Source organism: Equus asinus, unplaced genomic scaffold, assembly GCF_041296235.1.
Source record: "Equus asinus isolate D_3611 breed Donkey unplaced genomic scaffold, EquAss-T2T_v2 contig_589, whole genome shotgun sequence".
NCBI classification, from domain to species: Eukaryota; Metazoa; Chordata; class Mammalia; order Perissodactyla; family Equidae; genus Equus; species Equus asinus.
The window spans coordinates 40865-106524 of NW_027225281.1; the positions used below are offsets into that span (position 1 = coordinate 40865).

The 65660-nt window shown below is 44.6% G+C and overlaps 2 protein-coding genes across 2 annotated transcripts; one reads left to right on the plus strand and one right to left on the minus strand.

Annotated features, from left to right (window-relative positions):
• Nucleotides 1–5148: 5148 nt before the first annotated feature.
• Nucleotides 5149–43000, minus strand: LOC139039780 (uncharacterized). Its single transcript, XM_070503663.1, has 8 exons — nucleotides 42941–43000; nucleotides 8563–8925; nucleotides 7716–7784; nucleotides 7198–7272; nucleotides 6579–6611; nucleotides 6082–6203; nucleotides 5785–5876; nucleotides 5149–5450 (listed from the first exon to the last, which is right to left on the minus strand). Exons 1-8 carry the CDS (start codon nucleotides 42998–43000, stop codon nucleotides 5389–5391), a joined length of 876 nt encoding a protein of 291 aa, XP_070359764.1. The 3' UTR covers nucleotides 5149–5388.
• Nucleotides 43001–43215: 215 nt separating this feature from the next.
• Nucleotides 43216–43833, plus strand: LOC123284024 (myelin-associated neurite-outgrowth inhibitor-like). The gene has a single exon (XM_044766542.2). The coding sequence runs from the start codon at nucleotides 43216–43218 to the stop codon at nucleotides 43801–43803; it is 588 nt and encodes a 195-aa protein (XP_044622477.2). The 3' UTR covers nucleotides 43804–43833.
• Nucleotides 43834–65660: the final 21827 nt, after the last annotated feature.

Consider the following 65660-nt stretch of genomic DNA (forward strand, 5'->3'; position numbering starts at 1 on the left):
GTATGAAGTATTGGCTTAGAAATATGAACATAAAATTTACAGTAATAGGAAGAAAGGTAATGAGTATAAGTAGAGATGCAGGTGGATGGGTAGATTCAGTGATTAGAAGGTGAGAGAGTTTCTGCCTGATATTGATTCACTTTTTCTCAATGAATTATGAGCATGATCAGTAAGAGGAGACTAGGGATGTTTGGGTAGGCAGTTTAAGGGGCAAAGGGAAAGTAGAAAATAATCATTGGGAGGACAGAAGGCAATCATACTTGTCTTAGTCTGGGACGCTGTTATAAAAATACCATAGGCTTATAAAACAACAGAAATTTAAGAATTTTTTTTTCTCTAAGTATATTTTTTTGGTGAGGAAGATTGGTCCTGAGCTAACATCTGTTGCCAGTCTTCCTCCTTTTATCTTTTTTCCTCCCCACAGCCCCAGGACATAGTTGTATATGCTAGTCGTAGGTCATTCTAGTTCTTCTATGTGGGATGCTGCCACAGCACGGCCTGATCATAGGTCCACACCCCGGATCCAAACTGGCAAACCCCAGGCCACTGAAGTGGAGCACACGAACCGAACCACTCAACCCTGGGGCTGGCCCCTAAACAACAGAAATTTATTTCTCACAGTTCTAAAGGCTAGGAAGTCCAAGATCAAGGTGCCAGCCTATTTGCTGTCTGCTGAGGGCCCAATTCCTGGTCCATGGATGGCCAAAAGGGGCAAGGGAGCTCTCAGGGTCTCTTTTAATAAGAGCCTTAATCCCATTCGTGAGGGCTCTGCCCTCATCACATAATCACCTCCCAAAGGCCCCACCTTCTAACACCATCACGTTGGGGGTTAGGATTTCAGCCTAAGGATTTTGAGAAGACACAAACATTCAGTATATAGTAATACTAGAGGAGCATGGTAGCATCGCTGGGCTCGATGGAGTGGCCATTTGATATTTGTGGCCTTCTGAGTGTGTGGCTGAGATAGGGTGGAAAAAAAGATGATAGGAGCCAAGGAGATCAGGAGCTGAAAGACCAGAGTGTGGGGTGGGTAGACTGCCTGGGGATTACTGGTTAGGTTCGTAGCTAAACTAGTTCTTGAACCCAATCTCCTGACTTTGCAGCTCAGTGGGTTACCATTTTACTGAGAAGTGATTCAGATCATTACTCTTTTGTGCCACTTACCCTTCTAGTTAATATAAAAATAAAAAAGTAATTGTGGCCTGATTTTTTTTGGTCCATATATCCAAATTCTAGACTTCATAGGCTGGTGCTTCTGTCTCTCTTGTCCCTTTAATATTTACTTGTTAAATTTTTTGGCTTGGTTTTCCTGGTGTTGTGGGGTGTTTTTTTTTTAACCATTTCCATCAATATGTGTTTATTAAAGTACAGAAGCCTACCTCTTAAATGATAAAGGGAAGGTGAAGGATGAGATTTGGAAATCTCGTTGCCTGTAGAGCTGGGATGACCAGTGACAGGGAGGCCTGATCTGTGTTCACTCTAATAACAATCGTAATAATGGCATTTGGATAGCCCTTTACATTTTGTGCTATGCTTTTATTTTCTCATATCTCATTTGACTTTGTAACTAACTTTTTCAGATGAGGAAACTGAGGCTCAGAGGGGTTAAGGCTCTTGGCCATGGGCACAGCCTAGTAAGCGGCAGCATTATTACACTGTTCTGATACTGAGGCTCACATTTTTCACTGCAGAAGTTTGCCTAAGTGTTTACACTCCATTATATCCAAAGTGATATCAAAGAAAAACTCTGCTAGGTAGAAAGTAATGGCTGGGTGCAGTCCTCTTACAATGCAAAAATTGTTTGTATATGTTTAAAATCCAACAGTTAATGAGATTAGATATTTATCTACCATCCACTGTGTTAGGTAATTCAAAGAACTCGGAAATGATTATGAAATTTAAACTGGTAGGGAAATAGATGGAAATGCAAGTCATTAAGAGACATTTCTTGGACCGTCTCCCACATACCTTATGTGCTTACACAATACCCTGAATTGACTAAATTCTATATGCAGAGGAGAATGCAGTACCAGTGACATAGCGGACTCTCAGTGAATATTTGTCAAATAAAAGAATGATAATAGTTAAACAAGCAATTACAGTAGTAAGGTGGATGCTGTGAGAAGGGGTAGATGCTATGATAAGGATGCATCCTGGGGGCCGGCCAGGTGGCATAATGCTTAAGTTTGCACACTCCCCTTCGGTGGCCTGGGGTTCACAAGTTCGGATCCCAGGCATGGACCTATACACTGCTCATCAAACCATGGTGTGGCAGCATCCCAGATACAAAATACAGGAAGACTGGCACAGATGTTAGCTCAGTGGCAATCTTCTTCAAGCAAAAAGAGGAAGATTGGCAACAGATATTGGCTCAGGGCCAATCTTCCTCACCCCCCCAAAAAAAAAAAAAAAGAATGCAAAGTGAAGAGAGCTTCCACAAGAAGGACTTCTTACACTGACATAGAGTTTGCTGAGCAAAAAGCAGGGGTGTGGGGTTAGAAGGCAGCATACAGAATGTAAAGTCTCAGAGATGTGATGCATGGCAAGTTTGAAGAACTGAAATTTCATATGCCTGAAGTTTAGAATGTCAAGTGAAGAATGAAGAGATAGGCAGGGACAAGGTTAGCCCTTATTACAGAGGGCTCTGTAAGCTATGTTTAAGGAATTTGGACATTTTTCTTCTATGGGAAGCCATTGATGAATATTAAGCAGGAAGTTCTCATAATTGCCCTACATTTTAGAAGATTACTCTGGATTGTGGAAATTCCACTGGGGAGGACCAAGACTGGAGGCCCTTATGGTGTTTTGGGGGAAAGGTGCTTATGGCCTGGACTGAAATAACGGCAATTTATATGGAGAGAGATGGACAAAGTTTTTAAATATTTAGGAGCCTGATTTAACATGATCGAGTAACTCAGTGGATGTCAGCAAGGAGGGGTAGTCCATAGAAGGAATGACTCCTCGGTTTCTAGTTTGAGCAACTAGGTAGATGGTGGCTCCAATCTCTAAGACAGGAAATTCTCTGAAGAAGGAATAGGTTTGGTGGGGAAAGGTCTTGAATTCAGTTGTGCGTATGTTGAGCTTAAGATACTTGTAAAGACAATCAGGTAGAGATATCCAATGAATAGTTAAATATGCTAGTCAGAATCTCAAGAGAGCTTCTCTAGGCCAGGCTCATTAGCATACTGGTCACCATTAGAGCCACAGGAGTGAAATACATTGCTTAAGAAATGTATGGAGAGCAAGAAGAGAAGACGGCATAGGGCAGAATGCCGAGGAAGTCTAACATTTCAGTGCGCATTGAGGAATGGACAGAGGAAAAGAAGCCTGTAAAGAAGACCAAGAAGGGACAAGCAGAGGGAGAAGGAAGACAGAGCAAGTGACAAAATGATATAAGAATTCCAAAGGGGAAGACGACTGCCAGTTTGGTGGTACACCTGCAGGAAGCTTTCCTTGGAGTGACCCTCAAGCGATAGACAGATATCATTTACAAAGAAGAGATGCGGTGGGAAGGTATTCTGAGCAAATAAAAGAAAACAAATAATGCGTGGGAGAACATGTAACAGTTTAATTGACTGAAATGCAGGGTCCAGAGAACTCAAGAGAAAGCTGACAAGATAGTTTGTGCCATGTTGTGGAAAACAGATTCTGGGTAAGTTGTTGGCAACTGTTCTATAGGTGAGAAAAACCAATGTGTTTGGTGCTAAGGGAAAGAGAATAATATAAAGCATACTCTGAACCGTGGAATGCCATTTTATTGTGGAAACAAGATCTAGGCACTTGAAAAGAATATAAATTCAAGATAATATCTGATTATTGAGAACAAACACCAAATACTATAGGAATTTTAACAGTAGCAAAGTCTATTTGAATTGGAATAGTAGTTTTGCCCAGAGTTGTATTTTTCTGATTGAACAATAATGCCAGCTAGTCATTATCTTAAAAAAGAAAAAATAGATCTAGTTTGAATGCTCTTTATAAAGAATATTCTGTTTGTGGGTATGACTCTCAAATTCATTTGTTAAAAGATTTATACTGTAGTTGTTTTTAGTTGATGACCTTTGATGTAAACTCAGACTTGTCTGAAAGACAGCAACAGTTCCAAAGACTTCAAAGGAATACAGCCTCACAAACACAGAATTGATGCACATTGATTTGATTTTGGAATGCTGATACAACCTTGCATACCTGAATAAATTTCCTCTTTGTCCTGGTGTATGATTGTTTTACATTGTTGGCTTCAGTTTTCTAATATTTGTAGAAGACAGTAATTGCTCATTTCTGAGACTTGCTGTTCTCAAGTTTTCCCTACTTTTAAACTCTAGTTTTGCTTTTAGGGTACTGCTGGGCTCATAAGATGAGTTGGAAAGTGTTGTCTCTGGTTATATTTTCTGGAACAGATTGTTGGGAGCACTAGGTTTCTGGAGGGAGACCTGGCTGAGGCCCTAAAAGCTGCATCCCACAGCTTTCCCCTTGGATAGGCAACAAGCAGGAAATGGTATTCGGAGTCAGGGACCAGAAGCCCAGGGGGATCCAGTCTAGGTCAGAGGTGAACAGGGAGCCCCTAGTGGGCCCGAGAAGGAAGAGTCCTGCCTGCCCATGGTCCATGTCCACAGGACCTTCCTCTGGCCTCGTCCTCCCTATGTGCACGTTTTGAGCTTTTGACGGTATTTTCCCCACTTAGAGCTGAAGCCATTGCGGAGACTGAATCAGAAAACAAGGTCCTAATCTGTGTGCAAGAGAAACCGGGAAAATGTTCCCTCTTCCGGCAGAGTGTCGAAAGGCAGCCACTGTCCTGGGCAGGACGTGTGCTAGGGACAGGCACGTGCTAGTTTGACAGACACGCCCAGCTTAGTGGTTGTGGCTCTGCCTGAGAAAACGCCTCCAACCGCTTAGTCCCAAGAGGTCGGAGGGGCCCTCTCTGCTCCTGGACAGGGTGAACCACACTGCAATGATCCTGTTCTCGGCGGGAGGGGCACTTGGGCACGTCCTTCAGTAGCCAGGGAGGGGACTGGCACTTCTCCCTTCTCCACATAAACTGAGCCGCTCACTCTGGGAGATTTCTAAATTCGAGGAGGAATGTGAGTTTCTGGATCTGGTTTCCATGAGCGCTGCGAGCGAAAGACTCACACCTCCACTCCCAGGATTAGAAAGAAGCAACAATTTAATATAATACTCAAACGGAGCATTTACCATTGACAACAAAATATGGCCCCGCCAAATAGGGAAATAGGTGCTGGGCAAAAGGGGGGAGGGGGAAGAGGGGTTGGTGCCTTCCCTCGTGGCCAACAGGGGACCCCAAGAAATGGATCACAAAGTTCTCCTCATCAGAATCAGGGGAGGTGGCCCTGTGCACCCTGAGTATCAACGCTGTGTCCCCGCTGTAGCTCAGCTGGTCTCAGGAGGGTCATCGACCACCACCACTGGGCCCTTGGTTGGGGGTCTGGTGTCTGGAGAAAGAGAGGCATTTCCTGAGCGGCCTGCCCTGGAACCACAGTGCACACCGCATCCCGGCCCCCACTGCGCTCTGTGCTCCAGCCCTGTGCTCAGTGCTCAGTCAGCCAACAGCACCCCATCTGTCCCTGACACAGGGGCTGATATTTAGCGTCACCCACTTCACAGAGGAGGAAACCAGTCCCAGAAACGTGAGTGCAATCGCCCAGGACGGGACTGCTCAGCAGTGGAGCTGGAACCCAGGGCCAGCTGTCTGCCTCCCCAGGCCCACGCTCAGCCTGAATGTTTCCTGAGCCCATGGTTTCAGCCACTGCCGGTCTGGACACTCACTCTGGACTGAGCGGTTCTTCTTGCCTTTGAAGAAGAGTCGAATCTTTCTGACCCAGTGGTATCGGGGCTCCAGCTGGCAGGACAGGCTGTAGCTACGGGACAGAGCGGAGCTGGGAGCTCTCAGGAGCCACACATCACATGTGCGTCCTGGAGCCTGCCAGCAGCTGGGGTCGAAGGGCCCCAGGGGTCGCCATGCAGTCAGATCAGGGGCTGACCATGGAGCAACGGCCATGGGCTCTGGAGCTGGTCAGCAGAGAGAGGCTGCCCTGCCCTCCCCCAACTCCTGACCCGACTCACCTCTCCTCCTTGCTCAGGGGCTCCACGGCCTGGAACCAGGCCCCAAAGTGCTCGTCGGGCTGCACGGTGTACAGATTTGCAGCCTCCTGGAGCAGCTCGATCTCGTCCATCAGTTTGAATTGCTAGGACAGAGCAAGCACAGGATGCCCACAGGGCCTGAGTGGGGGACCCTGCAGGGCTCGTGGAGGGGGTGAGGAAGGGGGCAAGGGGCCAGTCTGGGGCCTTTGCCCACTTGGGAGCCCTCCCTCCCTGCGATTCCAGTCAGAGCTTGCCTGCTCTCACACTTGGCCCAAAATAGCTCCTCCTCCAGGAAGGAGTCTTTGATGCCAGCCCTTCCCCCACCCGCCAATGCCATAGGATCCCTAGCTCTGTATATCGAAGTGGGCAAATAAATGTTCCACCCTGGGGATTGGGCCAGAGGGGGTCCTGCCCACTGCGGGGGGGGGTCTCTGATTTCCAACCCCCACCCTCCCCACCGGGAGGCCGCAGCCGCTTACCTCATTCCATTTCCGACAGTTGAGCACATTGCCCTGGAAAGCAGACAGCCGCAGTCCATCAGAAACAGGCCCCTGGGGCCAGCACTAGCCCCCGTCCACACCTCTTGCAATGTTGCACTACTGCCAGTGGGCAGGCCCATCCAGAGCCCGGACTTGGACCTGGGCCAGTCTCTGGGCTCCAGAGCAGGGGGCGCAGAGCAACTGAGGCAACAGACCTTGTGACCCAACCCTCTCTGATGACACGTGGGGAGACTCAGGCCTCAGGCAGGAAGGGACAGCTCAGCGTCTGATGTGCTTCCTGACTGGGAGGGGCCCGACTTCTCTTCCCTCACTGGCAGGGCCAGAGGGAGACGCTGAATCCAGCTCAGACACCACCTCCTGCGGCCACACAGTCAGGCAGCTCTGAGCCTCAGCAGCCCAGGGAACCTGGACGGTGGCTTATGCAGAGCCTGCATCACCCACTGGGGAGATGGGCCTGACACCCCAACTCCCACACGAGGCTGGAGGCCCTGCTGAGAGGACCTTTGCCAAACGCAGAGAGCTCAGGGCTCAGGACAGGACTCTCTCCTCCCCACCCTCAGGAGCCTGAGCCCCCGGACCCACCTCCGGGCTCACTCACCTCCACATAATCCTCCATCGTAACGTCCAGCAGCTCCAGGGAATGGAAGAACGTCACCAGGGAGGGGACGACACCCTGTGCCGCCATCGGGATGGGCATGGTGATGAGCTCCCGCTCTCAGGTGCCCCCATGAACCTTCCCCTGAAACCCCTCAGCCCAGCCTCCTGCCCACCCCACGCTCCCACACAGAGCAGCCTAGGATCCTCGGGACACCCCAACACACACAATTCCCTCCCCCGCTCCCCGCCAGGAACACCAAACTCCATCAGTCAAGTCCCAGGGCTGGCTGTTGGCCCCTCCCAGGGGCAGTGGCCCCTGCCCTTCCCCACCCCAAATCTGCCCTGCTGCCAGCCCTTCCAGGCCTCCTCCTGCTCACTGCCACTGCAGGCCCGTCATGCTTGGCAGCCACAGCAGATTCGCCTGAGGAGGAAGGCCCCTCTCCTGAGGGAGGTCTCCAGCTGGGAGGGGGAGCCCCCTCTCCTCTGACTCCTAGGCCCCTCCCCCACAGTCACCCTCACCTGCTGCCGCTGCCTCTCCTGGGCTCCTTGGCGGGCCCTCTCTGCAGTCTTTAACACGGAGGTCGCCTCCTGTCGGGGCCGAGGACAGGGTCAGTGCGCCCATACTCCCCTCCGCATGTCCCCCAAGGCCCCTGATCTCAGACCCTGGCCATCGGCTCCAGTCCCCTGCTGCCTCTGCTGCTCCCACCTCCAGGGTGCTCTGATTCTAGACCAGTCCCAGCTCCAGGACTCAGCCCTGTGTGACCTTGGGCCTGCCCAGGCCTCCCTGGCCCTCTTTCCTCAGCTGAAAAGTGTGAGGAGAATGTCACCTGCTTCCAGGAGTCTCCTGAGCACTCAGAGTCATCTGTGTGTCATCACTGCTCTCCCCTCACCTCTCGAGGAGGAGCCGGCACAAATCTCCTTGCGTTCCTGTCCTCCCTTGGATGGTAGCACCTCGCTGGGAGGTCTGCACCACTGATCAGTTCCCTCCACTTCCCAGAGGAGGAGACGGAGGCCCCCAGAGGGGCAGTGACTGGCTCAAGGACCCACTGGGAGAGGCTGCTCCCCGTGCCAGCTACAGGCCCTGTCCCCGCTGCCTTCACCCCAGCCCTGGCTCCAAATCTGACCAAGGCCCCGACCTCTGGACTCCAGGGGTGCGTCCAGACCCCAGCTGAACAGACAGGGAGGGGGAGGGCAGGGTGTCTTGGGGGACCTGGCCGAGTGGCCCCGGCCTGCCCCACCCTCACAGGGCTGTCTGACACCCAGCCTGGGCCAAGCCTTGCCATAGCCTCACCTCCTAGGATCCCCTCAGGATGCTCCCCTCCCCTCTCCTTCTGGCCTCCTTCCAGATCTCCAGCCTCCAGGTTACCTGCACTAGCAGCTCCCTGCTCACGCGTTTCTCTCTCCTGACCCACTTCTTCCAGGTTCGAGAACTCTCCCTGCGGGGTGGGGAAAGAAAGAAAGCAAGCAAGCAAGAAAAACTGTGGGATGCTTGAAGGCAAATCCCATTTGTTTGAGAACCCAGCAGATCCAAACTGCCTGGGGCCTGGATGAGGGATTTCACTGGGGTGTTCTGAGCTCTAAGGTCCCCATGGGACTGCGGAGGGGCCTCTCCTCTTGTCCCTTGGGGCCTCCATTCCCAGATGTCCCAAACAGATCTCTTTGGAACAGTGTTGGTTTCAGCTGCATAGAGGCTTCTGTTGCTGCAAAGGAAACACCTGAGAATCTCCACCTGGGCTCAAGCCAGGATCTGGTCTGGAAGGAAATGAATCACTGGGACAGAACTGCTGGCTTAAGGGCGCTGAGAGACTCAGAGACCCAGCACCCAGGTCAGTCCCTGTGCCCGGCGTTCGCTGTCTCCCAGGTGGTCTCACCTGACTTTGGGGGACATGCCGGCCCAAATCAGGCTGCCTGGGCCACCTCACCCTCATGGTGTTTGGCTGGAGAGCAGACCACCCACTACCCACCTGGAAACTTGTCCCCAGGTGTCTTGGAGACGGGCAATGGCAGGGCTCTGCAGGGCAGAAAGGATTGTGTGGAGGGAACAGAAGTTCCCGAGGCCTCGACACTCCTGGGGAAGCGAAGAGATGGAGCCGTGAGGGGGAGCTGAAGCTCTGCTGCCTCTGGTTTCTGTCCCCTCACGGACTTCCCCTGTCCTGGAGGAGACACATGCCCAGGGAAGCCAGGGAGGGCACACCTGCCACCCGATGAGTAACACTGCCAGGCACAAGGATTTGTAGCTCAACACAAGGGAGGAAGTGAGCTTGTCCCCACTGGGACCTCAAGTCAAGGTCAACGTGGCCCTGGCATGAGGGTCAAGGGACAGTCCAGGGACTAAGACCCCAGACTTCAATCCTGAGAGCTGAGAAACAAGAGGCAATTCCCACGCATCCAGACAGAGCGTGCCAAGGCTTACCTCAGCCACCCTGATCCACAGCTCAACCACCCTGGCCCTGTCCCGCGCTGTCATGCTGGGGTCCCCAAGGCAGGTGACGAGGATGCAATTGGCCACGGTGTTGTCGTGCATCACACTGTCACGGACAGTGGGTGCCAGGTACTCTCGTTCCCTGTTGTCGCACTCGGACCAGATGGAGCCGAGGCAGTGGGCGGGCACCAACGTCTTGAACAGCTCCTGCAGAAGATTCGGAGTGTCACCCGGTCCTGCCGCACCCCAGCTCGGCGTCCACATTCCCCCATAGGCCCAGCAGGCTGAGATCAGAACTGGAGCTCAGGAAGCAGAGCATGTGGCCTGAGGCTTGTGGGAGTCCCTGGGTTTTGTCTGTGTCCACTGAATGCACCCAGTCCAGGATGACCCCGGACACAGTACTGTGGGGAAGGGAGGGGACATTTGCTCCCAGCCCCGTCTCACTTCCTCCAAGCTCCAGAAGGCAGCCCACACATGCCCACCAGAAGGGCCATCATCCACCCATCCCAGTGCCCCTGAGGTCCCACTCCCCATTCCCATGCACATTCCCCCTGAGGCAGGGACAACCCCCGGCTTTGTTTGACTGTCTCCACTGGAGTCAATACACATCACCTTCCTGCTAAGTGCTGAGGCTGTCCGGGCCACCTGCACAGATGGGGGATCCACCCAAGGACCTGGCAGCACTTCAGTGAGTGCCCATCCCCCACCAAAGGGCCAGACTCTGCCCACCTTCCACTCTCTCCCACCTCATTCACCGGCACAGCCACCCTGTACAGCAGGTGCTCTGAGTGTCCATCTCTACTGTCCTCTGTTCTCTAGGGGACAGTGAAGGCTTGGGGAGAAAGAAAGCTGCCCAGGTCACAGTGTTGATAAGGGAGGGAGCAGGGATTTGGACCCAGATCATCGGAATCCCGAGCAGGGAATGGCAGGTGTGGGGCGGCTCATGGCACCGGGAAGGCAGGGGCCACCCGCCCCGTGAGCTCCTCTGCTCACCGCAGCCATCCTCGTCAGCTGCTCTGCCACCAGCTGGGGAGGGAAGTCCAAGATGTTCAGCTTCTCCTCCCGCAGCTGGTCCTCGGTGGTCACGGCCCGGGGGCAGCTGGGCTCTGGGGCTGCCTCTAATGGTGGCCCTTGCTCTGGTCCTGGAGTGGCCGACTCAGGGGCTGCTGGCTCCAGCTCTACCACACGTGGTGAGACTGGAGGTGCAGCTGGCTCCAGCCCGGGGGCTGGCACTGGCTCTGGCTTTGGAAGTGGCAGGAGCTTTGGAGCTGGCTCTGGAGCAGGATAAAGAGAAAGTTGCACCCACACACCTGACAGTTTCTGTGCCTTTCCAAAGATAGGAAGGGCTCCACTGCCTCTAAGGGAACGCTAGCCCATGAACCTCAACACAGACAGTCTTCCCAGACTCCAGTCCCCTCACCTTTCCGTTCGGCCTCAATGGCCTTGAGATGCTCCAGGTGGCCTGGCAGAAGGTAGGCATGGCCCTCCACGTGGGAGCCACCAAAGCTGATGTGCAGAGTGGCCAGCTGCAGGGTCCAAGAGGGAAACCGCAGGGGCTCCCTGCAATCCTGCCCTTGGCCCAGCCAAGTTCCCAGCAGGAAATAGATAGCACTGCGTGGAGGCAGATGGGCCAGAGAGTCAGTGGCCTGGCCTTTCCTTAAACACCGTCCTCCCAAGGCACTCTTGTTAGCATCTGCGCCCCTTTGCCAGACCCTCCCCCTCCAGAGGAGGGCCCCATCCCAGCCCTGAGCCCTGGCTGGCTGTCCTGGCTGTGGCAGGCCTGCTCATCCAGCAGGCTGAACACAGAGTCTGTGAGAGTCTCTTGTTCCCACCGATACTCTCCTCCCCAAGGGTCTGGACAGAGCCCACCCAAGCCCTGCATGAATGTGGGCCACTGGAATGAAGACTCCAGCAGATTTGGGAGCAGCTTGCTCACACACCTCCTACTATGGACCTGGCGGTGGTGCTCACAAGGTGTGGATGTGGAGAAAGGGAGGCAGGAGGGGCTGGGACTCTTCTGGGAGTGGGTCTCTTGGGGACAACGCAGCCCAGCCTCCCTTCCAATTCTCAAGGGGCCTGGGACCCATGCACAGCTCTCTTTGAGTCCAGTCCTGCCGGAGTGGAAGCCACCAGAACTCAGCCCTCCCATGGGAATCACAAGATGGGTGAGATGCAGGTTTCTCCCAGGCCTGACCCGGCCACAGCCTCCATCCTCTCCCCACACCCTGTTTGCTAGAGACAGGAGGCCCTCCTTCTCGACCCAAAGACCACTCACTTTGGGAGGTGGTCCTGTCCTCCAGCATCCCGCACGCAATGGGCCAAGCTGCCTCCATGTGTCCCAAAGGGGATGAGGGCATCGCCCGGGATGGAGGGTAGATGGGACCTGTGAATGCTGTCAAGTGTGACTGTCTGACTCTCAGATTAGAGGGGAGGGCCAGGGAGGCTGTCTGCTTCAGTCACTGAGTGACACTTAGTGTGTCCAGAAGTCCTGCTCAGAGTAGGTCCTTCATAGACATTGTTGAATGACCTCCAACCAGAACCACCCCGGGTGTCTGAGTGGGCCTGTGGCCCCTCTGTGGCCCTAGAGATCCCTAAGTGGCTACACCAAGGACAAGCACCAGGACCAGCTGGATGGCATCTCAAACTCCTTGACAGGGTGCTCTCCAGGTGCTTTTCCAAACTCAAAAAGCCACAAGCCAGTGAAGGGAGAGGAAGACTACTTTCCGTGGGGGACAGAGAAATAATCACCACCAGCAACCACAGCATGGCCCACCACCCTCTCTGCAGAGCCGGGCACCAGGGCAGCACCTGGAGGGCTGATCCCATTCATCCCTGGGAGAAGCCTAGCAAGTTCATCCTCTCCCACCCCACGTTTCAGAGGAGCCAACTCAGGCTCAGAGAGATGCGGTGACATTCCCAAGGCAAGACACACAGCTGGCAGTGGGCAGAGTCACCACTGTGCTGAGGAGGAGGCGGGCAGTCACCTGGGAAACAGCTGGTCCAGCACCTGGTGGGCTGTGCTGGAGCCTGAGTAGCTGCAGAGGGAGGTGATGACACTGCAGAGGACTCTGCTGGGGAAGGCTGGCAGCACAGTCTCTGAGAGCCTCTGCATCATGCCTGCCCGGAGGGCACGCATCCTGCAGGCCTCAGTGACAGACAGAGTGGACTCATCTTCACTCTGGGTGGGACGAGGAGGGACACAGAGTCAGGGTCACCACTGCCAACCACCAGCGTTATCAGGGTCTGCAGCTGACCCAGGAACTCCTAGCCCCTCCCAGACGTGTGCGACAGGAGAGACAGGGGTCCCAACTCAGCAAAGTTCTGGGTTCTCAAAGCACAATCTGACTTTGGTCCTGCGAAGGATTCCACATTGATCTCCCTCAAGGCCATTTGCTCGCTGAGGGACAACAGACCTCCGTCTGTGCAGAGCACCAGCCCAGTGAATCCTCAACAGACACCCCTCTCTAGAGAGGAGAACAGAGGCTTTGGCATGCCAAGTGGCTTCTCTAGGTCCTGTGGCTCAGAACTGAGAACCGCCCAAAGTGAGGGCTGAGGGACATCCCCTGTAACTGCCTGAGGCTTTATCAGACCCTGACCTGGAGGGAAATGTTATGTGGCCACCTCACCCCTCCCAGGTCTGGAAACAGTGTACAGGGCAGTGACACGTTCTGAGAATCCCTTTGACTTTCAAACACGCTGATGGTTATTTCTTTTACATTAAAGGGAGTTTGGAGACCCTTGTTATCGAGGTTTCATTTTCCAAAAAAGGCGAAATTCAAAGATACTCAGGGCCTATTGGGAAGTGACAACGACATCAACGTTTTCTCTAATCTTCCTAGGAAAATGCAAAGAGTGCCCTCCTACCCTCCTCCTATGCAGCTGGTGGGGAGGAGCGGAAGTCCAGATTCCTTTGGGAATGGGACTGTGGGACACTCATGGGGGACAGCCCTGTTAGGGTCCCAGGAGAACGGCAGTTTGAGGTTGGATTCTGGGCCGGCCCTGGTCATCTCAGGGGCCTGGGTGGGAAGACCCCTCCGTGCCCACTCTCACCTCAGAGCAGCCCTGGTTATTGATGGTGGCGCGGTGCAGCTGGTCCCTGTCCAGGGAGATGGAGTACCCGAAGCCATCCGTCAGCTCTTCCACCACCTCCTGCGTGCAGCTCTGCAAAGACAGTGCCCGAGAGCCGGGCCGGGAGGCCTGAGGGGCATGCCTCGACTTGGCCACAGGAGGAAACCCCAGCACAGATCAGGTACCGAGCAGCATCTGCATAGACCTCTAGCCAGGGAGGGAATGAGATGACACCTGGATGGCTCGGGACTAACCTATGGGTAGAGGAGCTTGGTTCCCAGCACCCACTCTCCCATCCTGCTAGCCACCACCTAGGCTGGGGACACGACACACTGCCAGGCTTCCAACACCGAGCAAATGGCTCCTGCCCAGTGTGGGTCCCCGCTCAGCACCGCCGCCCATCTCTCACTCCCCTCCGACACACAAGGAGGCTCAAATTGTTGTGCGGGTGGCATCCAGTTGTGGCCTAACCCGGTTGGCTTTCCCTGTGTTACCTGAGTGCTCCTCCTGCCAGTTGGACAGAGGCGGTGCAGGTGAGGGCCAAGCCAGTGTCTATAGTGACTGAAAAGGCTCTTTTTCTTGGCTTTCCTGAAGCCAGAGCCTCCACAACTCGGGAGACAGCAGGAGAACATCCTCTTGTCTTCAGTGTCGCCACTCAAGTGGGCTCAATAGGATGCTATGTCTAGAATGTGGGCGCCTGGAGACCAGTGTGCTAAGTTCTGTTGGGGTCTGTCTCCAAGGAAGTGAGGTCACTTCCTCAAGTTTCCCTTACCTGGGCGCCTTCTTCAATCACACCCACCGAAAACCTCTCTGGGATCTTGGCTGCTCACCCTCCTTGCCCATGTCACCTCCAGAACTGTACACAAATAGCCAGCACAGATCCCAACACAGGACCTTGAGATGGAACCAGGGTTCCAGCTTGAGGACATGCAGCTGAGTTCCGACCTCTTTTTTCCTACAAGCTCTGTGTCCTGGAAATGCCAATGGGCCTCCCAGGGCCTCCTCAATCACCCAACCTGCACAATGGGGACGAGGCCAGAAATATCTCCCTCGGGACGTCCTCAGGTGTAGAAGAGACAATAGCAACAACACCTGTGGTCTGGTTTGCATGTGTCTGATGCACACACTTAGAGATGAAAGAATGACAAGAAGGGGTGGGATGTAGTGTGGAGTACCCCTCAAAACAGGACTGGGTTCCAGCTCTGTGACCTTGAGAAAGTCACTGCCCCTCTGGGCCTCATTTCCAGGTCTGCACCTTTAAGAGGTGGAAATTAGGGGAAATTCAGATACTTCCATTCACTGGCATGAAACCTTGCAAGGTCTCCTGTTTGACTTAGAATCAGACCCAAGTGCCTCGTGTCGGCCTATGTAGTGGGCAGCCTCCACTATGGCTCCTGGTGCTCACTGTCTTCTGCTGTGCACGTCCTTGTGGAACCACAAGTGGTCAGGAACTGCCTTCTGAATAGAATGCAGCCAAGGTGATGGGATGGCCTGCAACCCAGGGTTAAGAACAAAAAGCCTGGCCCTTCCTTCTTACTCATTGGCTTTAGTCCCCTCCGTCTTTCCCTCCTTCTGTTTCCATCTCTCTCTCTCTCTGCATCTTATATCTCTGGAACTGGGGGAGCAAGTGTGCATGTTTTCAGTTGCCCTATGAAGATGTTCCATAGGAGAGAACGGAGGGAATGATTGGCCAACAGACAGGCAGGAACTCAGACTTTCAGTCCAAACAAACCCCGTCAGCATGCATGTGAGTGAACTTGGGAGCAAACCCTCCACAAGTCGAGCCGCAATATAGCCGCAGCCCCTGCTTCACAGAGACCTTGAGGCGGAGGCACCCAGCTAAGCTGTGCCCCATTCCTGGCACACAGAATTTGTGAGATGTTAAGGATTTGTATTTTCTAGGTGCAATGTCTTAGAGCAGTGTCATCAGAGAGCGACGGGAAAAGCACAGTCTGCCAGTTCCTGCCCTCTGGCCCTGCCTGTCCCCATCTACCCTCCTCTCTCTTCTCAGGCTCCTTCCAGCTACACTGCCCTCTTTCGGACATTGGTCAGACCCACTTCTTCCTGTGAGCCTCTGCGCCAGCGGTGCCTTCTCCCTGACACTCAAACTGTTCCCAGACACAAGCGGGCGTGCCTCTCATCTGGCACCCTGCTGACAGCAAATGTCACCCCTATGATGCCTTTCAGAGCCTCCCAGGCACAGGCTCCACTGTCACAGGTCTCCCACCTGCAAGGGCATCTCATGATGTCCTCCTTCTTGGTCTCATCTGGATAAAGTGAGTCCATGAAGGAGGGCTTTCTGCTTGGCGGACGAGGAGGCAGCTTCTTCTGGTTTCCTCAGGATCATGACTGTCTCTTCTGGGCTGAATGTTTCCCCTCCCAAGTCCATCGTGAAAGGAAATTCTCATTCCCTTGCTTTCAAGGGTCTGGTTTCCCCAAGAACACAGGGAGACTGGCCTCTCCCTGGAATGCGGCACCAGCCCCTACACCCAAAGCCAGAAAATTAGCACCCAGCTTGAAACACCACCAGATCCTGAAGTCAATTCCTGCTGAGGTCCCCCATCCATTTTGTAACCCCATAGTATCTCCTGATCTCACCTTTCCGCTAAGACACAGCTCCCAGCCTGCCCTTGGCTTCTTACAGGAACAGTGGGATTTCCCAGAAGCACTCCCAGCCTGGGCAAGAAATGTTTTGAAATGTTCTCTATGTATTTTCCAGGACATGGGATATGGGGAGAAGTCATTTTGGTTGTGTATGTGCAGCAGTTTTGATGCGAATAGCATCTTTTTCAGACAGAGATCAAAGAGTGGGGCTACCGGGTGTAACAAGAAAATGGATACACTGAGCCAACGTCTTCATGGTGTGAAGTCATAGGGAGCAAAGAACATGGTTAAGAGCAGAGAATATGGAGCCACAACTTATGTTCAAATTCCACCTCAATCACTTCCTAGATATTGGTAGAGGGCAAAGTACTTACCTCATTGGTGCCTCAGTTTCTTCATCTGTTGTTGGCAAGAAGGATAAGCGTACCTAATTTGTGAGGATATGGAGACTGCTAAAGGAGTTAATGTTTCAAAACACTTGCAACATCCAGCACATTGCATGCCCTGTACGCATACATTACAAATGAAATGTAAATGTTCTTCTGACGCTGTCTGTTTGCTCCAGACGGGAGACTAGGGGCTGGAAGGATGTAGACAGCACTCCCTGAGACAGGATGAATCGATGAATGAACAACCCTGTTGAAGGCATTACCAATGGCAAATCCGCCTCCCTATGGACATTCCCAAGGACAATCACACCCAAGCATCCCTCCTCCGTCCTGCATCGTCTTCTGGGATTCTATCCAGGAATCACGGGGGCTTCTTGAACCCTGGGACCCACACCCACCACAGGTTCTCTTCTGTCTGACAGCAAACCCCAGGCCTTGTCCTAATGGCTGCAGCCCACAGGCTCTGAACTCAGATCCTTTTCTTCACTTGAGGGAGACGTGTCATTCCCAGAGCTGGGCACACAGAGTGTCAGCCTTGGAGGAAATGCCTCCCTGGCCAGTGGCAGGTGGAAGAGCGCCGTGACGGAGTAGGATTTGTGGAGAGTCCTCCAGGTGTGGTCAGAAGGGGCCCAGCCAGGGCATTTGTCAGCAAGGTCTGGTTGGTGGACCTTGGTGGCAAAAGAGTGGTGGGGACAGCATGTTTTAGAGTTCCTGGCATGAGACAATCCACAGGATGGTCATGAAGTCAGAATCAGCCTAATGAGGTCCAGCGCAATGCACTGTCATTTGTTCCCTGACTGGCTCACTAATCCAGGAGTGATTTACAAGGGCGATATTCGTGTTCTACCATCTTTTCGTTGATTGGCAGGAGCTAGTATTCTTTACGAAACTTGTGTACTTTTACATAGGAAAGGATAGGTGAGTTCTGTAACAACGCTTCTTGCAAAGTTCTCGCTAATGTATTGAGTCTCTAACAGAATCCACTGCTGGGAACTTCACCAAAGATCCTGACCTTTACTCTCTGGTTTTAGATCTTCCTGGTTGGTAAATTTTCTTGACTCCTGGCTCCTTTCTTGAGGTTCGTCCACTTAGAACAATGTAGGACTGCAAGCTCTTGCCACATGAGAAGTAGTGGTTCAACTCTATGATGATGTTGGTCTTGCTTTCTAAGTGTGTGTGTGTGTATGTATGTGTGTATGAGACTGTTGTCTGCATCTTGCCACGTGGGTCAGATTGACTCCTTTCCTGGGAAAAATTGTCCCTAACCACTTTCTCTGGGCTTTATTTTCACGTCTTGAACAGTGCTGTCCAACAGTAGAATTTCACACTCTATCTAATGAAATTTAAACTTTTTTTAAATACTGACATTGAAAAAAGTAAAAATAAACAAGTGAAACTAATTTTTAATGGGATATTTAAACCCATTATAACCAAGATATTACCATTTGTCCAGGCAATCTATATGAAAATTAATAGTGAGATAGTTCACATTTTTTTTTATTGGGATCAACAAATCCATTTACATAGTCTCCGTTTGTAAGTTGAAACTTTTTACATATGTGGTTTCTGTGTCCCCCACTCAGAACCTGGGCTGACGTGTTAGAGAGGAAATAAAGCAGAACAGGCATAAGTAACGATCACTGTCAATCCAGCTCAGCACGAGCACTCACCACCGACAAAAAGGCTGTCCCTGACCAGGGAGTAGAGGCCCCTCGGGGTCACATGGTGGATCAGCTGGTTCCGCACCCAGGAATGCTGCTCTCTGTCACATGGGGTCTCTGTCACATTCTCCATCATGAGCCATGGGGTCAGGGTGGTAGGTGCAGACAGCTTCCATGCTGGAGGCTGCCCCTTCCTCCGCAGGCCCGGGGAGAGAGGAATGTGGGGACTCTAGAGAGATGTCCTGAATCCTCTGATAATGGGGGCCAGAGGGAGGGAGGAGCAAATTGGCAGTCAGTGGGAAGAGTGATAATTGGGGTGGTCACCAAAAGTGTTCATGACTCTCAAATGCTCAGAAAAGGGACTTCCCTGAGGGAGATCAGTCTACAGCCCAAGACAAGGGGCCCAGGCTGCTCTTCTTGAACAAGGATCCAAGCAGGGGAGGAGGCAGGAGGAGGACGAGCAGGAGAGACAGCAGGTGGGGTGCTCCTGGCTGGGACTCATCCTGCCGGGAGCTGCTGGCACCAGGGTCTCATCAGGTGCTGCAGGACTCTCTCAGTGGAGTTCAATGTGGCTGAGCTCTTGCTCATGTCTGTCAAATACTGGATGTTGGAGATGGTGGAGTTGAGTGTGAGGGCCTTCAGGTCGTGCCCCTTGGCTGCAAGAAGAGAGGGAGAGAGATGGCCATCACTGAGAGCTGGGCTGAGACCAGATCAGAAGCCTGAACTCAGTATCATCTGTTGCCTTTGCTCCCAGTGGAACCACCACTCAATGCTGCGCTCATCCAAGTTGAAGCCAGCATATCTCTCAGCTCCTCCTCCCTCCCCTGCCGGTAACACCAACTGCACCTACAGATTGCTCCTCAATGCATTCCTTCTGTTCATTCACGTCCCAGGTAGGTCTTATCTTTTCTCACCGGAACCAACACCCTAACATGCTCACTGGATGCATTGTCTAAAGGATGTTCTCTGCCTTGAACATTAGAAGCATTTTTCTGAAATGAAGATCTCACTAGAACACTCCTGCTCTAGCATCACCCATGGCTCCCTAAGGCCTTCAGGGTTAAGTTCAAACTTCTTGACCTGGCACTCAAAGCCCTTGCACATCTGGCTCCTGCTGACTCTTCAGCCTCATTGATGCATTCACTCTGAGTTAGGCTTTGTGCTTCAGGCAAACCAAATTCCTGTCACTTCTCCCGTACACTATGCTGTTTTTGCCTACAGGGCCATTGCTCATGCAATTTCCTCTGCCAGGAACACGCTCCACACCTTATTTCCCTATATAATTCCTACTCCTTCTTAAAGACCCCAATTGGGCAAAACTCCCTCCAGAGAGCTCTTCCCACCCAAAGGATGCCAGGTGCTTCTCCTCAAAACATCCCACCTTGTATTAGAATTTTCTGTGACTTTCACAAGACCAGGGGCTCTCTGAGGGCTGCGTCAGATTGAAATATTGGTATAATCCTTGTGATCAGCATGCTTGCCCTCAAAGCAGAATTGCACACCTCGGCTTCCCAGCTGCCCAGTAAGAATTGGTCAGTTGAGGTGTGGGGCTAGAGAGCTCCTCTGGGGAAGGAAGAGGGGCCCCCTAGGCCTGTGGTGGCTTCTGGTTGCTCAAGCAATGAGGAAGTAGGCAGGAACATGCTGCCCAGCTCAGGAGCTGTGGAAAGGGCTGTCGTCTGGGAGACACAGAGACCCCACACAGTGGGTGAAGCCCCACAGGCTCATCTGCACTCCAACAGTGGCTGTCCCAGGACAACCATTCACAGGTGAGCCATAAATGTGAGTGACAGAAGGAGGGATTGTGTGAGTAGCGGGATGTTCGAGCCTGTGAGTGAGATGAACCCAAGAGAGACAGTGTGCTTGAAGAAGAGAGAGACGCAACAAAGAGACAGGTAGAGGCACAGATAGAGGGGATACCTGGATGGACAGAGGAAGAGCGGACAAATGGAGGGTCACAGGGAAAGCAGGAAGAACAAAGACAAGGAAGAGAAGTTGAGACATGGGAGGAAAGAGGATGGAAGGAGAGAAGAAGGACAAACCGGCGAACAGGCAGGAGGACAGTTGGACAGATTGATACCTGGACAGATGCTCGGGTGGATAGATGGAAGGAAGGAAGGAAAGAATGGAGGGAGCGAGGGAGGGAGGAATGAAGGATAGGAGGAAGAGAGGAAGGAAGGAGTCTGAGAGGAGGGAGAACTGGGAAAGTCACCTGCCCACGTTCAGAGGGTGCTTTAAAGGGAGGGTAAGGCTGAGAATACAGGACCCCTAACTCCCAGGCTTGTGTCCACCTGTCCCAATGCTGCCTGTTATTACTCGTAGAGACGGGCATATGGATGTAAAGGAAACCTTGAGCCCTACCCTCACAACACACAAAACTCAATTCCTGGACACTTTGACCTAAAGGGGAAAGGTAAAATAATGAAACTTCTAGAAGACAACATAAGAAAACATCCTCGGGACCACAGGGTAGAAAAAACTTCTCAAAGAAGACACACACACACTCTCCATACAAGAAATATCGGTAAACTGGGATTCACTAAAATTTAGGCTTTCGGTTCATCATAAGACACATTACAAGAGGGAATTTGCAAGTCACAGGATGCGAAGAGATTGTCCCAGTTCCAATATTCAACAAAGGATTCACATGCAGAATACAGAAAATCTTCAGCATATTTATTAGATAAAATGCCGTGAAAGAGATACATATTAATGCTGCTTATTTTAATGAGCCACATTTATTTGACAAGGACAGTGAACAAAGCAATCTGAAAAGCAGGGGGTGAAAAACGAACAGTAGATAAACAGAATCCCAGGAGGGTTTGGAAAAAGCAAGAGAAGCCCCTTACATAACAGTTCATTGGCCTTAGAAAAGGAAAGTACTACTGGATTCTGTTAGGAAGTCAGAAAGATTGAAATATCTAGTGGCTTCAGCGGAAAAATAAGATAGGAAAAAATAACTATGATAGTTATTTGATTTTCCTCCAAATGACTTTATCCCTTAGAGAGCAAGGCACTTTCCTTTTCAATCATCAACACATCAAAGTTTAATTTCCCTCCATTTAGCCTTTTTCGTGGCCATAGGTTAGAAGCAGCAAAGGGGCTCAGCAGGCTGAACCAGTCTGCAGACATACTCTGTCCTGTTCCACACTGGCTCACACATGTGCAAAGTGGTCGCTTCTCACAAGGGAAAAGCCTGCAGGGCTGAGGGGCAGCCACCCCTTGGACCCTGTTTGTTAGTACCATTGGAAATTTCTCCTGAGTCCCTACTCAAAAAGGAAGTGGGTGGGGGGTAGAATAAGAAGGCCATATATTTGAAGGAAATAGGAGAAAATATTTCATTGTGAAAGTAATAAATGTTGCTTTTCAGAAGTCATGTGTATGTTGAAAGTCTATGTCTTAAGGTACCATAATGAAACAACGTACACCTCATCTTCTCCCTCTTTTATCTGAGCATTAGGTTAAAATCCATGAAATTCCTAAGCTTAAAAAAACACACAAAAATCACAAGGAAAGTTTTGGAGGTCATGGATGTGTTCAGCACTTGGTTGTGGGGATGATATGATGGGTGTATGCATATGTCCAAACTAATCAATACACATATAGAAAACGTGTGCATTTTTTGTCTATTACTCATACCTCAACAGAGCTAAAAATTCAAATAAATTCCTAATTACTTTTTGAGGGTGCATAAAAGTCAAAATTTCTAATAAAATTCAGATTGTTAATTTCTCAACATAAATAGCATTCCTGCTTTGATGGGTGACCCCACAACTCTCAAAAAAAATCAAGAGCAGTTGCTACTGTCAATCTCAGTGGAAGTTATTTTCAACACCTCACCCCCTCCTTTACACCTCATTATTTAAAAACCAAGGAAATAGTCTTCAGCTTTTAAAATGAAGGAGTAAATGAGTCAGCTTGACATTATACTTTATTCAAGATTTAATGTTAAGTAAAGGAAATAACTGAGCATGAGCAGAATCCCTTCCATAACTCATCTTTTCTCCTATGCTGATAATAAAAATGACACTCTACTGAAACATAGTTTGCATCATATATTCTCAAGTAAATATATTTCACTGCTGGAGATTTGATTTCGTTTTTTTTCTTTTTTTAATCAATAATTTACACAAAAAAATCAATTTAGGAGATAAAACGTATTGCTATTTAGAATTACTTCCTGATTGTAAATTACTAGAAGTGTAAACATGAAGTCAACGCTAAGGACGTTTTAATTCCTTCAATTCATTTTGCCAAATTTCTTTTTTAGAAAATAATGTTAATATAGGACTTTGAGAAACCTGTTTCATGACACCCTAATCTGTTGAAGGATAATTTTGAGATTCTCATTCAATTTCTTCATATTCATCTATAAAACTTATTTGGCATCTTTCATCTTTTTAACATTTTCATCTTTTTAACTTTCGAAGGTTTAACTTTCCAAGAGACTATTTTTTAATGACGAGCTAACTGATGAATTTGTGCACCAACTGTTTTTTTGAGACTGAATATACAAATGGACAAAGGACAGATCATATATGACAGTATAACTCTGACCCCCCAACGTGGGAAGCAAACATCCCAAGAAGCCAAGTCACAGCCCCTGCAGCATTCAGCACAGAACAGTCAGCACTTGGTCAGTAACTGCCAGTTTCCAAAACTCTCGTTCTGCTTTCAACACAGGACCGCCAGAGAAAGCCACATGTGCTCCCTAAACCATCACATAGGATGCCTGCCTTCTATTTAGTGAGCTCCAGCTTCCCCGTGTCAACAAATTCCAATCAGGCCACCCCTCCCCCACTCCCCTGACCTCTGCCACCCTCTCCCCTCCCTTTCCCTTCTCTCCTCTTCTTGTGCATGCGACAATCCTCTCCTGTCGCATTACAGTCTCTGCAATATTTTTAACGTGTGATAGACCAGCTCCTCCCTCAGAGTTCTTCCTGGTCCATATTTTCCTAGCTTAGCTTATGCGTTTATTTTTTCCATGTAGGATCATTTATCTAACTCAACAGAAAAGCTCGTTAAAATTTTTATTGGCATTGTATTCAATTTATAAAGTAATGGGACTGACCATTTAATGAAACTTCCTAACTTAAAACATAGACTGACTTTCCATTTGCCAACTATTTTTAATTGAAATTTATAGTGTGATCATTGTAGATTCTACACTGCTGTAAGGAATAACTCCAAAAGTTCCAGTGTACACTTTACCCAGTTCCTTACAATGATAACATTCTGCAAAACTATAGGACGATACCACAGCCAGCTTGTTGGCATTGATGCAATCCACTATCTTATTCAGATTTCTCCAGTTTCACTTGTACTAATTTGTTCCTGTGTATTTAGTTCTGTACAATTTTATCAGATGTGCAAGTTTCTGTATCCATCACAGCTAAAATAATGACCAGTTTTATCACTACAAGGTATTCTTGCATTGCCTATTAAAAAATCAATGGATGTTATTTTTTAGAGCAGTTTTACGTTTACAGCAAAATTTAATGAAATACACAGTGTTCTCATATAGTCCCTGCCTCCACATATGCATAACCTTTCTGTTGTCAATACCCCTCATCAGAGTAGTATACTTTTCACAATTGATGAACATACATAGGCACATCATTATCACTCAAAGTCCATAATTTACATTAAGGTTCACTCTTGGTGTCAGAGATCACTAGGGTATAACTCTGTGGTCCATTTCTGGATTCTCTACTCTGTTCCATTGATTTATGTAGCTGTCCTACAATGAAAATGATGATGCTGTGATTACAGTATGTACAAGGCAATACTAAATATTGTTAAAGTGTTTACTGCCGCATTATTCTTCCTGTCATGATTGTTTTAGCTACTCTCAGCTATGTGCCTTTCTATATAAATTTTAGAAAAAGGTGTCTCTGTCTACAAACTGTGGTGGAATTTTTATTAGAATAATATTAGACCTATAGATCAATTTGGGGATAATTGAGACCTGTCCTCATTATTCTATCCAGTAACATGGTGAGGACTGCAGAATTCTCAGCACGTAACAACTCCTTCCAAACCCCCACACCAGGAGGAGACTCAACCAAACTCTGGCGTGGCTTCTAGCAGCATAAGGCTGTGTAACCGGAATGACTCCAGCCCACCATTAAAATGCCTTCCTGAGAGCTCAAAGCTGACAGAAAAATTTTCTATTTATTTTAGTCAACACCCAATTATAGGCCTCTGATCCCCCTTCTTAGAGTATTTACTAAAGAGGGCTTACAACTGTCCATATGTATCTCTCACAATTCTCTAAAGGACCTAAGAGCCACTCCTTTGAAATACGATCATTAAGACAGATAGAGCCTCTTTCTCTCAACTTCTGAGTGAGGATAGAATCCTAACTTTGATAACTGCAAAGTAACGAACACAGTGGGTCTAATCACAGTTACACTGACCAACGTTTGTACTTTTTTACCTCCTTGACTCTACTGAGCCCCTGAACCCTGCTCCTTCATTCCCTCTTTAAAATTCTAGATTCACCTCCGTACAAATCTGAGCGCAGCTCAGCTTCTGTCAGCTGTTACTGAATAAAATCTGCTTTCACCACTTTAACTAATTTCTGCTGCATTTGTCTTTGACAATAGTAAGGCTCTCAATTTATTTGCATCTTCTTTAATCACTGTAATCAGTATTTTATAATTTTCAGCATCAGATCCTGTACACATGTTCTTGAATATATGCCTGAATATTTCATGTTCTTCGGAGTGGTTTTAAATAATACAGCATTTTCAAGTTTATCATCTGCAGGTTCCTCATTAGTTGTAGAAATAAAATTGTCTTTTGTGTGTTGATCTTGTACTTTGTACTTGGTGAACTTTTTGTACTCATGTATTAGTTCTGATTTTTTTTTTTTGTAGATTCCCAGAGTTTTTTTTACACAGACAACAATGAAACTAGGAATGATTACATTTTTTCCTTTCTAAACTCTATGGCTTTTATTTCCTTTACTTCTGTTATTGCCAGAAGCTTCAGTATTTTGTTGAATAAGAGTAGTGAAAGTGGTATTCCTTTCCTTGTTCCTTATTCTGGGGAGAATCCTTTAGTCTTTCCCTGTTAAGCATGAAGTCAACTGTGCATTTTCTGTAGACGACCTTCAACAAGTGAAAGTAGTTTCCATCTATTTCAAACTTGCTAGAAAATTTTATGACAAACAGGAGTTGGATTGTATCAAATGTTTTCTCTACATCTCTTGCTTATTAACAAGTCTTGCCCTTAAACAAATAGACAGCCAGTTATTTCTCTGGCAAAAATTGGTTTATCTGGGATTAGCAAAGAATAGCCATTTGGAGTGTGCAACCATGGCAAGCCATGCAGGAGCACCCAGCAAGGAAGAGAGGAGAAGCTCTTTTATCTCAGAGTGGGGAAAACTGTGGGGGCTATTGGACACAGTCTTGAGGGCAGTGGCTTTTCATCGGCAGAGTTGTGACAGTCTCTCCTTGGGTTAGTTTCTGACTGGTCAGGAAGAGAAAGTCTTTATTCTTCCTGTTGCACTGCGCCTTTGACATAGGGCATGAGAACTCCCTCTATTAGCCTTCCAACACTATTTCAACTACGTTTCCGTTTATTAACTTTCACATGTCCCCATTTTGATTGCCATCTTTCTCTGAAAGCACTGTTGATCTGCAGTCAGATTTTTCCACTTTCAGTAGCCTCTCGTCCCTCGAGGCCAGGAAGGAGCTTCTCTGGGAGTCATGTCCCAGGTTGGAGGAAAAACACACAGATTGGAAACCTATTGTGGCCACATTTGAGGAACACGGAGTGAGAGGAGGGAGAACTCTCTGGCACTTTTTACCTGAAGTTTGCATGTTATCAAGATCATAGGCATTGGAGATGATCTGAAGTGTCATGTCATCCTCAAAGGTTTGGCAGACAAACTTCCAACAGACCTGGTCCAGACACCTTGGAAACCTTCGCATCAGATACTGTCTGCTTCCATTTGGAGAAATCTTTATTTTTAAGTCACCAAATGATGTGCAGTTCCCCCCAGAGTTTGTGCTTTCTTCAGGTGTGTCGCATGAATCCAAGTCTTGAGTTTTGTGGCAAAAAGCTTGGCTAGCAGCGCCCGATTGAGGAAAATACTATCATCTTGGTTGAGTTTTGTTAGTTTGAAATTTTTGGTAAGTTGTTCCTTGTTTTCAAGTTGTTAAATTTATGAGAATGGAGCTGTTTATATTATTTTCAATGGCTGAAGAACCTGCAGTGATCTATCCCTCTAGTGTGTCTCAGGCCTTTGAGGGTGAAGAGGCTTCCCCAAAGCTTCTTGAGGCAGAACCCTGTTTGCTGTTGGCCTCTAACAGCTTGAGTGCATCTGGGTTGGGGAGGAGACAGAGACTTCCAAGAACAAGTTGTTTCTTCTTGAAGGAATGCTGAAGATGCCCAAAGTATGGTACTTTGACATACAAATTATTTGGAGCCAAAAGCAATTGAGAGCCAGCAGATGCAGGAAAAACTCTTGATCTCCACCTTGACTGCTTTAAATGAAGGATAGACTTCCTCTTTGGAACGGAAATTTATGTTTATAAAGGAAATTTCCATTAGTAAAAGCTTCTGCAGGAGAAAGAGAATGACTCTTAGAGAATTTTTTTTTTTGAGGAAGATTAGCCCTGAGCTAACTGCTGCCAATCCTCCTCTTTTTGCTGAGGAAGACTGGCCCTGAGCTAGCATCCACGCCCATCTTCCTCTGCTTTATATGTGGGACACCTGCCACAGCCTGGCATGCCGAGTAGTGCCATGTCTGCACCCGGGATCAGAACCGGCGAACCCCAGGCCACCAAAGCGGAACATGCGCACTTAACCAGTGAACCATCAGGCCAACCCCTAGAGAGTTTTTTAACTGAGAGATTTATCTGCATAACAAGGCAAGCTTTATTTATTATACATTTTCTCCCCTCATCTTCCCATAATTTTTCTTCAGCCACTTCCTGCTGCTGCTCACCCAGATGGCTTCCTGCTTCCAAGCTCCCCCATGTGCACCCAGTGTGGACTGGACTTGCAACTGGCAGCTGGTGTGGAGCTGCCTGCTCGAGGGCTGCAGAGCACCATCCTAAGTCTCATCCCCAGCATGACCTACCTGGCCAGCAATACTCAGGATCTGCCACCACTGCACAGGATTGGGGCAGCTGCACTGATGGTTCAGATTGTGGGCAGTACCCAGCCAAATTCCCTCTCACTTTTGTTGACCACACGCCTGTGCTCTTTGCAGATGGTACAGATTTAAAAGAGAAGTCATATCCTGTCGTTAAAGTGGAACTGTTGGACTGACTTGAGGGATTTTTCAACACCTGTAAAACTAAAGAGAAGCTGGGAGAATTATCAGAAGAGTTCTACAAAAATGAACTACTATCGATTGAAATGTTGAATATACATGTCCCTGCAGTTGCTAAATTGAGACGTCTTTTAGACAGTTCTCCTAGGGAAGATTTACTAGACATTCTGACATCACTTATCCAAACAAGCAACAGAAACGCTCCAAATTGTAGATACCGTGACTCTGGAGGAAACTGTCCAAGATGATGATACCACTGCTTGTGAAACAAATGCAAGAATTGAAATTGCTTTAAAAAAAAACGGAAAACATGGGGCCGGCCTGGTGGCACAGTGGTTAGGTTTGCGTGTTCTCCTTCAGTGGCCCAACGTTCGCCAGTTCAGATCCTGGGTGCAGACCTATGCACCACTCATCAAGCCATGCTGTGGCAGGAGTCCCACATATAAAGTAGAGGAAGGTGGGCATGGATGTTAGCACAGGGCCAGTCTTCCTGAGCAAAAAGAGGAGGATTGGTGGCAGATGTTAATGAGGGCTAATCTTCCTAAAAATATAATAATAATAACAAAACAGAAAAAGCAAGAAGGATGATAATAAATGCATTATATGAATATGCCTCAATAGGATTTCACACATCCTAGGTACTTTATTTTTTTCTTTTACTTTTTGAGGAAGATTAGTCCTGGGCTAACATCTGCTGCCAATCTTCCTCTTTTTGCTGAGGAAGACTGGCCCTGAGCTAACCTTCGTGCCCATCTTCCTCCACTTTATATGTGGGATGCCTACCACAACATGGCTTGCCAAGCGATGCCCGGGATCCGAACCTGCAAACCCTGTGCTGCTGAAGCGGAACGTGAGCACTTAACTGCTACACCCCTGGGCTGGCCAGCATCCTAGGTACTTTAAAAGATGAACATGAGGAAGAAGATAATCATGATATTGTCATGCTAGAAAAAAAAGTGAGCATCCAATATGTCAGAAGAAGCCCATTAGGTCTGTGTCAAAAAGAGAAAAAGACTAAAAAGATGCTGCAAGCAATGCCAGAATATGTTCAGATTAGAAATTATTTAGAATTTATGGTGGAACTTTCTGGAACAAAAGTACAACTGACCATCCAGACATTCAAGAAGCCTAAATTCTTCTGAATAATAAGCATTTTGCCTTGAAAACTTGAAGGAAAGAATTTTGGAATATTAGGCTGTCAAACAGCTGAAAACCAATCTGAAGGGCCCATTCTTTGATTTGCTGACCCTCCTAGAGTTGGCAAAACAATGTGGGAAAGTCTGTGGCCAAGACTCTAGATCGAGATTTCCACAAGATTGTATTTGGATGAGAACATGAATAGTCTGACATTGGAGGACACAGGCACACCTATGTTGGCAGTATACCTGGTCATACAATCAATGACTTGAAGACCGTTGAGGTTAACAATCTGGTGTTTCTATTAGATGAGGTTGACAAATTAGAAAAAATTGTGTCCAGGTGATCCTGCAGCAGCTCTGCTTGAGGTATTGGATCATGAACAAAACCATAGCTTCACAAATCAGTCTCTAAATGTGGGCTTTAACCTCTCCCAAGTTATTTTAATGACTATCGCCAATACCACTGCTACTACTCCACCTGTCTTCTTGGACAGAATGAGGACATTCAGGTGCCAGGGTATACACAAGAGAAGATAGATTGCCAGCAAGCACTTGATCCCAAAGCAACTGGAACAGCATGGGCTGAGTCCTCAGCAGATTCAGATCTCTCAGGTTACTCCTCTTCACATCTTCACCAGGTGTACCAGAGAGGCAGGGGGTCATTCCCTGGATAGCTGGTTTGGGGCCATTTGCCCAGCTGTTGCTGTGAAGGTGGGAAAAGAACAATATAAGGAAGTCAAGTTGGACCATTTTGATGTGAATGAGAAAGAAATTTACAGAGAAAACATCTTAGAAGACGCAAAATCTGAATCTATCAATGACAGCACTTACTTGGCCCTACCACCTGAAACGCCAACTTTGATTGATTTCTATGCTCCAAAAGACATCTTTGGGCTCCAGATAGATAAAATGGGCATTTGAGTCAACCAGGAATGGCAATAAGTTTGGCTTGGTCTCCTTTAGGTGGAGAAATCATATTTGTGGAGGCAAGTTGAAAGGATGGTGAAGGTCATTTAACTCTAACTGCTCAGCTAGGGGATATCATGAGAAGAGTCTGCCCATCTTGCTATTAGCAGGCTCTGCAGCAATGCCGAGAAATACCATCTGCCCTGTGTTTCTGGAAGTTTTGATCTTAACAACACAGACATCCATGTGCACTTTCCAGCTGGAGCTGTCACAAAAGATGGACCCCATGCTGGAGTTATCCCAGTGACTTGTCTTGCCTCACCTTTTAGTGGGCTGCTTTTACATTCAAATGTAGTTATGACTGGAGAAATTTCAGAGGGGTCTTGGTCTTCCAGTGAATTAAAGAAAAAGTGCTGGCAGCACACAGAGCAGGATGGAAGTGAATCATCATTTCTCAGAGGAATGAAAAAGACCTTGAAGAAATCCCAGGTGACGTACGATAGCATTGAAGTTTTGTCACAGCAAACTGCCTGGATGAAGCTTTTGATGCTGTCTTTACCGTCAAGACCTACCTGCTCTCTTAAATAGCATTTTGTAGGCCCAAATCTCAACTTTACGGAATTTTCAGTTATGACGTGCCAACAGCACTGACAAAATTGATTTTATTCACAGCAGTAGGGGTAAGTAAACTGTCTCTAATTTTGAACACAATCACAAGAATGATTATGAATCTCACTCAAGTGGCGGTTAGTGTTTATTAGAGAAACATTACTTTAATAAATTGGTAAAAATTGAAAAAAATCTGAGTCATCTGGCTACCTTCTTGAGTCTCATATTTTATGAAATTCAAGCCATAGTTAAATTACTGTGTAATCAATTTATTTTCTTTTGTTAATTTGTCTCACGCAAACTTAATCTGCAGAGCAGCCACAGAACCTAAAAACCTAGGAGGAAGTCATTTTGTCCCCTCCAGTGGGCAAAGTGCCTCTTGCTGCTGCCCAGCAGGCTTGGTACCTCCAGGGAAAGGAGGAAAGTCTCATGGGTGACAGGGAAGGAGAATCTTCTCTTTGTTTCCTTTGTTAGTGACACTTTCCAAAGACCCTCTTGGGAGTGTTGCTGTGCTAATTCGGAACAGTTCCTAAGACTCATTACATCTGGAGGAGGACAAGCCTACCTGGGCTGAGTTCTGTTGGCAGGTCAGGATCTGAGATTACTGAATCTGGGTCTCCTTCTAAAGTTGGGGGGTAAGACACCCTGTCACTGTGTTGTTCCTCCAGTCCTGAAGTCCCAAGTCAGTTTGCCTTCTTCTTACCACCTTTCAGAGTTCTCACTAAATTTCTTCTTTTATGGTTGTCCAGGTTTTATGGCTGAACTTAGCAGAGAGGACCATCTTGTCTCTGTGTTTGTTATGCATTTATAGGTTATTTTGTACTTTTGTGCATAGAGGTCCAGGTCATTTCTTGGTAACCTTTTTTAGTTTATCTTTCCTTATTTCTATTGTAAATAAGGTCTACTCATCTATTATATGCTGTGGCTACTGTTTGTTACATGAAAGCTACTGACTTTTGCACGTTAGTTTGACATCCTGCTACGTCATTGGATGTTTTAACTGTTGGCATTAGTTTTAACATTGATTCTCTGTGATTTGCCATGTTTAATATCACATCATTTTTAAATGGAGCACATATAGGAGAGTTCGCCAGCCAAGGGGAAGCAGGCCTGTCATAAGGAGTCACATAAAGTTCACACCTCCCTCTGTTTCCTTTGCTTGTCCTCTGTGGTGTTTTCACATCCTTCAAGAGAAGGCTGAGCAGTTGCTGTGTACAATTCATTCTTTCATGGAAGAGGGGCACAGTCAATGACTTCCTGAGGCAGAAGGGCCACGTTTGTATGGAAAAGGGAGAGCCCTCCACTAAGTCCCTGGGGGATGGGAGGGAAGGGGTCTGGCAAGGGGTGGCCCAGAAGACTGTGCAGGTGGATATGGTTGCCGACTGAATACTCTGCTTATAGCAAGCTTGAACCAGACTGGAACAGCTGGCTTGCAAAGATCCAACAACAGGAACATCCCCCCACCTATGTATCACCTTTCTCCCCCACTTCCCATTATGCCTTAGTTGATTTCATAGCCAGATTATAAGGAAGATGGAGTTGCAGTCTGCAGAATGGACTTTGAAGCAGTGTCTCCTGCTTGTTATCATACTATCTTTGTCCTGTGATGTGAGAGAGGCCAGGACAACCAGATTTTAAGCTGCTACGTGAGGTCAGAGAGCCTGTGTGGGGGGTTAGGGTCTGCCTTCTCCACTGTCTCTGTTTGGGTGTGTTTCTGAGACTAGTTTTTAAGTTGATTATGGGAGAGAAGCTTATACAAGATGCTTACCACCCTGCTTTCACCCTCCCCTCAAAACTTGAGGGAACCTTTTGTTCTTCAGAGAAGCTTTGAGGAAGAGTGAAACAAGACCATAGACAAGATTTGGATTTGGAGCTGTGCTGGAGTATACACTGAATAGTTTCCAGGTTTGTGGTGACTTCTCCTTCCTTAGCATAGGAAAGAACTTGTCTAGTGTTCTGGCATATTTGGGGCCGTTATCACCAGCTTCCCCTGGTGAGCGATCAGAGAGACCTTCTCCTTATGACCCAGACATTCCCAGCTCTGAACTGTTTCTACAGTAGGCCCCAAAGCAGCAAATTGTCGACATTGCAGAATTTCTGCATTCCACAGTTTCCATGTCTGCACGTCTACCTTGTACTGGGGGCTGTGATCTTTTCCAACCTCTCAAAGGATACTTTCCTTGGTGTAAGTCCATTCAGCTGCTATAACAAGAATTTGCAGACTGGGTGGCTTAGAAAACAAAAATTTACTTCTCACGGTTCTGGGTGCTAAAACTACAAGATCAGGTCATGCAGATCAGACGTCTGGTGAGGGTTCATCGATGACCATAGTCTTGTTGTGTCCTCACATGGTGGAAGCAGTAAGGGAGCTTTCTGGCATCTCATTTACAACAACATTAATCCCTTTCAAGAGTTGCCTCCTTATGACATAATCATCTACAAAAGTGCCTGGTGTCTCCCAATAGCATTATACTGACAGCTAAGATTTCAACATATTCATTTGAGGGGATACAGATATCCAGTCCATAGCACTTAGTTCAAGAAAAGGGCTCAGATTTGGGCAGAATCTCGACACGTGAATGGAGTACATTAGCAGGTATTCATACATGCATGCATGATCTCCCCTCTTTTTGCCACAAAAATAATTTCATCTGTGGCATTTTCCTTTAATAGGCTTCATTTTTTCCCAGGATGGAAGAACTGTCATTCTAAACCTAAAGAAGGACCTTCCACCCAGAGTGAACCTCATACGGCAGTATGCCAGAGTGTGACCAGTGAGAAGAGGGGCATGAATGAGCCCAAACTGCCAAGTTGAATTAAAATCCCTACAGAGAAGACTGGTTCAGAAGTCGGGGCTTAGTAACACAACTGGACTCCATTTCCCGTCTCACCCCCTCCCCACCACCATCTCTTTTTCAGGTCATGGTGTCCGTCCCAGGTAGGCCGAGTGATGTTTATGATGGGCTTCATGGTGCCGGCAGAGAGCTGAAGATGAGGAGGTTTTCCCTCAATATTTAAGTGCATATTAACATAATTATTGCAATCAGCAGCAATAACAACTAAGACAACATATTCAAAGTCAAAACACAAAAGACATATCAGAAGAAAATATAGACAACATACGTGATGGAAAAAGGGTTGGTATAAAGAACAAGCCTTTTAAAACTCCAAAAAATTCAATAGGGAAAGATGAATAACTAAATAAATAGGAAAAGAGAAATGGATACCAACATGCAATTCACAGAAGAGGAAGATCAAAATGTTAGCAGACATTTTAAAAGCATGTCAAGCTCACTAGAGGTCAAGGTGATGCAAATGTGAACAAACAAGGAGGGATTCAAGTATGCCCACACATTACTTTGGCAACAATTAAAATTCTAACACTGCTGGAGTTTGTGTAAATTGGAGAGAACTATTTTGGGGAAAAATGTGCCTCAAGACTTGATACCCTGTGTACTAGATTCGACTTTTTAGTTTAATACAAGGAATAGTGCAAAACGTGCAATGGAATATTCTATAAAATTGATAATCACAAACAGAGCAGCATTAATGAACCTAAACGAAGAACACAGACCTGAAGTTGAGTATTAAAATCAAAATATAAAAGAATATTTTATTGCCATGACATTTATAAGACATCTCCAAATATGAAACTAATTAGCATACAGTTTTAGCAGGATATCTTGTAATCTGTATTGATATTCTAGGTGATGATAAGCAAAAAGAACCATATTGGAGGCTAACAATGGGGTTACTTCGGAGTATTATTTTAACTTTGGGTTTATGCTTTTATTCTTCTGGATATATTATCAAAAGTGAAATTGCTGAATTATAATGTAGTTCTATTTTTAATTTTTGAGACTCCTCCATACTGTTTTTCACAGCGACTGTACCAATTTACAATCTCACCAACAGGGCACAGGCATTCCTTTTTCTCCACATCCAGGTCAGTATCTCTTAACTGTTGTCTTTTTGACCACGGTCATTCTGACAGGCATGAGATAATATCTCCTTGTGATTTTCCTTTGCATTTTCCTAATATCAAGTGAGGTTCAGCATATTTTTATGTACGTTGGCCTTTCGTATATCTTCTTGGGACAAATGTTTATTCAGATCCCTTGCCCACTTTTTAATTTCATTGTTTGTTGCCACTGAGTTGTATGAGTTTTTATGTTTTGGATATTAATGCTTTATCAGATACATGGTTTGCAAATATTTTTTCCAATTCCAAGTGTTGTCTTTTCACTTGGTTGATGGTTTCTTTTGCCATGCAAAAGCTTTTTTGTTTGATGCAGTCCCACTTGTTTATTTTTTATTTTGTTCCTGTGCTTTATGCGTCAAAAAAATCCATATACAAAAGTTTATTGCAAGATCCGTGTCAAGGAGATTTATTCCTAAGTTTTCTTCTAGGAATTTCATTGTTTCAGGTCCTACATTTAAGCCTAATCCATTTCAAGTTAATTTTTGCAAGTGGTGTAAGACATGAGCTCAGTTCCATTCTTTTAAATGTGAATATGCAATCATCCCAGCACCATTGATTGAGGAGACTGTCTTTTCACCATGGAGCATTCTCAGCTAACTTGTCAGATATTAGTTGACCACACAAGCTTGGGTGTATTCTGGGCTCTCAAAGCTCTTCTACTCGTCTGTTTTTATGCCAGTATTGTAATATTTTGGTGACGATAGCTTTATACTATATCTTGAAATCTGGAACTGAGATTCTTCCAGCTTTGTTCTTCTTTCTCAGAATTTCTTTGGCTATTTGGGGTCTTTGGTCATTCCATGTAAACTTTAGGAGTATTATTTCTATTTCTGTAAAAATCGCCATTAGAAACTTGATAGTGATTCCACTGAATCTATAGATAGCTTTTGATAATGTTGACATTTTAACAATATTAATTCTTCCAATTCATGAACACAGAATACTTTTCCACTTGCATTCTTTGATTTCCTTCATCAATGTTTTGTAGTTTTCAGCAGAGATCTTTCACCTCCTTAGTTAAATTTGTTCTTGAGTATTTTATTGTTTTTGATGCTATTGTGAATTGGATCAATGTCTTTGTTTCTTTTTCAGAAATTTTACTGTTTGTGTAAGAAATGCTACTGATTTTTGTATATTAACTTTGTATCCTATAACTTTACTCAATGTATTGATTAGATTTAACAGATTTTTGGTTGGATCTTTAAAATATTCTCTATATAAGATCATGTCATATGCTACTAGGAACAATTTTATTTCGTTCTTTCCAATTCTGATAATTTTTGTGTCTTCTTCTTGCCTGATTGCTCTAGCTAGGATTTCCAGTACTCTGTTGAATAGGAGTGGTGAGAGTGAGCACTCTGGTCCTGTTTCTAATCTTAGAGAAAAATCTTTCACCCTTTTGCTATTGAGTATGATGTTAGCTGTGGACTTGTCATATATGGCCTTTAATATGTTCAGATATGTTCCATGTTTAAATTGTTGAGTTTTTATTATGAATGGATGCTAAATTTTGTCAAATGCTTTTTCTGTGTCTATTGAGATGATTACAGGATTCTTTTCTTTCATTCTATTAATGTGATGCACCACATTGATTGATTTGCATATGTTGAAACGCTCTTGCATCCCAGGGGTAAACCCAACTTTAACACGGTGAATGATCTTTTTAATGCGCTGCTGGATTCAGTTTACTAGTATTTTATTGATAATTCGTGCATCGATATTCATCAGGGATATTGGCTTGTAATTTTCTTTTCTAGTAATATCTATTTCTGGTTTTGGTATCAGGTTAATGTTGACCTTGTAAAATGAGTTTGAGAGTGTTTACTTCTCTTCAGTTTTGGGGAAGAATTTGAGAAGGACTTTTTTAAAGTTTGGTACCATTCACCAGTGAAACTATCTGATCCTGGGCTTTTCTTTGCTGGGAGATTTTTAATTACTGGTTCAATGTCCTCACTAGTAATTGGTTTATTCATATTTTTTAATTCTTCCTGATTTGTTCTTGGTAAGTTGTTTCTAAGAATTTTTTTTTTAATTTCTTCTAGGTTGTCCAGTTTGTTGACATATAGATATTCATAGTAACCTGTTTTGATCCTTTGAATGTCTGTGGTATCAGTTGTAACGTCTTCTCTTTTAATTCTGATTTTCGTTATCTGAGCCTTTTTTTTCTTGGTGAATCTAGGCTAACTCCTTTCTAATGTATAATTTTCTTGATTTGGGTTCTTTCTCTTTTCTCCTTGGTTAATCTAGCTAAGAGCTTGTTTATCTTTTTAAAGAATCAACTCAGTTTGGTTAATCTTTTGTATTGTTTTTCTGTCCTCTTTAATTTATTTCTGCTCTAATCTTTATGATTTTCTTTTTTTTTCTGCTAACTTTGGGCTCAATTTGTTCTTTTTCTTGTTCCTAAAGATGTAGAATTAGGTCATTTATTTGGGATCTTTCTTGCTTCTTAATGTAGGGGCTCATTGCTTTGAAGTTCCCTCTTAGAACTCTTTTTGCTGCTTCCCATAAATTCTGGTATGTTGTGTTTCCATTTTCATTTGTCTCAAGAAACTTTCTTATTTCCTCTTTGATTTCTTTTTTGATCCATTGGTTCTTCAGGATAATGTTATCTAACTTCCATGGGATTTTGGATTTTCCAGTTTTCCTCTTGTTTTGATTGCTGGTTTCTTGCCATTGTGGTCAGAGAAGATAGTTGGATGATTGCAATCTTCCTAAATTTACTATGACTTATTTTGTGGCCTAACATATGATATGTTGAAAAATATTTCACGTGAGCTTGAGAAAATGTGTATTCTGCTGTTGCTGGACAGAATGTTCATTATATGTTTGTTAGGTCCATTTGATCTATACTGTTGCTCAAATTTACTGTTTTCTTATTGATTCTGTCTGAATGATCCATCTGTTGTTGAGAATGTGGTATTAGAGTCCCCAATAATTATTGTATTGCTGTTTCTTTCTCTTTTTAGGTCTGTTAGTTTTTGTTTTATATATTTAGCTACTCAGATCTTGGGTGCATAAATATTTACAATTGTTCTATCTTCTTGACGTGTTGATCCCTTTATCATTATGTAATAATCTTATCTCTTTTGATCATGTTTAGTTTAAAGTCTATTTTGTCTGTGATAAGTATAGCTACCACTTCTTTTTTTGTTTAACTTTTGCTGAAATGTCTTTTCTCATCCCTTCACTCTCAGCCTATGTGTGTCCTTAAAATTATGATGAGTGTTTTGTAGGCAGCATATCACTGGGTCTTGTTTTTATCCATTCACCCTTTCTTTATCTTTTGATTGAAGAGTTTAATTTATATTAAATTTTAAGTAATTATATATAGGTAGGACTTACTATTGCTATTTTATTAATTGTTTTCTGGCTGTTTTATATATCCATTGTTCCTTGTTTCTCTTCCTTTTCCTGCTGTCCTTTTTTTGTGTTTTCAGGTTTTTGGTAACTGTATGCTTTGACTTTTTATCATGTTCTTTTGAAGAATTACTATGAGATTTTTCTTTGTGATTACCATGAGGCTTACATAAAATACCTTAAACTTATAACATCCTGTTTTGAACTGTTAACAATTTAACATCAATATATTTTACATTCTTTATATTTTGGTTTCTTCTCCTCCTCAAATTTTAGATTTTTGCTGCTACAATTGAAATTTTTTTAGTATTGTGTAACTAATGACAGATTATTGAATTTTTGGTTATTTTTGCCATGTTGACTTTTTTACCTTGTAAACTAGAGTTGTGAGTTATACACCACTATTACCATATTGCAGATTTAACTATGGCTATCCATTTACCATTACCAGGGAGATTTGTGCTACTTTTTTGAGTTTTAATGATTTTTTTCTTTTGAGGAAGATTACCCCTGAGCTAACTACTGCCGATCTTCCTCTTTTTGCTGAGGAAGACTGGCCCTGAGCTAACATCCATACCCATCTTCCTCTACTTTATATGTGGGACACCTGCCACAGCACGGCTTGACAAGCAATGTATAGGTCCACAACTGGGATCCTATCTGGCAAACCGCAAGCCGCTGAAGCAGAACATGTGAACTTAACTGTGGCACCACTGGGCTGGCCCCTAGTAGTTGCATTTTTAATTTTTTAAGGAAATTTCATAGTGTTTCCCATAACGGCTGATCAATTACATTCCCAGCAACAGTGTTCAAGTGGTCACCTTTCTCTAAATCTTCACCCATATGATGTATTTGGACTTTTTGATAGTAGCCATCTTAACAGATTTGAGGTGATGTCTAATTGTGGTTTGGACTTTCATTTTCCCTATGATTGGTGAAATTGAGCATCTTTTCACATGTCTGTTGGCCTTTTGTGTATCTTCCTTGGAAAAATGTCTATTTATGTCTTTTGAGTGTTTTTTAATCAGGTTATTTATTTATTTACTTAACTTTTGAGTTGTATGAGCTTCTTATATATTTTGGATAGTAATCTCTTACGGTATGTATGATTCACAAATATTTTCTCCCATTCAATAGAGTACCTTTTTATTTGTTGATTGTTTCTTTTGCCATGCAGAAACTTTTCACTTTGATGTAGTTCCATTTGTTTATATTTTTCTGTTTTTGCCTATACTTTTTGTGTCAAAACCACAAGGTCATGGCCAAGAACAATGTCAAGGAGTTTTTCTCTGTTTTCATCTAAAAGTTGTTAGCTTCAAGTCTTACTTGTAAGTCTTTAATCCATTTTGAGTTGATTTTTGTACATGGTATAATATGGAGTCTAATTTCATTCTTTTACATGCAGATATTGTGTTTTCTCAACATCATTTATTGAAGTGACAATCCCTTCGCCACTGTGTATTCTTAGTGCCTTTTTTTTTCAAAGATTGGCACCTGAGCTAACATCTGTGGCCAATCTTCTTTTTTCTTCTCCCCAAAGCCCCCAGTACATAGTTGTGTACTCTAGTTGTAGGTCCCCTGGTTGTGCTGTGTGGGCCGCCACCTCAGCATGGCCTGAGGAGTGGTGCTAGGTCTACAACCAGGATCCGAACTGGCAGAACCCTGAGCTGGCAAAGCTTAATGACTCGGCCATGGAGCCAGCCCCTTCTTAGTGCCTTTGTAAAAATGTTAGTCAGGTTTATTTCTGTTCTCTTTTTTCGTTTTTAGTGGCCTATGTCTTTTTTATACCATTACCATATGGTTTTGATTACTATATCTTTGTAACACAGCTTGAAATCAGCTTTGTTCTTGATCAAGATTGCTGTAGCTATTTGGGGTCTTATGGGTTCCATGCAAGTTTTAAGATTTTTTTCTATTTCTTGGAAAAATGCCATTGGATGTTGATAAGCATTGCTTGGAATCTGTAGATCATTTAGGGTATAACGAACATTATAACAGCATCGATTCTTTCCATGCTTGAGCACAAGATACCTTTCAGCTTATTTGAGTCTTCTTCAGTTTCTTTTACCAATATTTCATAGTTTTCAGTGTACAGATTTTCACCTCCTTTAGTAAATTTATTCCTAAATATTTTATTCTTTTTGATGCTATTGTAAATGAGATCTTAATTTCTTTTTCAGGTAGTGTATTGTTAGTGTATAGAAATGTAACTTATTTTTGCATATTAATTTTATATCCTGCAAGTTTATTGAATTCATTTATTGGTTTTAACAGTTTTTTGTGGAGTCTTTAGGGTTTACTATATGTAAGATCATGTCAACTACAAACAGAGAAAATTTTACTTCATCCTTTCTTATTCAGATGCCTTTTATTTATTTTTCTTTCCTAATTTCTTTGGCTAGGATTTTAGTACTATGTTAATTAGAAGTGGCAAGAGTGGCACCCTTGTCTTGTTCTTAATCTCAGAGAGAAAGTGTTCAGCTTTTTCTGTTGAGTATGATGTTAGCTGTGGGAATGATTGTATGATTTTAATTCTTCATTTTGTTAATGTCTCATTTATTGATTTACACATATTGAAACATCCTTTCATCGCAGGGATATGTCCTGCTTGATTATGGTATATGATCCTCTTAATATGCTGTTGAATTCAGTTTGCTAATTTTTGAGACTTTTTGCATCTATGTTTATCAGCAATATTAGCCTGTAATTTTCTTTTCTTCTAGTGTCCTAATTGGGCTTTGCTATCAGGATAAGTCTGGTCTTATAAAATGAGTTCGGAAGTGCTCCTTTCTCTTCCGTTTTTTGAAACAGTTTAAGAAGGATTGGTGTTAATTCTTCTTTAATTGTTTAGTCAGATTCACAAGTGAAGCCATCTGATCCTGGACTTTCATTTGTTGGAGGATTTTTGATTACTAATTCAATCTTATTCCTTGATATTAGTCTGTTTGGATTTTCTACTTCTTTTTATTTCTACTTTTTTGTTCAATTCATTTAAACGAGACAAAAACAAACAGCAATTTAACTATTTCTCCCATCTCCTTCCTCCCACCCCTGGCAACCACCAGTCTGGTCTCTGTATCCATGAGCTTGTATCTATCTATCGATCGATCTTTCTATAGTATATAGCATACATATCTAGCATACATATTATAGAGTATATACATGGTGTATAGTTCATAGTGTGTATAAATAGTGTGTGTTTGTATAGATATATTCCACATATAAGAGAGATCCTACAGTATTTGTCTTTCTCTGTCTGACTTATTGTATTTAGCATAATGTTCTCAGGGTCCAACAACATGGTCACAAATGGCAAGATTTCACTCTTTTTTATGGCTGAATAATATTACATTGTATATGTAGATATCATTTCTGTTTCCTCATGACAGTCTTGGTAGATTTTACATTTCTAGAAATTCATCCATTTCTTCCAGATCATCTAAATTGTTAGCATATAGTTGTTCATAATAATATGTAATGTGCTTTTTTATTTCTGTGGTATCATTTGTAATGTGTAATCTTTCATTTTTGATTGTATTTTTTGACCCCTCTTTTTTTTTCTTGATTAGTCCAGCCAAATTTTCGCCAATTTTGTTTACCTTTAAAAAAAAGCATTTCTCAGTTTAATTGATCTCTTTTATTGTTTTTAGTCTCAGTTTTATTTATTTCTACTACAAACTTAGGACTTAATTTATTCTTTTACTAGTTCTTTGGAAACTTCAAGGTTAGGTTGTTTATTTAAGGTTTTTTTTTATGCAGACATTAGCTCCTATAAAATTTCTCTTATTAACTATTTTCATTCCACCTCAAAAGTTTAGTATGTGGAAGTGTAGTTTGAGATTTTTAAATTTATTATATAAATTTATTATATTAAACAGAATAATTTCAACTACAGCTTGCATGGTAATAACTTTATATTTGTCAACTTTCTCTTTCACCAGTCCCCTCTTTTCTAGTGTTAAAAAATATACAAGATGTTTCCATTTCCAACATAAAAACAAATTAATTAAAAATGGTCTAAGTTTTTGGAATTGTTACATTCAATGACTTGAATGAATCTCCAGACAAGTATGCTCAGTGAAAAAAAGCCAATCCTGAAAAATTATATAGTGTATAAAACTCCTCTCATATAATATTTATGTAATATACATAAATTCATGTAATTCATGATGGAATTATAGAGTTGAGAATAAATTAATGATTTCCACGAATTAGGGGAGGGTGTGTTGGTGTGGCAGTAAATGGCAAACTGATGGACTCTCATGGTAATGAACCTGATCTGTATCTTGACCGCAGTGGAGGACACTCTAACCTACATTCATAATAAACTTACATAGAACTAAACGCACACACCCACACACATACTTTCGAGAAAAGTAAAACTAGGAAAATCTGAGAAATATTGAGAAATTTTATCAATGTCTCTGTGCTGGTTATAATTATTGTACTTTAGTTTTATAAGATGTCATCCTTGAGGAAAGATGGGTAAAAGTTACTTAGTATCTCTCTGCATTATATCTTACAATAGCATATGAATCTAAGATTACCTCTCAAAAGAAAAGAGTTTAAATTAAACAACAACAACAAATCAAGTATTTATACAAACAACATGGGTGAATCTCAAAAACATGTAGAATGACAGAACTCTTACTCAAAACTGGATGCCATAGAACTCCACTAGTATAAACGCCCAGAAAACAAACTAATCCAAGGTGGTAAAAAGTCAGAACAATGTGGAAACTTCTGGGGTTTGGGGCAAGGATTAACGGGAATGGGCGTAGGAGGAAGAAATTTTCTGCAGGATAAATTCAACACACTACGTGGGTGTATGCATTTGCCAGAATTCATTGAGTGGTACATTTAAATTTGTGTATCTGACTGTATTTAAGTAAAAATATAGCATATGTAGTTTCACATACCAATTTTTTTAATTGAAAATATAGAAATAAAATTTAAAAATAAGCAAACAACTCTAATTAGTTAATATTATATATCTATCCTCAGATGTTCAGGGGCTAAAGTGTACCAGTGTCTGAAATTCACTTTGAAACAAATAAAATAAATAAAATGGACTAAATGGAGAAAGGCATTCATAAATATATAGTTATGTGATAAATAAAAAACAGTTAAATGAAGATAGAAATATGAGCATTGACTGTATATAAGTCTTTCAACTTATTCATTTATAAAATAATTTTCATACTCCAATGTTGGGAGAAAAACAAAAATATCAAAGAATATATAAAAACAAAAGATGTAGCAGCGTGGGCGGGTCGCGCGGGCTGCGGAGAGGCGGGCCGGGCGCGGAGCAGGGGAGAGGCCCGCGGCGGCGGCGGCGGCGGCGGCGGTGGAGACTGGCCCTGGCGGCTCGGGCCCCGCATCGGAGCAGGCCTCGCGGCGCTCCCCCGGCCGGCGAGCTGGTCAGCGAGGCCCAGGCCGCCCGCGCGGCGCGGGGAGCGATTGTTACTTTAGCTGATGGGTGCTTATCGGACGGCCCACATGGAGAAGAGCTTCATCGCTGCAGAAAGTGCTGTTGGACAGCGCTGATCTGGACTCCTGTCTTAGCCTTGGTTGTGGATGTCATGTTCTTGAAATCATGAATCCTATTTATAGCCCTGGTTCCTCTGGGGTTCCCTATGCAAATGCCAAAGGAATTGGTTATCCAGCTGGTTTCCCCACGGGCTACACAGCAGCGGCTCCCGCCTACTCCCCCAACATGTACACTGGAACGAACCCCACCTTCCAAACAGGTTACACTCCTGGCACACCTTACAAAGTGTCCTGTTCCCCCACCAGTGGGGCAGTGCCACCATACTCCTCCTCCCCCAACCCCTACCAGACCGCCGTGTACCCCGTGCGAAGTGCCTACCCCCAGCAGAGCCCATACGCACAGCAAGGCACATACTGCACACAACCCCTGTACGCAGCACCTCCTCACGTCATCCACCACACCACGGTGGTGCAGCCCAATGGCATGCCGGCGACGGTGTACCCTGCACCTATCCCTCCACCTACAGGCAACGGGGTCACCATGGGCATGGTGGCTGGGACCACTATGGCGATGTCAGCAGGTACCCTGCTGACTGCCCACTCCCCAACTCCTGTCGCCCCTCACCCAGTCACGGTGCCCACATATCAGGCCCCCGGAACACCCACCTACAGCTACGTGCCCCCTCAGTGGTGATCACCCTGCGATGTTTGAGGATGGAGCTGTGCGGTCACATAATGGAGGTTCCACAGCTGGTGCTGCAGGCCTGGCGCCTCCAGCCCGGACTTTCTTCCTAATGCTCTGACACTTAGCTAGCACTCCTGCGGCCCGCCCGGCAGGTCCCAGCGCCATGAGTCTCCAGCTGACTCTGGGTTGTTCTTACAGCAAATCCTGTTTTGTGGGCTGCCTGGCAATTTTTTAGCTAACTATAATGATAAAAACGGAGTATTAATCTATTCAGAATCACATCTAGTTGAATGCATGTTTAAAAAACAAACACAAAAACAAAGCTTGCTCAATCTACCTGCAGTGACTGATGCAAACCCATCATATGCAAAATCCAAAGGAATGGGAAGTGTTTTATAGCTTGTATCCCTAATGCACTGTTGTAACGTATGCCAAGTCTTAAAGTTGTACGTGTTAAAGCGAATTTCTTCATAGAGCAAAAAAAAAAAACGAAAGATGTAAAGATTTTGAGTAACTCAGCTATACAAATACACAATTTATTAAGTGACTATTGATTACAACCCTTAAATAAGTTAAAATAAATTGAATATTTATAAGGAAAAAATAAGAAAGAATTCTGCACTTAGAAATTGAGAACAAGTCTTCTAAATTGCTATAGGTTTAGGAAGATGTAAAAAGAAATATATCAAGATGTATGAAAAAGAAGGAGATACTTTTCAAACTTGTAGGATATGACTGAAGACATATGGTAGAAGGGACATAAATTGCGGCCTGCATTTAATATTTAGTCACAGAAATACATTTACAGGAATGTTAGGCAATATATCTGGGGAATTAAGAGATATCTGAGAAAAACAAACTAAAAATAAAGTAAAACAAAAGTCTTCTGCCATATAAAAAATGATTAATTTACCATAAAGTAAAATTTAAAACAAACAGTAAACAGGTTCTGGAAGTTAAGGATGAAGATTTTATAAGAAACACAAAGGGAAAAAAAGTATAAGAAAAACTGGATGAAAATGCTACATACAAAAATTAATTGTTAAAGAATATATAACTAAAAAAAGTGCTAATTAACAGAACAGACATAACCAGTTACTGATTATTCTGCTGAATTGTCACACAGTGTAACCCTCTCAGACAACATCCAGGTAAACAAATTGCTTTAACATAATAAGCATCACCAAAATAAAGTAAATAAGTAAATGCACAGGAGGAGATATTTGAAGAAATAATGAAATTTTTTTCCCATTTGAAGCAAGATTATATTTCCCCCTCAAAATTGATATGCAATGCCAAACATAATATAGTAAAAAAAATCTACACATGGGCATATTTGTAAAGTTTAAGACCATGAAAGGTAAAGAGAAAATTCTAAACTTTCTCAAAAGAATGCCTTACAAAACAAAATAATTATGGTCTCATCTGGCTATTCCGTGGCAACACTGATATATTTTATGCTCAATTTTGCAATAAGGAAACTAAAAGCTTCAGTTATTTTCCCAAAAATACAGCAAATGGGAGAGCCTGTCAATGTTGTCCGAATTTATTCCTAAGTAGTTGGATCCCGAGTTTCCTATACTCATCACCATATACACTTGTGTGTGCTCCTCTATATACGTGACTTTTATTTGTCCTTCAACTAGTATCTACCCAGTTGAATGCAAGTACAATATGGCAAGCAATGTCCTCAGCACTTTGGATGCATCAGTGAAGAACAAAGACAAAAATGCTTATGGGTGCATTATATTTTAGGTTGAGTGCATGTGTGTGTGGGAAAGGCAGATACTAAACGTAAACATAATAAATAGGTAAATTCTATTGTATGCTAGAAGATCATCAGTGCTACAGTGAAAGGAAAAGTGGGACAAAAGTGAGGCCCATCAAGAGTGACGGGGGTGATAGTGGGGAGCTCATGCTAGGCCCCACTGAGTAGCTACCTTTGGAGCACAGACTGGAAAGAAATGAGGGAATTCACCCCATAGATTCTTGGAGAAAGAGCAGTCTAGTAAGAGGAACCTCCAAGTGCACCAGCCCTCAGGCATGACTGTGGACAGTGTGTTCTAGAATCACATGGATGCCTGTTTGGTTGGAAGGAAGAGGAGAAGGTGAGAGCAGTGAGAGATGAGGTCAGAGGGTAAGTAGGACCTACACTGGTAGGGTCCTGGAGGCCTTCATGGGGACCATGGCTTTGGCTCCAAGGTTGCTGGGAAGCTGTTGCAGGGCTTTGAGCTGGGGAGTGCCATGATCTGACTCTCACATAGGACTCGGGCTACTCTGTTGAGGGTAGGTTGCTGAGGGACATGGACTGAAGAAGGGAGATTAGGCAAACATTTCAGAAATTCGAGTGAAAGTTATGAGCAGCTCAGAGCAGAGTGGTAGCTGTGGAGGTCCTGAGAAGTCACCAGATTCTGGGTGTGTTTGGAGGTAGAACCAACAGAAAAGCTGGTGGACGGGACACAGAGTGTGTGCAGTGAGAACCCTCATGGGTGACCTCAAAGCTTTGGGCTTGAGGCGCTGAAAAAAGTCACTGCCATTCAAAGTACTGAGGAAGGAGGTGCTGGGGCAGTATGGGATGGGGGATCAGGATACAGGTTTGGACTTATGATGTCGGAGATGTTTAAGAGCCATTCAAAGGGAAAGGTCACCTAGACAGGTGGATGAGTGACTGAATCAGCAAGCAAATATATATGAAATCTTTAGGAACCATCAAAACAAAGGCAAACAACCCACTAGAAAAAAAGTGTGCAAAAGGAATGAACAATAGTGTAACAGAAATTGTGGATGACCAATAAACATATCAAATACCACTGAGTATAATTAATAATTATGGAAATGAAAATGAAAGCATTAGGTAGTATTCCACACCTGCTATTTTTTTGTCAAATACTCAAGTGAGCGAACGGACCAGGTTTGGACAATGATGTGAAGCACAGTGAACTCGGATGCATTGGGGGTAGAAGTATAAATCTGTGCAATCACTGAAAAATAAACAGGAATTACCTGGTAAAGGTTCTACAATCATTTATTTTTGTCTTAAGTGTTCACTGTAAAACAATTTCTACTTTCACAAGGAGACTTGTCCAGATACACTCATTGAACTCTTATTTGTAATTGCAGAAAATTAGAGGAAAAAGACCTGAGTAGATTGTGTTTAAACAACATAAAACTATACAGAAGTTATTATCCTTTTAAGTGATTTATAAACATCAGCACATCAGCATATCCCAGGACAAAAGGCAAGAAAAGAAAAGACAAAAGAACACTTCCAGTGTGATTCTTTGAATATAAAGCTCAAAAGAGACACACACATATTTGAAGATACAAACACTTACGATAAGGTTATAAAGAAACCAAAGGATTGACTGAAACAAATTTAAAAATGTAGCTCTCTGGGAAATGTAGGAAGAGGCCACCAGGGGTTTGAATGGATTGCTGATGTATATTTCCTATATATGTGATGATCACAGGTTATTACATTTTATTTTAAATGTGTAAATATTAATAAGATGTATTCTCTTGTGTGTACAATATATTTTATAATAAGAATTAAAATAATTTTAATTTTAAAAGTTTCAAAAATCAGCACAAAACCACTAAGGAGACTTCACCTTGTGGTTCTACTTCACCATATTAATGAGTACACTATTGTCATCCCACTCTCGATATACTTGCAAACACAGACCTGCTTCTGTTAAGCAAATGATCCACTCACTGCGTTCCAGAAATAACCTAAATATGGCAAGCACTCAATAACATTTGCACCAAAGTAGACCGGAAATCAGCAGTTGATTTGAACATTCACAGCAATGGGAAGTCCAATGGCTAACAAATACGGGAGGAGATGATCACTTCCATACCTAATCCATAGACAGCAATAAAATATTACTTTATTCTCACCAGAATGATGATAAACTTAGCATCATGGTTGTGGGATCCCAAACAAGCAAAAAGATGATGGAGGACATATTACTGTAGATGCGACAAAAAAAGTGCATAAATTTGGACCAACTTGTGGAAGAATCTTAAACAATTTCTGCTCCAGACACACCCCAAAGACTAATAGTATGCATATCAAATACATGTGTATTTACACGTTTGGAGAAAAGTTTTCTGTGACAAGAAACTCTAGTTAAATAAATCTGCAGATCTGAAACAGGTGAAATGTTGCAGAATGGGTGGATCTGAACTACAGGCTCTGTCACTGGGGCAGAGGGCAGCAGCTTCCCAGAGATAGAGATGAACTGGAGCAAGACCCTTTATGTGATGTCGGAGGACGTGGTGGGCTTTTGCCTTTTGCAAAGGGCTAATACATATTAATCAAACTGATATCTGTGGTTAAGCTTTTAATGGGAAGTTTTGAGGTCAGGAATTTGAGGAGAAAGGCTCAGTATTACTGCAAAGGAAATAAGACAAACTGTCTTCTGGCTGTGGACCTGCTATGTCCACAATATCTGAATGGGGAACACAACTCAAGTCATGAATCATGGGAACCAGTTTTGAGTTTGAACCCCAGATATCTGCTGAGAGGAAGTTATAAGCTGCTAGACAGAAAGGGTAAGCACAGATGGTGGGAGACAGAATATAATGTGTAAGTGAGTTTGTCTGTGTATTTGCGTGACACAGAGAGAGAGATCCAAATAGTTGAGTCTAATGTTAAAAAAAAAAATAACCCCAAACTACCATAGAAATAGGAACTTGTTACAGGTGGAATTTATATTGTGGATAAGAAAAGTCTTGCAACATACACATGCACACTTGAAATTTAATGAAATAGAAGTATAACTTCCATTTTAAAAGAACAGGAAATTTTGAAACAAATCAGGAAGGATGAAAGGAGAAAAATGAATGCAAAATAAACAAAACCAGAAACTTGGAAACGTAAAATATATGCACTGAAATAAAAAATAAAATAAATGGGACGCATTCTAGAATCAACATAGCCCAATAAAAATTTAGTTTACTAGAAGACAATAATGAGATATCTGCCCAGTATGTGACAAAGAAAAGAAGGTAAGAAATATAAAAAGCTGTTATAATATGGAGAAAATGAAGAGCGCATGGAGGTAAGGGGTAATAAAAATTAGCTATGAATTTTGCACCCTTTAATAAGATACACAAAGACTAAGCGCCATACAGTATGTTAGAAAATTGTGACTTTCCAAATCATAATTAATTATTTGGAGTATTATTAACATCTGTTTTATAATGTTATAATAATGATAATTATGTTATTATTATCTTAAACATTTATTGGATCCAAATACTTTCTTTCAAATTAGCACAAGAAAAAATGGGGGTGCAGAGATTGTGGGAGGCCTCAAACATGTTTCAATCCAAACGCTGTCTTTAAGTAGCTGGGAAGGTAGAAGCCTACGTAGAAGACGATGAATATAATCTTGCGCTGGTGCATTACCAGAGTAGTAGGAAGGAGAGACAGCTAATGGCACTTTTCTTATCCTAGAAGTTCTCCAAGATAATCAATAATTTTCCTTCCATGAGTGCTGAAATTGAAGTACCTACTGAAATAAGTCAATTCATCCTATCCTATGATTTTTGTATTTTTTACTGACTTGAGTGAATGTTTTACCAAATTGATACCATTTGCTGGGTTTTGTTTTTGAATAGTCTAGCCTCCATTCTTGGGCTTTATGAGTAAGTGAAATGTGTGTAAACTTTAAACAATCAAATACCTTCTTATGAAGTAAATTAGTTGAATAATATGTATTTCTACATCCAATAATATGCCCAAGTATATTTTTATTTCAGTGATAGTTTTGGCATAAATGCTGACATGGTCAAAATATTAAAATAAAGCTGTTATGAATCTGGAGTGATGACTTCAAGATACTGAAATAAGTGGTAATGTTGGAGAAAACAGTGCATCCTTGGAATGATGAACTTATTCCAACCGCCAACCATCAACCCCTTAGGATAGATTCTCAGGCTAACAGAGTCCTCAAGACCCACACTCAGAATGGGCCAAAAAGGCTGAGAAACTTCAGAATCCCAGTGGGAGAGGCAGTGAAGGCTACTGGGCTGTTCCAATTTCTGAGGAATTAAGCTTGGGGGTTTCTGGGTGTAGGATTTTGTTTGCACTTTAAGATCTCTTAAAAATGTCAACCAGATGGTTTTCAGCTTTATTATGTAGGTTTTTTTCCCAAGCAGAGCTATGATTAAACTAGATACTTCAATGGGCATCACAGTTTCTCATGTATTATAGAACCCTCTGCACTGGCACAAAATTTCTCAAACTTTACTCAAAGTTGTTCAAAGTTTCTCATCTGTGTCCCCCATTAGGCAGAGCAGGCACACGTCAGGCCACTGGCTGGACAGCATTTTCTAAGCGGACATCTCTCATCGTGGTCGAGGGCTGACTTCATCTCTCCCACAGACCCTCTGCGGACAGTGGGGGAGGCGGCCGTGGCTGCAAGTCTTCAGCTGCTGCCCAACCTTCTTTGGTGACAGCCCAGGTCTGGCTGGCAGTCTCTCACATTTATTAGCTATTTTGCCCCTAACCTAAAGAGAAATAAAATATTTATGTGTAATTAGGGAGCATTTAAAACACAGTTTCAGGCAGCATAATGCCTTTCAGCATCATGACAAAATTCCTATGACAAAGTTATTTCACCTGAACTGTAACATCCAGTTAGAAGTAATACGTGAGTTCAGCAAGGCTGCTGGATAAAATATTAATATACAAAATCAACTGCATTTTTACACACTGCCATTGCTCAATCTAAAAAAGAAATTAAAAATACAATCCCATTTACAATAACATCAAAAATACTTTGGAATTAATTTAACAAAAGCAGGGCAAAACTTATACTCTGAAAACTGTAAAACATCTTGGAAAGAGATTAAAGAAGACCTGAGTAATGGAAAGCCATCTCATGATCATGAGTCAAAATAGTTAATACTATTAAAATGACAATATTCCACATATTGATCTACAGATTCTACGCAGTTCTTCTCAAAATCTCATCCAGCTTCTCTGCAGAAATTAACAAGCTGAAGAACTTTAAAACAGAGCACTTAGAACATGATCTTAGGGGCTGGCCCCATGGCCAAGTGGTTAAGTTCGCGCCCTCCACTCTGATGGCACAGGGGTTTTGCTGGTTTGGATCCTGGGTGCAGACATGGCACCGCTCATCAGGCCATGCTGAGGCAGTGCCCCATATAGCACAACCAGAGGCACTCAAAACTAGGATATACAACTATGCACTCATAGGATTTGGGGAGAAGGAGAAAAAAAAAAAGATGATTGGCAACAGTTGTTATCTCAGTTGCCAATCTTTAAAAAAAAGGATGTAATCTTAAAAAGTAGTCAATTATTATATATAATAAATCATAAATTAGCAAGTTAGTGTCTTTTTCCTCCTGCATCCCAACAAAGACAGGTAAAGGTGAGTCATTTAGGTGACTTTTTCCTACTCAATTTCTGCCTCTGTACTTTTTGTAATTTACTGTCTTCTTGCAGAAATTCTGAAATGCCTTCTAGTAATCTAAGTAATCTTATCCAGAATTGGCTCAGATATCAAGTTACTTGCTAATGAATGCACTGATAATATCAGTGTAATGATAACATCATTGTAAAGCAAGGATGCATAGTCCTGTTGGGATGGCCGCCAACACTTGCGTGGTTCCCATTGGAATAGTTTCCCCACGCACCACATCAAAGAGCACAGCTAGACACTGTTTACTCACAATATCCAATAATAAATACCTTGAGTATAACCTCTCTAGTTGTTGTTTTGACTGCATAGATAATGATAATAGTACTTTTCTAGGCAATCATCATACAACAATTATAGCAATGATTAAAATATCATATTCCATTTTTCTTAAAGCTGTACCAGTAGATATCTACATTATCCAATCTGCGATCCTTGTCCAAAAGAGTTGAGTTCATTCTATTCATTCAGTATATATTGCCAGACATAAGGACCTTGTTAAGAATTGAGTATGGAAATAGTGTTTTGTCAATTTTTCTTCTGGGTTGACAGAGTTAATAATCCCAAGGCCACTTTCCCAGGCTGTGGCACCCCTTTCACTTAGCTAAATTGGTTTTGAGCAGCTCAGCATTTTAATTTCCAATCACACTGACTGTTGCTGATAGGAAGGTTGCAAGTCAACCACTTTATTTAGATGAAATGGAGTATATCTGAAGACCACTCATGATGGTAAGTGTGAAGAAAAAGATAATTCACAAGTCTTGTCTTTTAATTATACTGCTCTTCTTTGGTCATTATTTATTGACCAGGCTATTAAATAAACCTAAAAATGGTTGTTGCAGGTGTATTACAACAGAGAAAAAATTAATTCAAGATATAAGATTAAAAACAATCAGAGTCTTCATGGAATTTATGGTTATGGGTTGTAAGTAGGTGGTGGAGGAATTCCCAAGAAGGTAATATTACAGAGATTTATATTTAGATTATTTTAGGAAAAGTAAATGCAAAACTATCACCAACTTATTTGGTCTAACCATTGTTGAGTCTTAGCTCAGATAATGCCAGAATTTGTGTTTCAAGAAATGAATTTGCAATAATGTGGCATAAAATGCAGTTGGACAAAGCATGTAAAAGCACACCATGGGGCTCACTAATAAAATTCTCAAATTATGGCTGAAGGTGAGAGTGAACACTGAGTTAGGGTGTCACTATGAGCGCTTGCATTACGGTTCTCAGGGCTGTTGTTAAAATACAGAGAGTTGGGCTACAGACAGAAAAGAGAAATATAAAAATTTAAATTTTAGTTACATAGAAATATTTAAGCAAAAAAAGGAATTTCTGATAAAAATAAACAAACATATTCCAGCTTCATGGTAGGATGTAGAAAGTTGATGGACAGGGCATAGCTCTCACTCTTACAACACCACCAACAAGAACACCACCACCTGACAACCTGCAAATCCACATGTCCTTGAACACACCAGTGAGCTAATGACAGGACAGCCAACTGAGCCCAAGTCTGAGAAGAACAGGTGTCTCTGAAAAATGGCATGCGAGCACTAACTTACCTGGGGCAGGTGTTGCCTGACACCAGTGGGAGGAATTGGGCTAACGCTTTTAATGACTTAGGAAGGCTGCGTGTGGGCTGGTGAGGGACTGCAGAAAGCCAGGGCCACAGACACAGGCGATCCCCATCTGCTGAAAGACTGCACTTCATGGACCTAAGAGGTGCTCAGGGAGAGACAGACAAGTGCTGAGGAGTCCTCTGGGTGCAGGAGAGTCAGCTACTTCAAGGCCTGACAACCCCACAGAATCCTTCTCTGCTTTTCTGCTAGGAATGAGATTGTGAACTGAGGGAGCCAGAATAAATGCACTGCCACCCCTGGAGCAGTGGAGAAGAGAGGAGACGCTCTCTTCCCCTGGTTAGGGGCAGGAAGGCACGCAGGCCCAGCTTGTTAGAGGCCTCTTGAAGCTGACCCCTGGAAGGCCACCTCTGGGACCCAGAGACAAGGTGATGACTGCCTGAGGCTGGGCTTAGACAAAACCAAAAGACTCCCTGACACACACACAGCCAAACTAACATGCAATGGGGTCCACTCCTGGGAGGGGATGGGGCGTGCTGAGGGGCTCTCCAAGGCACAGTGCAAAGGGAAGACTGAAGCTGAGGATGGAGTAGACATTGAGGAGATCCCTCTGAGAAACCAGTCAGACCATAAACACAGATGTCCCTACGGAAGCCTTGGCAGACTGAGTGTAACCAGAGCAGCCATAACAAAGAACCAAGCTGGACTCCTGGGGAGACTCACTCAGTGCCACACTGAGAAGTAGGGCAGAAGGAGAGCGCGCATTTCCAGGCCTAAACCTATCTACCTCAATTCCTACCACCCTACACAATATGTCTGGGTTTGACAAAAAGTTAGAAAGCATACAAAAAACAAGAAAAACACACTTTTAGGAGACAAAGCAATCAACAAAAGCAGATTCAGCAGGATTTTTTGTAGAAATCGAGTAGCCCATTTTACTGTTTTCATGGAAATGCAGAGAAACCAGAACTGCCAAAAAAATTTTGAAAAGAACAAATCAGACTCGTGATCTGATTTCCAGATTCACTGTGAAGCTACCGTATGAAGACTGTGGTATCGGAGAAAGGATAGACACATAGATCGATGGAACAGAATAGAGTTCAGAGATAAGACTGCACAGGTATAGAGCAGGAGGTTCGGCCAGGTTCTAAAGCAATTCAAAGAGGGAGAGAGAGTTTATTCAGTAAGTAGTGTTGAAGTATTTTGATATGCATGTGTGAAAAATGAACCTCTACCCATATCTTCTACATTAGACAAAAACGAACTTAAAATAGATTTTAGTCCTAAATGTAAAATCTAAAACTGTAAACCTTCTAGAATAGCAGGCAGCAAACCTTGGTCCTGTGGCCTAGTCTGGCCCCAGCTCGTTTCTGTATGCCCCAAGAGCTAAGAATGATTGAACATTTTTTAAAGCATTGTAATAAAAAAAAGACAGAGAGAGACCAACATGCAATGGAGATCGTGTATGGCCTGCAAAGCCAAAGATATTTCCTATCTGGCCCATTTCAGAAAAAGTTTGCCAATCTCCATTGTAGAAGAAAATATTTATGACCTTGGGGTTGGCAAAAATTCCTCAGATATTACACCAAAATGTGATTAAATGATAATCTTAATAGAATAAAAAACAAGCCATACATAGGGATAAAGTATTTTCAAATCATACATCCATAAAAGGAGTTGTATCTAGAATATATAAAAAACTCCCAGAGATACAGGAGGAGGGGAACCCAAAGCAGGTGAATGCTGAGGGATGTGCTTCATTGGGGCACCAGGACACAGAACTTCACACCCGGTCAACACGGTCTGTGTGTGAGAAGCAGCAGGGGCATCAAGGGCCCAGGGGAAACCTGTGTTGCCTTGCATCTGGGCTCAGGGACCACGGGCAGCTGTGCACTGTCCATAGTCCTGAGTCAGGTCACCACAGACTGGGAAACCCAGTCCTTGACTAACTGGCTGACAGGGATCCACATTGGGACTCCCAGCGGGTAGGCACTGGGAGGGCTTCCTGGCTTCCCCAGCAGCAGCCTGGAGAGGCTGGGCGATGCTCCTATTGGGTAAATTTTGATGAGCGGGAGGCAGTTGTTAAGTTTCTCCACCTGGAGAGACTCTCCTGCAAGGTGGCTGACTATCAGGTCTCTCTGCAAACACAGAGCAGTCAGCCGCACTCACGACCAGCTGGGCGGGTGGGTGCTGCTGTCTGTCGTTCTTGCGCTCCGTTCTCCTGTGTCTGATTTCTCCCTCTCCCTCCTTCCTGATTCCCTGGGACTGCACCCCCATAAACTGTGATCACATAAACTTGCCCTAAGTTGTGTTTTCTAGGGAACCCTCACTAACACAGCTTACAAAGATAATTACTTAGATGTTTATGCATGTTTTTATATATTTAAAAAGACAGAACCAACCAAAAATGCTTAAATATTATGGGTGGGATTGTGACAAGATAGTAGGAAGATTTTAAGTCGTTAAATGGATCAAAGCTACAGATGAGAGAGTGGGGATATACCTCCCGTAGATGCTTTGAAGGAGTTGTCCAGGGGGAATTAATGACAGAGTGATGAAGTCGGAGTTTCAGTGTGGATGTCAAGATCAGTTTTCCTGTACGAGACGGGAGTACTCTTTGGGCAAACCAGTGACTCTATAAAAATTGACCATGTTCTCACAGGGTTGGAAAATATACTAGGGAGTGAACACACACACTGCTACAATGGGTCACTTCTCCTTTTTTGGAAATATCCAAAAAACTAACACAATCATTGGAGACTGTAAACCATAAGGTGCAGAAAGTGTCTCAGAATCCGATGGCCTCTGTGGCCCCTAATTTCTCTCCTTCTGGGGCTGCCTACAAAACAAGAGACTCTGATGCTCACAACCAAGGCAGAAGCAAAGCTGATTCAGGAAATAAGTCTTGAAATAAAAGGCAAGGGAACACAGATGACAATGATACATAGCAGAAGAGAGGAGAATGGCCTGAAACTCAATTGAGAAGAAAAAAAAAAAAAACAAATGGGGACGGTGAGAGAGAGGCTAGACAGCTGCAAAGCCTGAAATAGGAGCAAACTCCTAACTGTCCAATCAAGTGGCTGAATTCCACAACTGTCCTCTAAACGAGGACTCATTGTCCCAGAAGTCCTACTTCTGAATCCTCTATGAATCTCGAGATTTGAACCTGTATGTCTCCAGGGCCCAGAGGCCGTGGGTTCCAGGATGTGGTATTTGTCTGGAGACCAGAGTCACCACCTTCAGATCCTGCTCATTCTCAGGATGGAATGTCTTTGCTATCTTCTTACCATCAGACCCTTGAAAACATGGAAAATGCTTAAAGACTCAGCACTATCATGGAGAAAGCTCCATGTAGACTAGGTTTCCTGGGGAATAATTATGATAAGGGAGTCCAGTTACTTTCCACAACTATTCTAAACAGGAAATGCATTGATGAATAATTCCAGAGTAATTTTATACCTTTGTGAAACAAGTGATCAAGATGAGGTAATAGGTCCCAGTGAGCTGGCAGTGATGGGATTGGGGACCTTGGCTTGTTGGGTATCTTTGTGCTTGACTTTCCTAGGGGAGAGCCACCTTGGAACCTTCCTGCTTCCCACCTTCCCAGCTTTCCTCCTCCATCCTCCCCAGCCAGCCCATCTCACTCCACAAGAGGCTCCCTTGGGACCATCCCATGAATTAGACCCTCCTGTCACTGCAAAGACACTGCCTAGACAAGATCTTTGACTAAGAAACAGAAACGAGAGACTTTTTGCCTTGATGCCAATTTCCCAGATTCTAGTGTCTGGCTTTAGAATAACAAATGTTCTGAGAGTAATCTTGCTTCTGATTGATCTCGGGTTCCTGACAGCATCTGGCCTCTGTCCTGCTGCTGCTGTTCAGTGGACGTTTAAGAAAGGAACTAACAGTAGGCTAAGAAAACAGACGTCTCACAGTCAGGTCACCTTAGAGTAGTCGTTCTTAACCTGTTGGAGTGAAAGGCTATATAAAAATCAGATTAAAATGACATTCCTTATTCTATGAAAAAAATGAGCTTTGTTCCTGGAGACACTCACAATTTTGCATACAATTTCATAGGTTTTTAGACCCTGCCCCATGCTGATCCACCCTTTAGACACAGACGGGGCGGTTTAAATCACAGACATCAGTTGTCTCCAGTCTGGAGGCTGGAATCTGATATCAAGGCGTAGGCAGAACTAGTTCCTCCTGAGGCCTCTCTCCCATATCTATAGATGCCGTCTTCTCCCTGTGTCCTCACATGGTCATCCCTCTGTGTGTGTCTGTGTCCTGATCTCTTCTTATAAGGACACCAGTCCCATTGGATTATGGTCCACCCTAGTGACCTCATTTTCCCTTGGTCACCTCTTTAAAGGCTCCGAATACAGTCACATTCTGAATTCCTGGGGTTAGGGTTTCAATATAGGATTTTAGGGGGACACAACTCAGCCACGACAGTGTGAAACACTCATGAATCCTGTCTTAGCCACTGCCAGATTCACACAGAACCTGTGAAAATGTGCAGAACCTGGACTTTTTATCTTTCCTGAGGAAGATTCACCCTGAGGCAACATCTGTGCCAGTCTTACTCTTTTTTGTATGTGGGATGCCACCACAGCATGGCTGACGAGTGGTGTAGGTCTGTGCCTGGGATCTGAAACTGTGAACTATGGTCAGCAAAGCAGATGGTGCTAAACTTAACCACTAGGCAACAGGGCCAGCCCCCAGAAGCTGGACTTTCATTTTTTTTTTTTTTTGAGGAAGATTATCCCTGAGCTAACTGCTACCAATCCTCCTCTTTTTGTTGAGGAAGACTGGCCCTGAGCTAACATCTGTGCCCATCTTCCTCTACTTTATATGTGGGACGCCTACCACAGCATGACGTGCCAAGCGGTGCCATGTCCGCACCCAGGATCCCAACCAGTGAACCCCAGGTCGCCGAAGCAGAACATGTGCACTTAACTGCTGCAAACCAGGCCAGCCCCAGAAGCTTTACTTTTGATTCTCACTTTCCCATTTCACCTTGGGGCTTGAGGACTGATCCTAGAGGAGAGAAGTTCCCACTGGGATCTCTCAGCCACTCTGCGCTCCTCCAGCACGGTTGTCTGCCCAGACCTTAGGGACGGTCATGCAGCCGCTAACATTCCCCATGCACCACCCAAATTCTAAGCAAGGCCTCAAAGCCCCTCAAGACCCTCTCCCAGCCGATCTTTGAAGGCCTCTACCTCAGCCTCCCACTCTCCGAGACACCTGCCTCTGTGGCCTCTGTGCTCCTGACCTCTCTGCCCCTTCCTCAGTTCACCTGTCACCACAGTCTGCTCTGGGAACCCTCCCCCAGAGCCCATTACTTCTCCTCTACACCCAGCTCCCACAGGTGCCTGTAGATGCTTCCAGGCAGGATCATGCCTTTACCCCCATTGCTGCCCTCTTTCCTTCTTGGAAACCTGGGATGAGGCCTTGGACTGGCCGTGTGTTAAGCCCTGTTGTGCTTTTCAAACTGTTGTAGTTTAGCAAAGAAAAAAGATGTCACTAAAAGAAAGAATCAATTCATCAGACTCATTCTATTCCCTGGAATCAAGCAAAAGCCTATTCAATCCAAGAATGTTTCTCATTAATAAGTGGAAAACTTGCAGAATCCCCTTGTTCTTCCTAATGGACCTTGGTTGTTATGAGCTCCTCCTACATTTCCCAAAGGTAAAGGCAGTGTGTGTGTGGTGGGAGTGCAGGGTCCAAAAGAATAAATAAGTATTTTCTGCAAAGACTGGTGAAGGAGACTGCAGAGGGAGGCCTGTGGGCTTGGTTATTGATGCCACAGCTCCTGGTTGCAAACTTGAATGAAGCTCTTGTATTCTGTAGGCAACAAGAAAAAATATCCCGAGGTGGACAGAATCCTCAGATAAGTTTCTAGTTCCTGAACCCATCAGTGACATAGAAAACACTGGCTGTCATGTTAGACTGTGCATTGAGTTTAAGCAGCCCTGAGTCCATCTCTTCAATCTCCCCCCAAGCAGAGAGCTGGGTGGGCAGGGGCAGTGAGGAGGGAGGGGTGTGGAGAAAGAGGTGGTCGCTGTGTGCCCAGAACAGTTCTGCTGGGGATGGGGGTCAGGTGGCTGCGGGGTACGGTCTACATCCCCGTGACCTTACTGACATTGTCTGGTCCTGCCCAGTGCACCGAGGGCCCGGGAGTGTCCTGGAGTAACTGACTCTCATGCAGCAGAGCAGACACTGGCTGGCTGTGTGGAGGAGCTTCCAGGTCCTGGGAGCTGGGCTGCAGATGGGACTGGCATCTGTGTCACAGCAGGGCTCTGAGCTCCCCAGGGGCCCCAACTCCCACCTGGGTGTGGGTTAATTGTGCCGCCAGCTCACCCATGTCTGTGAGCGGGAGACTGGGGCATCGTCGGCAGATTTCACCAGATGGTGGTGGCCAAGGACACAGGTCTCATCCTGGAAGAGTGGTTGCACACCTGGGTGAGTTCACAGGATGTCTCCACAGGAAACTATGGGAGGAACGACAGATTGTCCTCTGTGGAAATTTAGGTCCTGGTGGCTTATTTGTTCCTGTTGGTGGGGAGGCCTCACTTTAGCCCAGCTCAGGGTCCATTTGCAGCAGAACAAAGTGGGCGACAGAGTCATGGATTTCCAGTGTCAATGAGGACACAAGCAAGGGGCACACCCTGGGGGGTGTGAAGTGGGCCGGCCACCATATGGAGGAGGATCTGGGAGGTGTGGATGGAGGCACCCCACGAGGCCTCAGCAGGAGAGTCCATGGCCAGTCTGGAGATTTCGGCAAAGAGGAGCCTGACGTTCTCTGCACTGTGGAACGGGGAACGTCTGCTTCCCCACACTTCCCACCCAGACAGCTGCTGCAAGGATCAGGTGGACCAAAGCCAGATGCTCTGAAGCAGCAGCACCACATCCTATGCTGGAAGTGTCTGACCAGGAGGCTTCTCTCCTTCCTACTCTCCTCCATGAAAGAATAAGGGGGAGAGTTGAATTCAATCTAATTCTTGGAAACTGAGTAAAGAGAGAAACAAGGAAGGGAGTATAACCCCAGAGAATGCTGTTCCAGGCCTGTGGGGATGAGCCACCCGCTTCTGTCTCCCCAGAGCTCCTGGCCGCAGAGCCCCAGCCTCCTCGATGCCGAGAGGACAGACTTGGAACCTAAAATTCGCACTCACATGCCCCATCTTCTGCCCACTGAGAGGTACTTGGGACTAGTCCACATGACCAGCAGCATCCATTTCCCTGACCGAGGGCACCTTGCTGTGCTGGCCAGGGGTTCACAACAACCAGGAGCAGGAACTGGAGGATAAAAGCCAGACTTCCGGTCCCTGCAGAGTGACTGGGACGTATTCACATGTCTCTCAGAGGGTCCCTTTGGGTGTCCATCCTTTATCGCCCACAAGGTAACTAGTTTGCTACCCGTCCCGTATTCCCACACCACTCCCGTCCCAGTGTCACTTCCCACACTGGGGTGTTTCCTGGGGTCACCTCCTGTACCCAAGGCCTGTCTCAGGGCCAGCTTTAGGGAGAACGCAACAGACAGAAGTCTCCTTTAACCTTTTCTGTTGCCAGTGACAGTTTGCTGTGTCCTTGCTGCCATCCGCATAACACATACATTTTGGGGCAGACATTCTTAGACTAGGGTTCTAACAGTCATTTAGGATTCTCTATTATAATTACCTGAAGCCATTCATCCTTCTCTTACACCTGGGCAACTTTCATACCTGAGAAAATGAAATGCACACCTAGTCCTATAGAATTTTATTCTATCTATTTTGCCTTTCCCTAAAATTGATGAGTCTTTGACATCCTCAGTCCTAGACTCAGTATAATGATGATTTAATTAGTGCCTATGTTGGGAGAATAATTTATTAAAATGTGAAAAAATTACTCAGTATTCCGATCACACTGAGTCATCAGATCTGTGTCTTCATTTGTCTAATGCATGCATTTGCTTTTTAACATAAGCAGATATCTAAGGCAGCTACTTTACTTGATGGGGGTTGTGGCCTGTGAGGAAGGAAATGAGACATTTGGAAGCCTTTGGTGCTGGAAAGTCTTCAGACCTCTCCGCACAGCCAAGGAGAGAACCTGGGGCAGGATGTGCCACCGCTCATCTCATAACTCAGGCCTGCCCCACTGAACGCAGACCCTGTGAGTCCAGAGCTGTCCACCAGCCTGTTCCTGGAGGGAGGACGAGAGTCTGACCTGTGGCCAGCCCACCCCCAGAGGCAGTGACAATGCAGTAAGTAAGGGTTCCTGTTTAAAAAGTTGTCTGGAATACCAAGACTGCAGAGCATGAGGCTGAGCATGGCCCCTTCCCAGTGTGGCCCATGAAGGACTTATCCCATGTGGGGCTCATGGTGTGAGACACAAATCCTGATTATCGTGAGTTTGCTTCTAGAGCAAACCTAGGGTCTAGTTTTCCAAATTTGCTGAAGAAACCAACTCAAGCTTTGGTTTCGTGCTTTGAAATGAAGGGTGGTGTGAGACTGGAGGGGAAGGTAAATCGTGGAGCACACTATGGGGGCTGAGGGCACGCATTCCACGATTGGACAGAGGGTGTTGGGCAGGCGTGAGTGACCAGTTCTGACACTGCCGATGTGACCAGCTGCTTAAAAATTTAGGTCGCAGTTTCCGTATATGTACAATGAGAATGTACCTAGATTAGGTTGTGAAAATTAAATATAAAACCTATGTAAGTGCCAGGACTCAGTAACTACTCAATGAAGGCTTGTTGTATTTTTACTGAGAAACGATGAATATGGCATGTTTTTGATAAACTTCTTAAATGAAAGATATTTTTGATTATTCTTTAATGCTGGTTCTTTGTAAGAATTGTCATTTTCTATTCAAACTATTGGATTAAAAAAGAAACAATCCTTAAACACGACTTTGCATTTTCCACCCTCAAAAACAAGCTATCCTTTTAAGCTCATCAGGCTTATTATGACAAATGCTCTGGAGCTTGATCATGTTTTTTTTTACGTGGCAACTTCAGACTGTGCGTCTGTATGATTACCTGCTCACATTGATCACAATAGTTGAGTTTGAACAAGAATCCATTAAAAACATAGTTCTTTCCATTTGCCGTGTATATAATTTCTGATAGCCGAGCTGGTAATGATGACTTTGAACACCTGGACAAACATCTTCACAATGTGATGTTTAGACCCTGAACTCGCCTTCAGAAATCACCTGGATGGGATTCCACCACACGGATGCCACTGGGCCCACCCTGTCTGCATGGGCTGACCATCAAGGGGGCGCCGATCCAGGAAGCCCTGAGGCCCTAGAACTGGATGAAAATGCACCTTGTTTACTGTGGCCCCCAATTTACCCATGTTTTTCTTATCCTAACGTTTCTTCCTCTTTTTTCCAATCACAAAACAACCACAATGAAAACATCGTGCAACATATACAGATATCTTAAGTTACCATTTATATTTACTGCAGGGCAATGGACATTTCACTTCAAATGTGGGTGTGTGTGGGAAGAGGTTTTGTCCAGTGTTAGCTAAGAGCAGGTCATTTTGATGACTCAGTGAAACATTCAAGTCCATGGAAATCTCCTCACTCAGTTGAAAGTGAGGCATTGTGGGGTGACCAGCTCCCTTACATTCCTATTTTCCAGTTGAGTTTCCCACGGGATTCCTAAACAAATGTGTGCACACTTACTGTCAGAGGGGAGAGAAGCTGCACAAGTGGAGATGACCTTTCTTTGGGCCATATGCAGTGAGTGTGGAAAGGGGCTTGAAGCAGAGTGTCTTCAAAATAGTCTCCTTTTTGGCTTCATGATTTCCAGAGGACCGAGTTCATGGAGGAGCCATGAGTGTGTAGGGAGGCACATGCCTGTTTCCTGACTCTTGGCCTGTTTTCCCTGGGTGTCGTCTACTGACCTGCACTGAGGCCTGTGTTTGCTCTTGCTCTGAAGACTAGCCAGTGGACAGTCCTCTTGATTGCATCACTGTGCACATGGACCTGATGGAAGCTCAGCAGCAGCAGGTTGGAGTGAAGCTAGTGTCCCCTGGCCTTCTGCCCCTGTCAGCCTTGGCATTGGCATTGTGTCATGCAGTGTTCCAAGGGGGCACAGCTGGAGGAGGGCAATGTCTTGCCCATGAGAGCAGCACCAGGCCATGGCCAAGACTGTCTTCTTCATCTGCCCTTGCTTTGGGGTAGTCATGCTGTTTCAATGGGATGGGGACAGAGGAGCCAGTAGATGCCACTCCCCCGTCTGTATGAGGCAGAGTCAGGATGGGCCTCCTCCCAGCTTTAAAAACCACAACCAGATCTGTGTCTCTACCTCTGCTGTCCCCCGAGAGGGAAGGGGAGCACTGCTGGAAGGAAGAAGCATCAAGAAGAGAAACAAAAGAGCTGTTAGTCTCCTGCAGTGTTAAATCTGTGTTTGTTCTAACAGCTTGATAAAGCACAATTTTTCAAAGAGAACTGAAAAAAAATCTTAGAAAAAGTATACCTCCCATTAATTTTGCATTTAATTATTATTGTTTTTTAAAATTAGAAACCTAATCTGAGGCATCAGAGGTGAAATTTTATCTCTAGGAAGTTAGAGGCAATGTTAGTAGCTGTGGTCCAGTGTAATTTTAAATTAAATTAAGCATTGAGTTAGTCAAATAAAGAGTGCAGGATTGATTCTGAGCTGGAGTTGGTGATATTTTGAGAACCGTACTCATTCTGCACTGAGTGTGAGGCAAAGTGGTTATTATGCTTTAAAACAAATTAGAAACCTTGTTGATAAGCTGGGGTTTTTTTGTACTGCACTGAACAAGCAAACAACAGCAGCCAGACTAGAGCGTGTTAATGGATCATCACCGTCGACACTAAGGCACCTGCCTGACTGCAATTTCAAACGGCTATGATTCATTAGATATTTTCCTTCTGTCGAAAGTTATGTATGACCAAGAGCCCCACCCTGGTTTCCCATTATGTGAATTTGGAACATCGGTCACAGGCCTGGTGTGAGTTCTGACCTCCGGGAGAAGGGACACTAGTAAGTGAACCCACCATCATCCTCCATTTATGTTCAGTCACACGTCAATTAGCAACAGGGACACATTCTGAGAAATGCGTCATTAGGTGATTCTGTCATTGTGAGAACATCACACAAACCTAGATGGCGTAGGCTTCTACACACCCAGGCTACATGGTACTATCTATGGAACCACCATCGTATATGCAGTCCGCACATTTTCTGTGAAGCGTGTGTGTGGGGAGGGCCCATGGGTGGGCGCTGCTCTCCTCCCCAGCCTCCCTCCCTCCTGACAAGCCAAGCCTGTCTTTCCGACCTGGTTGCAGCCTGTGTAGGGCTTCCTGCCTCTCAGGCAAGCTTGGGTCTGGCCTTCCCATGGACATTCCCTTCCTTCTGTCCAGCCTGCCTGCAGTCACCAGAAATCAGCTTTTCCTCCGGAGGTGCCCCTAATGTGGTGTGCGGTACAGATTCTGAGGTTGCGGTCAGATCCTGACAGCGAAAGACGTCCGGAGATGCCACTAAAGTGACTGTAGCCAAATACCCCTTCCTCCCTTCTTTGTAAGCTTTTCCTGGGGGGAACATGTGTGCAGGCCATCCCCACCTGAGATCTGTGTATCCCGCCCTGGGTCCCAGGTTTACATGAAGCAGCACCCTGAGGAAGCAGCGTGCAAAGGCCCGGGGCTGGGATTGGCATCAGGAGTGTCCTAAGGAAGGTATTCACAAAAGAGCAACCAAGGGGAGGAAGGGCTTAGGGACCAAAAAGCAAGTAGACTGCGTCCTAGGACCAGCTGCGGTGGCAGGGGGGCTAAGTCATCTGAGTGAACTCATGGGGGATGGGGTGAGATACAGGATTCCACCCCACAGAGGGGCGTGCATGGGGTTTTCAGATGAGGACTTGATGCTAATTTAAGCTAATTTGACAATTCATGGCTTGGGGGAATTAGAGTGAATCCCATACCTGGTGATGCCATAAATATCCAGCACTTCAGATGTACAGTGAGATGCACAGGAGTGGAGCAGTGGGAAGAGGGTTAGATTTACTTGGAGGGGAATAAGAATCATGGAGAGCACTTAATGTTTACTATGCATTTCTGGCGCTCCAATTGGCATTATTCTTACTAAATCTGGGTAGAGAATAATTTATTACTGATATCCAGCTTTTGATTGATTATACAAAGACAAAACAGCAGTGCTGGGTCTGGGACAGAGGAGGAGAGAGGCCTCGACCCTCCACAAGGCAGGGCCTGTTATTCCCACCCTTATGCCCCAGCTCCCAGAGCACCTCAGGACCACCTGCTGAAGGATTAGTAAGGGAAAGATCAGGAAGACCACCCCTTGCCCCGGTGGCCTGTGCTCTAGTCTGGGTGAGTCTGTTCCTCCTCTCCTGGATGAATTATAACTATCACGGTTTATAATGAAGCCCAAGTTTGCAGTTGGGTTTTGCAGGAGATGTCAGAGTGGCTATGATGCGATGACCCCGTTTGCAGCCAGAGCCCTCCGTTGGACAGGGTAGCCTGGCTGAGACACCCAAGGCCCCCAGAGACACCCGCTGGATGGCACTTTCCTTCCTGAGACTGTCCAGCTGGCCGCCCCTCAGGCATCCTTTCTGGCCATTCTTGGCATTGCTGGGGCTACATGTGTGTGTAGGTATTAGTAAGTTTTGCTTCAGGTGCCTGAGTCAGTAATAATGAGCAAAATCATATAATATGTCAAATTGCTAGTGATTTAGGTTGTTTGACTTAAATAGAACACTTTTTCTTCAAGATTGGAGTACATTTCTTGGATAAATTCTTAGACTCTTACAATCTCCCAAAACTGAATCAAGAAGAAATAGAGAATCTG

Excerpts from the sequence above, each read along its gene's own strand:
- LOC139039780 (XM_070503663.1), bottom strand. The coding sequence starts at position 43,000 with ATGCGGGGCCCGAGCCGCCAGGGCCAGTCTCCACCGCCGCCGCCGCCG. Across the intron at positions 8,926-42,940 it reads CGCCGCCGCCGCCGCCGCGG|GTGGAGATTCTCAGGTGTTT; the intron begins GCCTCTCCCCTG and ends GCTTGAGCCCAG. Across the intron at positions 5,877-6,081 it reads CCCCTGAGCAAGGAGGAGAG|CTACAGCCTGTCCTGCCAGC; the intron begins GTGAGTCGGGTC and ends TCTGTCCCGTAG.
- LOC123284024 (XM_044766542.2), top strand. The coding sequence starts at position 43,216 with ATGAATCCTATTTATAGCCCTGGTTCCTCTGGGGTTCCCTATGCAAAT.